Below are 72,089 nucleotides of genomic sequence, written 5' to 3'. Positions count from 1 at the left end.
GAAGTGGTACTGTGCAGTGTATATATACAGGACAGGAGGAGTGGTACTGTGCAGTATATATACAGGACAGAGGAGGTATTGTGCAGTGTATATATACAGGACAGGAGAAGTGGTACTGTGCAGTGTATATATACAGGACAGGAGGAGTGATACTGTGCAGTGTATATATACAGGACAGGAGAAGTGGTACTGTGCAGTGTATATATACAGGAGGAGTGGTACTGTGCATTGTATATATACAGGAGGAGTGGTACTGTGCAGTGTATATATACAGGAGGAGTGGTACTGTGCAGTGTATATATACAGGAGGAGTGGTACTGTGCAGGGTATATATACAGGAGGAGTGGTACTGTGCAGTGTATATATACAGGAGGAGTGGTACTGTGCAGTGTATATATACAGGAGGAGTGGTACTGTGCAGTGTATATATGCAGGACAGGAGGAGTGGCGCTGTGCAGTGTATATATACAGGACAGAAGGAGTGGTACTGTGCAGTATATATATACAGGACAGGAGACATGGTACTGTGCAGTGTATATATACAGGACAGGAGAAGTGGTACTGTGCAGTGTATATAAACAGGACAGGAGGAGTGGTACTGTGCAGTATATATACAGGACAGAGGAGGTATTGTGCAGTGTATATATACAGCAGTGTATGTATACAGGACAGGAGAAGTGGTACTGTGCAGTGTATATATACAGGACAGGAGGAGTGGTACTGTGCAGTATATATACAGGACAGAGGAGGTATTGTGCAGTGTATATATACAGGACAGGAGAAGTGGTACTGTGCAGTGTATATATACAGGACAGGAGGAGTGGTACTGTGCAGTGTATATATACAGGACAGGAGGAGTGGTACTGTGCAGTGTATATATACAGGACAGGAGGAGTGGTACTGTGCTGTGTATATATACAGGACAGGAGGAGTGGTACTGTGCAGTGTATATATACAGGACAGGAGAAGTGGTACTGTGCAGTGTATATATACAGGACACGAGGAGTCGTACTGTGCAGTAAATATACAGGACAGAGGAGGTATTGTGCAGTGTATATATACAGGACAGGAGGATTGGTACTGTGCAGTGTATATATACAAGTCAGGAGGAGTGGTACTGTGCAGTGTATATATACAGGACAGGAGGAGTGGTACTGTGCAGTGTATTTATACAGGACAGGAGAAGTGGTACTGTGCAGTGTATATATACAGGAGGAGTGGTACTGTGCAGGGTATATATACAGGAGGAGTGGTACTGTGCAGTGTATATATACAGGACAGGAGGAGTGGTACTGTGCAGTGTATATACACAGGACAGGAGGAGTGGTACTGTGCAGTGTATATATACAGGACAGGAGACATGGTGCTGTGCACTGTATATATACAGGACAGGAGAAGTGGTATTGTGCAGTGTACAGTGGGGCAAAAAAGTATTTAGTCAGTCAGCAATAGTGCAAGTTCCACCACTTAAAAAGATGAGAGGCGTCTGTAATTTACATCATAGGTAGACCTCAACTATGGGAGACAAACTGAGAAAAAAAAATCCAGAAAATCAGATTGTCTGTTTTTTTATCATTTTTTTTGCATTTTATGGTGGAAAATAAGTATTTGGTCAGAAACAATCAAGATTTCTGGCTCTCACAGACCTGTAACTTCTTCTTTAAGAGTCTCCTCTTTCCTCCACTCAATACCTGTAGTAATGGCACCTGTTTAAACTTGTTATCAGTATAAAAAGACACCTGTGCACACCCTCAAACAGTCTGACTCCAAACTCCACTATGGTGAAGACTAGGGTTGAGCGAAACGGGTCGAACATTTTCAAAAGTCGCCGACTTTTGGCTAAGTCGGGGTTTCATGAAACCCGATCCGACCCCTGTGCGGGGTCGGCCATGCGGTACGCGACTTTCGCGCCAAAGTCGCGTTTCAATGACGCGAAAAGCGCCATTTCTCAGCCAATGAAGGTAAACGCAGAGTGTGGGCAGCGTGATGACATAGGTCCTGGTCCCCACCATCTTTGAGAAGGGCATTGCAGTGATTGGCTTGCTGTCTGCGACGTCACAGGGGCTATAAAGAGGCGTTCCCGCCGACCGCCATCTTACTGCTGCTGATCTGAGCTTAGGGAGAGGTTGCTGCCGCTTTGTCAGAAGCAGGGATAGCGTTAGGCAGGGTCCATTAACCACAAAACCGCTTGTGCTGCAGCGATTTGCACTGTCCAACACCACCCTCGGTGTGCAGGGACAGTGGAAGTTTTTTTTTTTTTTTTCCTCAGCTCTGTAGCTCATTGGGCTGCCCTAGAAGGCTCCCTGATAGCTGCATTGCTGTGTGTACGCCGCTGTGCAAACCAACTGCTTTTTTCAAAGCACAAATCCTCTTGTTCCTTCCTTTCTGCACAGCTATCTTTTTTGTTTGTCCACACTTTTTATTTGATTTGTGCATCAGTCCACTCCTTATTGCTGCCTGCCATACCTGGCTGAGATTACTGCAGGCAGGGAGATAGTAATTGTAGGACATTCCCTGTTTTTTTTTTTTTTTGGTGGGAGATTAAGATTGGCAATTTGGCATTTCTGCTAGAGTGCCATCCCTGTGTGTGCCATCTCTCTCACATAGTGGGCCATAGAAAGCCTTTTCATTTTTCTGTATTTTTTTTTGTGGGGTGTATAAATTCTCCCTGATAAAAATACAGTGGGAGATTAATATTAGCCTTTGGGCTTGTGTGCCAGTCCTGAGTGTGCCATCTCTCTCACAAATAGTGGGCCATAGAAAGCCTATTTTATTTTTTTTTGGGTTTTATAAATTCTCCCTGAAAAAAAGGGAGATTAATATTGGCCTCTGGGCTTGTGTGCCAGTCCTGAGCGTGCCATCTGTGCCAGCCCTGAGCGTGCCATCTCTCTCACAAATAGTGGGCCATAGAAAGCCTATTTAATTTTTTTTTTGGTTTTATAAATTCTCCCTGAAAAAAAGGGAGATTAATATTGGCCTCTGGGCTTGTGTGCCAGTTGTGAGCGTGCCATCTGTGCCAGTCCTGAGCGTGCCATCTCTCTCACAAATAGTGGGCCATAGAAAGCCTATTTAATTTTTTTTTTGGTTTTATAAATTTTCCCTGAAAAAAGGGAGATTAATATTGGCCTCTGGGCTTGTGTGCCAGTTGTGAGCGTGCCATCTGTGCCAGCCCTGAGCGTGCCATCTCTCTCACAAATAGTGGGCCATAGAAAGCCTATTTAATTTTTTTTTTTGGTTTTATAAATTCTCCCTGAAAAAAAGGGAGATTAATATTGGCCTCTGGGGTTGTGTGCCAGTTGTGAGCGTGCCATCTGTGCCAGTCCTGAGCGTGCCATCTCTCTCACAAATAGTGGGCCATAGAAAGCCTATTTAATTTTTTTTTTGGTTTTATAAATTTTCCCTGAAAAAAGGGAGATTAATATTGGCCTCTGGGCTTGTGTGCCAGTTGTGAGCGTGCCATCTGTGCCAGTTGTGAGCGTGCCATCTCTCTCACAAATAGTGGGCCATAGAAAGCCTATTTAATTTTTTTTTTGGTTTTATAAATTTTCCCTGAAAAAAGGGAGATTAATATTGGCCTCTGGGCTTGTGTGCCAGTTGTGAGCGTGCCATCTGTGCCAGTCCTGAGCGTGCCATCTCTCTCACAAATAGTGGGCCATAGAAAGCCTATTTAATTTTTTTTTTGGTTTTATAAATTCTCCCTGAAAAAAAGGGAGATTAATATTGGCCTCTGGGCTTGTGTGCCAGTTGTGAGCGTGCCATCTGTGCCAGTCCTGAGCGTGCCATCTCTCTCACAAATAGTGGGCCATAGAAAGCCTATTTAAATATTTTTTTGGTTTTATAAATTCTCCCAGAAAAAAAGGGAGATTAATATTGGCCTCTGGGCTTCTGTGCCAGTCCTGAGCGTGCCATCTGTGCCAGCCCTGAGCGTGCCATCTCTCTCACAAATAGTGGGCCATAGAAAGCCTATTTAATTTTTTTTTTGGTTTTATAAATTCTCCCTGAAAAAAAGGGAGATTAATATTGGCCTCTGGGCTTGTGTGCCAGTTGTGAGCGTGCCATCTGTGCCAGCCCTGAGCGTGCCATCTCTCTCACAAATAGTGGGCCATAGAAAGCCTATTTAATTTTTTTTTTTGGTTTTATAAATTCTCCCTGAAAAAAAGGGAGATTAATATTGGCCTCTGGGGTTGTGTGCCAGTTGTGAGCGTGCCATCTGTGCCAGTCCTGAGCGTGCCATCTCTCTCACAAATAGTGGGCCATAGAAAGCCTATTTAATTTTTTTTTTGGTTTTATAAATTTTCCCTGAAAAAAGGGAGATTAATATTGGCCTCTGGGCTTGTGTGCCAGTTGTGAGCGTGCCATCTGTGCCAGTTGTGAGCGTGCCATCTCTCTCACAAATAGTGGGCCATAGAAAGCCTATTTAATTTTTTTTTTGGTTTTATAAATTTTCCCTGAAAAAAGGGAGATTAATATTGGCCTCTGGGCTTGTGTGCCAGTTGTGAGCGTGCCATCTGTGCCAGTCCTGAGCGTGCCATCTCTCTCACAAATAGTGGGCCATAGAAAGCCTATTTAATTTTTTTTTTGGTTTTATAAATTCTCCCTGAAAAAAAGGGAGATTAATATTGGCCTCTGGGCTTGTGTGCCAGTTGTGAGCGTGCCATCTGTGCCAGTCCTGAGCGTGCCATCTCTCTCACAAATAGTGGGCCATAGAAAGCCTATTTAAATATTTTTTTGGTTTTATAAATTCTCCCAGAAAAAAAGGGAGATTAATATTGGCCTCTGGGCTTCTGTGCCAGTCCTGAGCGTGCCATCTGTGCCAGTCCTGAGCGTCCCATCTCTCTCACAAATAGTGGGCCATAGAAAGCCTATTTTTTTTTTTTGGGGGGTTTTAGAAATTCTCCCTGAAAAAAAAAGGGAGATTAATATTGCCCTTTGGGCTTGTGTGCCAGTACTAAGCGTGCCATCTCTCTCTCTCTCTCTCTCTGTCAGTGGGCCATAGAACGCCTATTTTTGGTTTTATTTGTTTTCTAAATTCTCCCTGAAAAAATCATTTTATTTTATTTGGTTTCTAAATTCTTCCTGATAAAATCATATTTTTTTTATTATTTTTTTTTCTAAAGTCTCCCTGAAAAAAACAAAACAAAAAAAAAAACAAACAAAAAAAACAGTGGGGGATTAATATTGGCCTTTCTGCTTGTGTGCCAGTCTTGACTCCTGTGTGCGTCATCTCTCACTCAGTGGGCCATAGAACGCCTATTTTTTGTTTTATTAGTTTTATAAATTCTCCCTGAAAAAATCATTTTATTTTATTTGGTTTCTAAATTCTTCCTGATAAAATCATATTTTTTTTTTTTCTAAAGTCTCCCTGAAAAAAAAAAAAAAAAAAAAAAACAAACCCCCCCAAAAAATGGGAGATTAATATTGGCCTTTCTGCTTGTGTGCCAGTCTTGACTCCTGGGTGTGCCATCTCTCTCTCTCTCTCTCTCTCTCTCTCTCTCTCTCTCTCTCTCCAATTGTGGTCCATAGAAAGCCTATATTTTTTTTCCTTGATTTGGGTTCCAAAATCTACCAGAGAAAATAACTCCATCAATCATTGGTAGAAAAATATTGGCCTCTGGGCTTGTGTGCCACTCCTGATTCCTGTGTGCGTCATCTCTCACTCAGTGGCCCATAGAAAGCATATAGTTTGTTACATTTGTTTTCTAAATTCTCCCTGCAAAAATCTATTTTTTTTTTTTTTTTGGGGTTTCTAAAGTGTTCCTGAAAAAAATAAAAATAAAAAAAAAATAATAGTGTGACATTAATATTAACATTTGTGCTTCAGTGACAGTCCTGCGTGTGGGGCATCTCTCTAATTTGCAGCCACCAAAAACAGAGTGTGTAACATTGGGCCTGATTTTCGCTGTGGTCTCACCAACCTGTAAAGGGGTAGCTAAATCATACTGAAGTTATAGCTCACCGTGTAAGTTGTGTGACTGCAACAAATAACGTTAGTTTGGTTACGTTTTTAAAACAATGAGGAAGTCTAGTGGAAGAGGTCGTGGCCGGGGGCGTTCATTGTCAGCTGGTAATGAGGGTAGTGGTAGTGGTGGAGCATCAGGTGGTCGTGGGGAAAAAAATATTGCACCTAAGTCTGGAGCTGTGGAGCCAGGTTCGTCGTCCGGCTACACAAGGCCTCGAACGCTCCCTTTTCTGGGATTAGGAAAACCGCTTTTAAAGCCGGAGCAGCAAGAGCAAGTTTTGGCTTATCTTGCTGACTCAGCCTCTAGCTCTTTTGCCTCCTCTCGTGAAACTGGTAAAAGTAAAAGCAGCGCGTCGTTAGTGGATGTTCACGGTCAGGGACAAGTCACTTCCTTGTCCTCTTCAGCAAAAACAACAACAGAGAAGAATGCAGCAGGCGACACAACGGGTTACTCCATGGAGCTCTTTACACATACCGTCCCTGGCTTAGAAAGTGAAGCAGTTAACAGTCCATGCCCATTACAAGTTGAATCTGACATGGAGTGCACTGACGCACAGCCACAGCCAGACTACTATGCTGGTCCTTTGACTCAGACCACAACATTGCCCTCGCAGGGTGCTGATCAAGAATCAGACCCTGATGAGACTATGTTGCCCCATCACGAACGCTATACCACCAAACGACACGGTGACACAGACGAAGTTGCGCAGGAGGTACAAGAAGAGTTATTAGATGACCCAGTTCTTGACCCCGATTGGCAGCCATTGGGGGAACAGGGTGCAGGCGGCAGCAGTTCTGAAGCAGAGGAGGAGGAGGGGCCGCAGCAGGCATCAACATCGCCACAGGTTCCATCTGCCGGGCCCGTATCTTGCCCAAAACGCGTGGCAAAGCCAAAACCTGTTGGAGGACAGCGTGGCCATCCGGTTAAAGCTCAGTCTGCAATGCCTGAAAAGGTATCCGATGCTAGAAAGAGTGCAGTCTGGCATTTTTTTAAACAACATCCAATTGATCAGCGCAAAGTCATCTGTCAAAAATGTTCTACTTCCTTAAGCAGAGGTCAGAATCTGAAAAGTCTCAATACTAGTTGCATGCATAGACATTTAACCACCATGCATTTGAAAGCTTGGACTAACTACCAAACGTCCCTTAAGGTTGTTGCACCCTCGGCCAATGAAGCTAGTCATCAACGCAACATCCCTTCCGGCAGTGTAGGACCACCATTTAGCGCACCACCTGCTGTATCTGTGCAGGTATCTTTGCCAGGCCAAAGCAGTCAGGGTCAGGGAATCACCAGTTTCGTAGTAGGAAACACTGCATCTAGGGCACCGGCGGCAACAATACCATCTCCCACCGTCTCTCAGTCTGCCATGTCCACCGGCACCCCCGCTAGTTCCACGATCTCCAGCTCTCCAGTCCAGCTCACCCTACATGAGACTATGGTTAGAAAAAGGAAATACTTAGCCTCGCATCCGCGTACACAGGGTTTGAACGCCCACATAGCTAGACTAATCTCGTTAGAGATGATGCCCTACCGGTTAGTTGAAAGCGAAGCTTTCAAAGACCTGATGGACTACGCTGTACCACGCTACGAGCTACCCAGTCGACACTTTTTTTCCAGAAAAGCCATCCCAGCCCTCCACCAGCATGTTAAAGAGCGCATCGTCCATGCACTCAGGCAATCTGTGAGCACAAAGGTGCACCTGACAACAGATGCATGGACCAGTAGGCATGGCCAGGGACGTTACGTGTCCATCACGGCACACTGGGTAAATGTGGTGGATTCAGGGTCCACAGGGGACAGCAAGTTTGGGACAGTTCTGCCTAGCCCACGGTCTAGTAAACAGTTGTCTGTAGCCGTTCGCACCCCCTCCTCCTCCTCCTCCTCGTCCTCCTGCAGAAGCAAGAGCTCGTCCACAGACCGCAGTCGCACAAACACTCCATCCGCACCTGCCACTGTTGCACACCAGGTCTCCCATTATGGGGCAGCTACTGGCAAACGTCAGCAGGCTGTATTGGCTATGAAGTGTTTGGGCGACAATAGACACACCGCGGAAGTTCTGTCCGAGTTCTTGCAGCAAGAAACGCAGTCGTGGCTGGGCACTGTAGATCTTGAGGCAGGCAAGGTAGTGAGTGATAACGGAAGGAATTTCATGGCTGCCATCTCCCTTTCCCAACTGAAACACATTCCTTGCCTGGCTCACACCTTAAACCTGGTGGTGCAGTGCTTCCTGAAAAGTTATCCGGGGTTATCCGACCTGCTCCTCAAAGTGCGTGGACTTTGCGCACATATCCGCCGTTCGCCTGTACACTCCAGCCGTATGCAGACCTATCAGCGTTCTTTGAACCTTCCCCAGCATCGCCTAATCATAGACGTTGCAACAAGGTGGAACTCAACACTGCACATGCTTCAGAGACTGTGCGAACAGAGGCGGGCTGTTATGTTTTTGTGGGAGGATACACATACACGGGCAGGCAGTAGGATGGCAGACATGGAGTTGTCAGGTGTGCAGTGGTCGAAGATTCAAGACATGTGTCAAGTCCTTCAGTGTTTTGAGGAATGCACACGGCTGGTTAGTGCAGACAACGCCATAATAAGCATGAGCATCCCCCTAATGCGTCTGCTGATGCAAAGTTTGACGCACATAAAGGATCAGGCGTCTGCACCAGAGGAAGAGGAAAGCCTTGATGACAGTCAGCGATTGTCTGGTCAGGGCAGTGTACATGACGAGGTACCGGGCGAAGAGGAGGTGGAGGATGAGGAGGATGATGGGGATGAGTATATTTTTAATGAGGAAGCTTTCCCGGGGGCACGGGAAATTGGTGGCGTGGCAAGGCCGGGTTCTGGTTTTTTGAGGGACACAAGTGACGTAGATTTGCCTGCAACTGCCCCTCAACCAAGCACAACCGCAGATTTGACAACGGGAACTTTGGCCCACATGGCGGATTATGCCTTGCGTATCCTCAAAAGGGACACATGCATTACAAAAATGATGAACGATGACGATTAATGGTTGGCCTGCCTCCTTGATCCTCGCTATAAAGGCAAATTGCAAAATATTATGCCACATGAGAACTTGGAACTAATATTAGCAACAAAACAATCAACTCTTGTTGACCGTTTGCTTCTGGCATTCCCTGCACACAGCGCCCGTGATCGTTCTCACACGAGCTCCAGGGGCCAGCAGACCAGAGGTGTTAGAGGGGCAGAAATCAGAAGTGGCGTTGGCCAGAGGGGTTTTCTGACCAGGTTGTGGAGTGATTTTTCTATGACCGCAGACAGGACAGGTACTGCAGCATCAATTCAAAGTGACAGGAGACAACATTTGTCCAGTATGGTTACAAACTATTTTTCATCCCTTATCGACGTTCTCCCTCAACCGTCATTCCCATTTGATTACTGGGCATCCAAATTAGACACCTGGCCAGAATTGGCAGAATATGCATTGCAGGAGCTTGCTTGCCCGGCAGCTAGTGTCCTATCAGAAAGAGTATTCAGTGCTGCAGGTTCAATACTAACAGAAAAAAGGACTCGTCTGGCTACCCAAAATGTAGATGATCTAACCTTCATTAAAATGAACCACAACTGGATTTCAAAATCTTTTGCCCCACCCTGCCCGGCTGACACCTAGCTTTCCTATGAAAAGGTCTTGCCTGTGGACTATTCTGAATGACTTTTCCAATCTCGTAATTTTCTTCACCTGATTGTCCAGCATACGACATGTTTCCACCTCACGAAATGGCCAAACTCCCCACACGGGGCCGTGCTATCGCCACTTTGCGCTTGGACCCTTGAGAGTGCTGTTTGTCTGAAGAGGTGGGTGTGGCCGCTTTTGGTCGACGGCACTGCCACTGGGTCCCTCATAGTACAATAAAGTGTCTCTGGCGGTGGTGGTGCGCACCCAACGTCAGACACACCGTTGTAATATGAGGGGCCCTGTGCCTGTACCGCCGGCCACAAGACAGTTCCCCCCCCCCAGCTCAAACAGTGCTCTACCACTAGCAAAATTATCTCTCACAGCTTCACCAATGTGTAGTCTAGGCGCTGACATCCTTCAATGCCTGGCACTGACAATACCATTGTTTTGACATTTTTGTTATGTTAGGCCTTCGAAGCCTGTCTGCGGTCCCTTCTTTCTACAACTACTACACTGACCAGGCCACTGCTGGCCGTGTTACCCTGGAACCAATTTAAAAGTGCCTACAGTCAGCCCAATTTTGTTATGTTAGGCCTTCGAAGACTGTCTGCCGTCACTCCTTCCACTAGACTTCCACTGACCATACACTGCTGCCCATGTACCCCTGGAACCAATTTAAAAGTGCCTACAGCCAGCCCAATTTTGTTATGTTAGGCCTTCGAAGCCTGTCTGCGGTCACTCCTTCCACTAGACTTCCACTGACCAGACCACTGCTGCCCGTGTACCCCTGCAACCAATTTAAAAGTGCCTACAGCCAGCCCAAGTTTGTTATGTTAGGCCTTGGAAGCCTGTCTGCAGTCACTCCTTCCACTAAACTTCCACTGACCAGACCACTGCTGCCCGTGTACCCCTGGAACCAATTTAAAAGTGCCTACAGCCAGCCCAAGTTTGTTATGTTAGGCCTTCGAAGCCTGTCTGCGGTCACTCCTTCCACTAGACTTCCACAGACCAGACCACTGCTGCCCGTGTACCCCTGGAACCAATTTAAAAGTGCCTACAGCCAGCCCAAGTTTGTTATGTTAGGCCTTGGAAGCCTGTCTGCGGTCACTCCTTCCACTAGACTTCCACTGACCAGACCACTGCTGCCCGTGTACCCCTGGAACCAATTTAAAAGTGCCTACAGCCAGCCCAAGTTTGTTATGTTAGGCCTTCGAAGCCTGTCTGCGTCCCGTTCTTTCAACTACAACTACACTGACCAGGCCACTGATGGCCGTGTTCCCCTGGAACCAATTTTAACTTGCCTACAGCCAGCCCAATGTTAGGCCTTTGATGCCTGTCTGCCGTCACTCCTTCCACTAGGCCTCCACTGACCTGTCTATTGCTGCCCGTGTACCCCTTGAACCAACATCATTAAATATAAAAAAAATTAATTTGATTATAAAAAATAAGATCGTGTTGAGATCTCAAATGCAGACATTTTAACAATCAAAACAAACACACAACAAATATCTGGAACTGTACTACAAAGGTCCAACAGCTACAATTTCTTTCTCCTGCAAGAAGTTAACTGAAAGTTTTTTGGAGTTGTTAACACAGATATGGCATCCACCGAGTGTTGTCCTGTCGCGTCTCCTTTAAATTATTTCCAATAAGATGTTAAACTATTAATTTAATAAAATCAATAATTAAAAAAATAATTGAGTAAGTCAAAAGCACATTGCAAATAAACATTAATTACAAATCAAGAAGCATGGCGCGTCCGAGGGTGAGTAGATACCGAATAAGAATATAATCACCCTCGGACGCGCAATGCTTATTTACAACAGCCTTCCTTCCTAAGAATCAGCCCTTCCGTGGTGTAGAGAGAGGTTGTGTTACACTCCAAGGTGTTCCCCAGGTTGCCTTTCCTGAGCTTCGATCTTCCGGCTCTCGTTTAGTAGCTGTTGGAAACTACGCTGCATTAGGCCTACTAATTGTGTATGGGTGAAACAGTGGCGCATCTGCGGTCCCTCCTTCCACTAGGCCTCCACTGACCTGTCTACTGCGGCCCGTGTACCCCTTGAACCAACCTAATAAAATATTTAAAAAATTAATTTGATTATAAAAAATAAGATCGTGTTGAGATCTCAAATGCAGACATTTTAACAATCAAAACAAACACACAACAAATATCTGGAACTGTACTACAAAGGTCCAACAGCTACAATTTCTTTCTCCTGCAAGAAGTTAACTGAAAGTTTTTTGGAGTTGTTAACACAGATATGGCATCCACCGAGTGTTGTCCTGTCGCGTCTCCTTTAAATTATTTCCAATAAGATGTTAAACTATTAATTTAATAAAATCAATAATTAAAAAAATAATTGAGTAAGTCAAAAGCACATTGCAAATAAACATTAATTACAAATCAAGAAGCATGGCGCGTCCGAGGGTGAGTAGATACCGAATAAGAATATAATCACCCTCGGACGCGCAATGCTTATTTACAACAGCCTTCCTTCCTAAGAATCAGCCCTTTCGTGGTGTAGAGAGAGGTTGTGTTACACTCCAAGGTGTTCCCCGGGTTGCCTTTCATGAGCTTCGATCTTCCGGCTCTCGTTTAGTAGTTGGTGGAAACTACGCTGCATTAGGCCTACAAATTTGGTATGGGGTGTAGAGACAGGTTGTGTTACACTCCAAGGTTTTCACCAGGTTGCCTTTCCTGAGCTTCTATCTTCAGGCTCTCATTAAATTGTGGTTAAATGGAACAACTGCATTTGGCGTACTAGTTGGTTTGGGGCCTACTATCGGTGTCTGCCGCTCCTTGCTGTTCTCCTGGTTTCCTGTCCTGAAATTCCATTTTCAGCCTCTCGTTAAGTAGTTGTTAATGTTAAACTGCATTTGGCCTACTAGTTGGGTTGGGGCCTACTATCGGTGTCTGCCACTCCTTGCTGTTCTCCTCCACTGAACAAAGCTGTGCTGCCTGTTTACTACGGTTGCCAATTTTGAACTGCATTTCGACTACTTACTGATTTGGCCCTACTCTCTGTGTCAGCCTCTCATTCCAGTTGTCCTCCACTGCAATGCCCCCTGGTTATTCCTGTGTTACCAATTTCGAACTGCATTTAGCCCACTTTCTTCTTTGGGCCTATATCTGTGTTTCCACTTCATCGTGCCCATTGCCCAGCCAGTGATAGATGAGTCTGCTGGTACATTGACCCATAACGCAACATTCCCCGTGCACGCTACACAACAACATTGTGACCCTGCTGAAAGTCAGGTTGCTCTTCCCGCATACCATACCACCTTACACGGGGACAAAGAGGAAGGTGCAGATGAAAGTGCAGGTTCCTTCATCAGGTGGGGGAAGGAATACTAGTTGGCGACGTCACTGGCACAGGGCCTCTCATAGTACGCAAAAGTGTTGCTGCCGGTGGGAGGCGCCCCCGCCGTGCAAACACACCGCTGTACTTTGAGGGGCCCTGTGCCAGTGCCAATGCCAACGAGTGGGCCCCCCCTGCTTGCTCAGGTTCACAGCACTTGCAAAGTTGAAATACTTACCTCTCCCTGCTCCACTGCCGTGACGTGGTCCAGATTTCCTGGGCCCACTAATTACTTGAACCAGCCCTACCCCCCACAACTTTAGCCAAATGACCCCCAATTTCAAATGCCTTCCAATTATTATAAGGTAAATTACGCTTGACAAGCTTCATTAAGAAGAATGGATGGTTTTGACATTAAAATGGGCACTCTAGGTGTTTTCCTGGCCCCCACTCACTGCCGACTATGCTGCCCCATTGACTTGCATTGGGTTTCGTGTTTCGGTCGATCCCGACTTTACGTCATAATCGGCCGATTTCACTCGACCCGACTTTGGACATAGTCGGGTTTCGCAAAACCCGGCTCGACTCTAAAAAGGTCAAGGTCGCTCAACTCTAGTGAAGACCAAAGAGCTGTCAAAGGACACCAGAAACAAAATTGTAGCCCTGTACCAGGCTGGGAAGACTGAATCTGCAATAGCCAACCAGCTTGGAGTGAAGAAATCAACAGTGGGAGCAATAATTAGAAAATGGAAGACATACAAGACCACTGATAATCTCCCTCGATCTGGGGCTCCACGCAAAATCCCACCCCGTGGGGTCAGAATGATCACAAGAACGGTGAGCAAAAATCCCAGAACCACGCGGGGGGACCTAGTGAATGAACTGCAGAGAGCTGGGACCAATGTAACAAGGCCTACCATAAGTAACACACTATGCCACCATGGACTCAGATCCTGCAGTGCCAGACGTGTCCCACTGCTTAAGCCAGTATTGTCCGGGCCCGTCTGAAGTTTGCTAGAGAGCATTTGGATGATCCAGAGGAGTTTTGGGAGAATGTCCTATCGTCTGATGAAACCAAACTGGAACTGTTTGGTAGAAACACAACTTGTCGTGTTTGGAGGAAAAAGAATACTGAGTTGCATCCATCAAACACCATACCTACTGTAAAGCATGGTGGTGGAAACATCATGCTTTGGGGCTGTTTCTCTGCAAAGGGGCCAGGACGACTGATCCGGGTACATGAAAGAATGAATGGGGCCATGTATCGTGAGATTTTGAGTGCAAACCTCCTTCCATCAGCAAGCGCATTGAAGATGAAACGTGGCTGGGTCTTTCAACATGACAATGATCCAAAGCACACCGCCAGGGCAACGAAGGAGTGGCTTCGTAAGAAGCATTTCAAGGTCCTGGAGTGGCCTAGCCAGTCTCCAGATCTCAACCCTATAGAAAACCTTTGGAGGGAGTTGAAAGTCCGTGTTGCCAAGCGAAAAGCCAAAAACATCACTGCTCTAGAGGAGATCTGCATGGAGGAATGGGCCAACATACCAACAACAGTGTGTGGCAACCTTGTGAAGACTTACAGAAAACGTTTGACCTCTGTCATTGCCAACAAAGGATATATTACAAAGTATTGAGATTAAATTTTGTTTCTGACCAAATACTTATTTTCCACCATAATATGCAAATAAAATGTTAAAAAAACAGACGATGTGATTTTCTGGATTTTTTTTTCTCAGTTTGTCTCCGATAGTTGAGGTCTACCTATGATGTAAATTACAGACGCCTCTCATCTTTTTAAGTGGTGGAACTTGCACTATTGCTGACTGACTAAATACTTTTTTGCCCCACTGTATATATACAGGACAGGAGGAGTGGTACTGTGCTGTGTATATATACAGGACAGGAGGAGTGGTACTGTGCAGTATATATACAGGACAGAGGAGGTATTGTGCAGTGTATATATACAGGACAGGAGAAGTGGTACTGTGCAGTGTATATATACAGGACAGGAGACATGGTACTGTGCAGTGAATATATACAGGACAGGAGAAGTGGTACTGTGCAGTGTATATAAACAGGACAGGAGGAGTGGTACTGTGCAGTATATATACAGGACAGAGGAGGTATTGTGCAGTGTATATATACAAGACAGAAGGAGTGGTACTGTGCAGTATATATATACAGGACAGGAGACATGGTACTGTGCAGTGTATATATACAGGACAGGAGAAGTGGTACTGTGCAGTGTATATAAACAGGACAGGAGGAGTGGTACTGTGCAGTATATACACAGGACAGAGGAGGTATTGTGCAGTGTATATATACAGCAGTGTATGTATACAGGACAGGAGAAGTGGTACTGTGCAGTGTATATATACAGGACAGGAGGAGTGGTACTGTGCAGTATATATACAGGACAGAGGAGGTATTGTGCAGTGTATATATACAGGACAGGAGAAGTGGTACTGTGCAGTGTATATATACAGGACAGGAGGAGTGGTACTGTGCAGTGTATATATACAGGACAGGAGGAGTGGTACTGTGCAGTGTATATATACAGGACAGGAGGAGTGGTACTGTGCTGTGTATATATACAGGACAGGAGGAGTGGTACTGTGCAGTGTATATATACAGGACAGGAGAAGTGGTACTGTGCAGTGTATATATACAAGACACGAGGAGTCGTACTGTGCAGTACATATACAGGACAGAGGAGGTATTGTGCAGTGTATATATACAGGACAGGAGGATTGGTACTGTGCAGTGTATATATACAAGTCAGGAGGAGTGGTACTGTGCAGTGTATATATACAGGACAGGAGGAGTGGTACTGTGCAGTGTATTTATACAGGACAGGAGAAGTGGTACTGTGCAGTGTATATATACAGGAGGAGTGGTACTGTGCAGGGTATATATACAGGAGGAGTGGTACTGTGCAGTGTATATATACAGGACAGGAGGAGTGGTACTGTGCAGTGTATATACACAGGACAGGAGGAGTGGTACTGTTCAGTGTATATATACAGGACAGGAGACATGGTGCTGTGCACTGTATATATACAGGACAGGAGAAGTGGTATTGTGCAGTGTATATATACAGGACAGGAGGAGTGGTACTGTGCTGTGTATATATACAGGACAGGAGGAGTGGTACTGTGCAGTGTATATATACAGGACAGGAGGAGTGGTACTGTGCAGTATATATACAGGACAGAGGAGGTATTGTGCAGTGTATATATACAGGACAGGAGAAGTGGTACTGTGCAGTGTATATATACAGGACAGGAGGAGTGGTACTGTGCAGTGTATATATACAGGACAGGAGAAGTGGTACTGTGCAGTGTATATATACAGGACAGGAGAAGTGGTACTGTGCAGTGTATATATACAGGACATGAGGAGTGGTACTGTGCAGTGTATATACAAGACAGGAGGAGTGATACTGTGCAGTGTATATATACAGGACAGGAGGAGTGGGACTGTGCAGTGTGCAAATACAGGACAGGAGACATGGTGCTGTGCACTGTATATATACATGACATGAGGAGTGGTACTGTGCAGTGTATATATACAGGACAGGAGGAGAGGTACTGTGCAGTGTATATATACAGGACAGGAGGAGTGATACTGTGCAGTGTATATATACAGGACTGGAGGAGTGGTACTGTACAGTGTATATATACAGGACAGGAGACATGGTGCTGTGCACTGTATATAGACAGGACAGGAGAAGTGGTACTGTGCAGTGTATATATACAGGACAGGAGGAGTGGTACTGTGCAGTGTATATATACAGGACAGGAGGAGTGGTACTGTGCTGTGTATATATACAGGACAGGAGAAGTGGTACTGTGCTGTGTATATATACAGGACAGGAGAAGTGGTACTGTGCAGTGTATATATACAGGACAGGAGAAGTGGTAGCACGGTGGCGCAGTGGTTAGCACAGCAGCCTTGCAGCGCTGGGGTCCTGGGTTCTAATCTCACCCAGGACAACATCTGCAAAGAGTTTGTATGTTCTCTCCGTGTTTGCGTGGGTTTCCTCCGGGCACTCCGGTTTCCTCCCACATTCCAAAGACATACTGATAGGGATTCTAGATTGTGAGCCCCATCGGGGACAGTGATGATAATGTGTGCAAAACTGTAAAGCGCTGCGGAATATGTTAGCGCTATATAAAAATAAAGATTATTATTATATTAAGTGGTACTATGCAGTGTATATATACAGGAGGAGTGGTACTGTGCAGGGTATATATACAGGAGGAGTGGTACTGTGCAGTGTATATATACAGGACAGGAGGAGTGGTACTGTGCAGTGTATATATACAGGACAGGAGAAGTGGTACTGTGCAGTGTATATATACAGGACAGGAGACATGGTGCTGTGCACTGTGTATATTGTTATGCTGTGCTATCAGGCAACACAGTGTGCAGTAATCAGCGCACATACAGTGATATGGCAATAACCCAAAAACAATAGAACAAGCTCTGAGACGTGGAATCTCTGCAGACTGCAATACCTGAACCTATCCTCACACAACTAAAAGCAGCAGTGGATTGCGCCTAACACTACCTATGCAACTCGGCACTGCCTGAGGAGCTGACTAGCCTGAAGATAGAAATACAAGCCTGACTTGCCTCAGAGAAATACCCCAAAGGAATAGGCAGCCCCCCACATATAATGACTGTTAGCAAGATGAAAAGACAAAACGTAGGAATGAAATAGATTCAGCAAAGTGAGGCCCGATATTCTAGACAGAGCGAGGATAGCAAAGAGAACTATGCAGTCTACAAAAAACCCTAAAGCAAAACCACGCAAAGGGGGGCAAAAAGACCCACTGTGCCGAACTAACGGCACGGCGGTGCACCCTTTGCGTCTCAGAGCTTCCAGCAAAAGAGAATAGCACAGCTGGACAGAAAAAACGGAAACAAAAACAAAGTAACACTTAGGCTACTTTCACACTAGCGTTAACTGCAATACATTAAAATGCGTCGTTTTGCAGAAAAAACGTATGCAGCAAAATATTTTGCTGCATACGTTTTTTCCCCATAGACTTGTATTGGCGACGTATTGCGACGGATTTGCATTCGTCGGTATACGTCTTTCGACGGATGCGTCGAAAAGAGGCGACACATCGTCTGGAAAAAAGAAGATTGTAACGTTTTTTGTCTCCGCCAATAAAACGTGTCTCGGCGCATTCGTCGGCATGCGTCTTTTGCTAGAATGAAAGTCTATGAGCGACGGATGCGTCGAGACACGTCGTACGACGCAATGCAGCGCTGCAATACGTTTTTTTCTACTGAGCATGCTCAGAAACAGGTGTTTTTATCTAAATGGCCAGACATCCCCAAATCTATATAAACCTGGTCTGGGCCTTCAACCCCCACATATGCCAGCAAGACTCAGAGAGAAGAAGAAGCCTCCAGCCAGCCGGACACCAAGAGCCCAGCCTGGACACCAAGAGCCCAGCCGGACCCCAAGAGCCCAGCCTGGACCCCAAGAGCCCTGCCGGACACCAAGAGCCCTGCCGGACACCAAGAGCACAGCCTGGACACCAAGAGCCCAGCCGGACCCCAAGAGCCCAGCCTGGACCCCAAGAGCCCTGCCGGACACCAAGAGCCCAGCCGGACCCCAAGAGCCCAGCCTGGACCCCAAGAGCCCTGCCGGACACCAAGAGCCCAGCCGGACACCAAGAGCCCAGCCTGGCAGCAAGGACCAGACACACTACAACAGTGTGAGTATATTGCCATTTGTGTGTGTGTGTGTGTGTGCGCATTTGTGTATGACGTACTGACTATAGCAAGAGCTTATAAAACCTGAATCCAACCTGAGGCCTGCCGTCATCCTGCAACAGCCATTGCCATGCTACAGTCCAGATCCACCGTGAGGCCTGCCACTGTGAAGATATCAAGCTCCAGCCGGAGGACTGATGGCCGTGTGTGTGTGTGTGTGTGGGTGTGTGTGTTTATTTTTGTACTGCTGTGTGCTTTTGTATGTATGTGTTCACGTGCCTGCACCTTATTATGCCTTCGTCAATATTGCGACTGTTCATGTGTTATGCTTGCGTTATGACTCGGCTTGCAGGTATGTTTGTGTGCGTCTTGTTGGTTGCATGTGCATTTGTCAATGCCATATTGGTTAATATTGATTTTTGATGTATTTACTAATTAAGGTACCGTCACACTGAGTGACGTTGCAGCAATACCGACAATAATCCGGATCACTGCAGCGTCGCTGTTTGGTCGCTGGAGAGCTGTTACACAGACCGCTCTCCAGCAACCAACGATGCCAGTAACCAGGGTAAACATGGGGTTACTAAGTGCATAGCCGCGCTTAGTAACCCGATGTTTACCATGGTTACCAGTGTAAAAGTAAAAAAAAAAAAAGGTAAAAAAAAAAATATCCGCTGTCTGTCCCCGTGCTGTGCTTCTCTGCATTGTGAGCGCCAGCCAGCCGTAAAGCAGAGCAGAGCGGTGACGTCACCACTCTGCTTTCCGGCCGCTGTGCTTATACAGGGCAGAGAAGCAGAACGCCGAGGGACAGACAGCGGAACATAAGTATGAAGTGTTTGTGTTTTTTCTTACTTTTACACTGTTAACCAGGGTAAACATCGGGTTAATAAGTGCAGAGCAGCGCTTAGTAACCTGATGTTTACCCTAGTTACCAGTGAACAAATCGCTTAATTGGCGTCACACACGGCGATTCAGCGATGTCTACATAAAGTCCAGCAACGAAATAAAGTTCTGGACTTTCTGCAGCGACCAATGACATCACAGCAGGATTCTGATCGCCGTGTAAGAGGGTGAACTGTAGTCCCACTGAGAGGGCACTAGGACCCTGTGGTTTTTGCCTGTTGCAGCAGAGGACAGACCTCCCAGAGACAATGTGTGCTGCGGGGTGGGGTCTAGTGTCTCGAGTGTAAAGTGAAAGTGAGAAGTGAGAGCTGAGAGAGAAAAGGCGGGAAGAAAAGGAGAAGCTGCTGTGAGATCTTAAAAAGAGACTGTGTGGATTTACTGCAAGTGTTTTTGGAGGAAAAGAAGCTTTTGAGAGACTTTTTGTTGCTAACGTTCCCCTGGAGAAGAGCTAACCTTTTGTTTAACTCTGTGAGAGACTTGTGTTGCTAACGTTTCCTGGAGAGGAGCTAACCCTTTATCTAAGTAAAGACGGAGACTTTGCTAAGAACCCAGTACGAATTTGGAAGTCTGTGGATTCCCTGTGCATTGAGTGGAGGAACAAGTCTGGACAGACTGCTGATACAGAGACGGACGGATTGTCGTGGAAGCATTCCTAGGAGCTACAGAAGCAGAGACTACATCGTGAGACCACTAACTAAGTCCCCGGCGTTTGGGCTCGGCATCGGCCGACAAGACAAGAGGAGCTTGCTGTAACTTATTGGCGCTGAAGATAAGGATTGGCTGCAGCCTGTGCGGATTCCTGCCTGAGAGGAAATCCATTTCAGGATACGGTACCATAGTTATAGATACCCGGGTATCTCTGCTCAGAGTGTAAAATTGTTACTTTAGAGGTGTATCTTATATTAGAGTTGTGTAAGTTATACTCAGTGTGCCATTCCAGGGGCTCCCTTAATAACACTACATTCAATTTACACTTGTTCCTGTTTTTAGTTGCCTGTTAGGTAAATTTCTTACTAGTCTGTTGTAGTACACAGTTCTCAGGAGACCTTTGAGTGGCACAGTGATTTCAGCTGCTGCTGAATTAGTGTATCTTTGGGGTGCATCTGCCTTAATATTCTCCATATTACCTTGATTAATTTGCCTTTGAGTAAATACCGTTGGAGATTTCTGCCTTGGTCTTGGTTTGTGACTCACTGGATCTTATTCGGACCTCTGGTCATTACATTTTTGGCGTAGTCGGCAGGATCCAGTGTTTGTCATGGACGGAGGCGAGGGTGGAAATGACCCCGCTGTATCCGCATCCTCCTCGGGGGTTGGGGTTCCCCTGGCAGCCGCTGCGACTCCGGGAGGGTATGTGCCTGTAGGAGCTTTACTTCAGCACATGCCGAAATACGATGGGCGCAATATGGCGTTGCAAGATTGGGCTGAGAGAATCCGGAGTATTCTGCGCATGTGTAATTTGACCCCCGCGTTACGCGCTGAGCTGGCATTAAATGCACTGGAGGGTGATATTAGGCGTATGGTGATGGTGCGCCCAGAATCAGAGAGGGATACATTAGAAAAGATTTTGGAACTGTTAGAGGGGAGTTTGGGGGGCCGAGCGCGTGTGGCCCAGCTTCGGTCCCTATTCTTTAATCGTCCCCAGAGAGAGTGTGAGTCCCTGATGCAGTACTCTAATATTTTACAAGAGATGTTGAATGAGATGCAGCGACTAGACCCGGGGGCCATGGGGGCGTTCCGGGAGGTAGACCGCTTGCTCCGGGACCAATTCATCACCGGTTTAGCCCATAGACTTCTCCGGGACAAGCTGTTGGAAATGGCCCGGGTTGCACCAGAGTTATCTTTCTGGCAGATTTACCGAGCTGCAGTGGAAAGGGAAGAGAAATCAGCCTATGTTCCCGAGGGGTCAGTGAACAGTGCCCAGCTGGAGGAAGGTGTGTCATCAGGGTCGGGGGGAGAGGGGCTGGTAAGCGTGGTACAAGCTTTGCGTGCTGAGGTGAAGGAGTTGAAGCTGAAATTGTCTCAACTGACAGTTGATCCCGCCTCTACCCCCTCACGGGAACCTCCTGCCCCACCCCCTGGAACGGTGACCCCGCAGATGGCCAGGTCGTCCTATCAGAATGAGTCAAGCCCTCGCCCACGAGGAACAATCACCTGCTGGAAGTGTGGCCGCCAGGGACACATCTCGCGTTACTGCCGGGTGCTTACAGCCCCAGAAACCCCGTCGCCGGCTTTAAACTTCCGGCCGCTGCCATGAGAGGGCAAGCAGCAGCGGCCCCACCCACACAAAGCCCTCGACGGAATGAACAAGATTTGTTTGCATGTAGTCCAGTGATAGAAGCAGAGTTTGAAGGGCGGAAGATGAGGTGCTTAGTTGACACGGGATCCGAATGTACTATAATGCCTCTAGAAGTATATGAGAGATACTTCAGTCGACTAGTGATTCCAGAGGATGGCCGAGTGATACGACTGACCGCTGCAAATAATGGTCAATTGTCAGTCAAAGGGATCGTGTGGATGCAACTAAAAATGTTTGGTCAAGAGCTGGGGCAGAAAGGGGTAGTACTGGTGGATCACCCCCCTAGAAGAGGGATGGAAGTGACGCTCGGAATGAACGTGCTGCGAGATTTGAATCACCAGATGTATGCCAGTGAAGGACCCCGATACTGGGCCCGTGCGACAAGACACCGACCCACACAGAGAATTCTACACCGTCTAGTGCTGAGTTGCGACTTGCTGAAAAGTGCGGTCCCAGGTGGCCGGGTGGGCCGGGTCCGAGTGACTTCGAGGGCCCCGATCCTGCTGGGACCCAGACAAGAGGAACTCTTAATGCTGCCTGTGGGAGCTGCACAGAGATTGAATGGGCTTGAAGTGCTACTTGAGCCCGCCCGAGAGGGTTCCTCATTTGCCAAGGTACATGTGGCCCGGTCTTTGGCGATTGTGAAGAATGGACGAGTGCCGGTCCGATGCATCAATGTTTTAGATGAAGCTGTTGCAATTCCCGCTGGGACCATACTGGCTGAACTGTTCGTGCCGGCAGAGAAGGTGCCGGAAAATGCAGGGTTCGAATTGCGACCAGACCAACAGTCATCCTGGACATTCGCGGTCGAGGTAGGCCGGACTGAACCTCCTACGGAGGAATGGAATGTTCATGTGATCATGGAGCAGATGGGAGTGGATCGGGAGAAGCTGACCCCCGTGCAGTTGGAGCGGTTGGAGAGAGTTTTGTGGGAACATCAAGAGACATTTTCCCGACATGGAGAGGACTTTGGGTGTACCCAGACGATTGAGCATGAGATTCCAACGGGGGATACTCCACCCATTAGAGAAAGATATCGTCAAATTCCTCCGGCGCTCTATCAAGAGGTGAAGAGCATGGTGGCCAGTATGCTGGACAACCAAGTGATCCGAGAGAGCCGGAGTCCCTGGGCGGCCCCTGTAGTCTTGGTCCGCAAGAAGGATGGGACACTCCGATTTTGTGTGGACTATCGGAAATTGAATGCCCACACCGTACGGGACGCATATCCTTTACCCCGTATTGAAGAATCCCTGTCGGCCCTGGGTCGGGCCAAGTATTTCTCAACGTTGGATTTGGCAAGCGGGTACTGGCAGGTCCCAATGGCTGAAAAAGATCGGGCCAAGACGGCGTTTGTCTTGCCAATGGGGCTCTTTGAGTTCAACCGGATGCCCTTTGGCCTCGCTACCGCCCCAGGAACCTTCCAACGCCTGATGGAACATTGCTTGGGCGATCTAAATTTTGAATCAGTCCTGATATATCTAGACGACATTGTGGTGTTCGGAACCTCATTTGAAGATCATCTGGAGAAGCTGCGTCAAGTTCTCCGGCGGCTCAAGAGCTACGGCCTGAAAATAAAGCCAAAAAAAGTCAACTGTTACGAAACCAGATTGAATATTTGGGGCATCTGGTGACCCCGGACGGGGTACTACCTTTAGCCAGTAAGATTAAGGCAGTACAAGAGTGGCCACCTCCTTGTGACCTGCGAGAAGTGCGGGCCTTCCTGGGCCTAGCAGGATACTATCGGCGGTTTGTGCCTAAATTCTCACAAGTGGTGAGTCCCTTGAATGAACTTTTGAGAGGGACAGCGCTGGGTCCTCGAAATCGCCCCATTCCATGGGGGCCCCTACAGAAAAAGGCATTTGATGGAGTGAAAACCGCCCTAACGAGTGCCCCATTGCTGGCCTACGCCCGGTTTGACACCCCTTTTTTGTTGTATACCGATGGTAGTCTTCATGGGTTGGGGGCAGTACTAGCACAGGTGCAGGACGGCCGAGAACGAGTGATTTCTTATGGCAGCAGATCTTTAAGAGACTCCGAGCGAAATCCGGCTAACTACAGCTCATTCCGGCTGGAATTGCTGGCCCTGGTGTGGGCAATGACAGAACGCTTCGCCGAGTATCTAACAGGAGCTGAGGTGCTAGTCATGACAGATAACAACCCGCTAGCTCACTTAGAGAATGCAAAACTGGGGGCGTTGGAGCAGCGGTGGGTCGCCAGACTGGCCAAGTTCAATTACCGCATTAAATTTCGCTCTGGTCGAGAGAACGGCAATGCAGATGCATTGTCAAGGGTGCCCCTTGGGTCATCCGGGGAAGATGTTGACGAACAACTTGAGGACACTGAAACTCCAGCTTTGGGGCAGATACCTATCTTCCAAAGTGTGGTACACTCAAGTGGGGTGGCCACCGGGATGCCCTGTGTACTGGGTAAAACACCCTCAGATTGGACAAGAGTCCAGGATGAGTGTCCGGACATTGCACTTGTGCGCCGTTGGGTACAAAACAAGGCCTGGCCCAGTGCAGAGGACAAGGCTCAGTTGTCCATGGAAGGAATGAAACTCCTTCGACAATGGGATAAATTGTGTGTGGAGCAAGGTCTTTTGTATCGTAAGGTGTACCTGCCATCGGAGCTGCAGCATCGGTACCAACTGATAATTCCTGTGGGGATGGGGCCGGTGGTCGCTCGTGAGGCGCATGAGAAGGGGGCCCATTTTGGAAGTGAAAAGACACTTCAGTGGTTGCAGCGAGTCCTCTACTGCCCTGAGTTGGGAGGGATGGTGGCCGACGCATGTCGGCAGTGCCGAATTTGTGGGCTCAACAAAAGCCCTGAGCAGCGGGCTCCCACACAGTCTATTAAGACTTCAGCTCCACTGGAGCTACTCATGATTGACTACGTGTTGATAGGGTACTCTACGTCAGGGTACTCCTATTGCCTGGTGATGACAGATCACTTTACCAAGTATGCTGTAGCGGTGCCGACAAGAGATCAGACGGCCAAGTCGGCGGCTGAGGCAGTGTGCCGACATTTCTTCCAAGTGTTCGGGTGTCCGCAGAGAATACATTCAGATCAAGGGGCCTGCTTTCAGGGGACGCTGATGAAAGAGTTGCACCAGCTCTATGGTATCGAGCAGTCGAGAACAACGCCTTACCACCCTCAGGGTAACGGGGCGTGTGAGCGTTTTAATCGGACCCTGTTGCAAATGTTGAGGTCCTTAGAGAGTCAGCAACAGACATGCTGGCCTGAGTATCTCCCCGAATTGATGTGGGCTTACAATAACAGGGTGCACAGTACTACTGGTTACTCACCACACATGTTGATGTTTGGTAGACCTGGCCGAGACATTGAGGATTTGAACATGCCAGATCCCTCCTCCGCCCCCCTTCGGACTGCATCCGAGTGGGTACGAGAGCATCGGCGGCGGTTGAGGGTGGTGCATCAGGTGGTGGGCGACCGCCTTCGACAGGTGGTCCATAAGGACACGCGACCTGTACAAACAGAGCTGTTCTCTCCGGGGGACAGAGTGTTGGTGAGGACAAAACGACGGTCAGGAAAGCTGAGTGACCGATGGGAGGCGATACCGTATCTGATAAAAAAACAGGTGAACCCTGAGATTCCAGTGTACGAGGTCAAACCGGTGGGGACAGGGGGGCCAACCCGTAATTTGCATCGTAACATGTTACAACGGTGCTGGTTTGAAGATTCGGCGCCTACTCCCCTAGAGCCAGAGGCCATGTTCCAAGGGGCGGAAGCTCTGAATGATCTTGAGTTTGATGGTGTGTTTACTCCTGCGCCTGCTTATTTGCCACCTGTGACCGATCTGGCCTCGGGTGATGAGAATGTTGGGGATATGGAGGATGTTGTTGAGGAGAGTGCATCAGGTCAACTGCTTGGTCCTGACGCTGTATCACAGGACATCGAGCCGCAGGAGGAGACAACTCCACTTACGGCCACTAACACGACCACGGAAGAGACTCTAGCTCCCTCTAAGGTCGCACCTGTTGATGTAGGACTCAGGAGAACTACACGATCTACGGCAGGAATACCGCCTCAGCGATATGCTCAAGATGAATTTGAGTGGGAAGGTATGTCGAGGACGCCAACCTCTAGTGGGGTGGCATGTAAGAGGGTGAACTGTAGTCCCACTGAGAGGGCACTAGGACCCTGTGGTTTTTGCCTGTTGCAGCAGAGGACAGACCTCCCAGAGACAATGTGTGCTGCGGGGTGGGGTCTAGTGTCTCGAGTGTAAAGTGAAAGTGAGAAGTGAGAGCTGAGAGAGAAAAGGCGGGAAGAAAAGGAGAAGCTGCTGTGAGATCTTAAAAAGAGACTGTGTGGATTTACTGCAAGTGTTTTTGGAGGAAAAGAAGCTTTTGAGAGACTTTTTGTTGCTAACGTTCCCCTGGAGAAGAGCTAACCTTTTGTTTAACTCTGTGAGAGACTTGTGTTGCTAACGTTTCCTGGAGAGGAGCTAACCCTTTATCTAAGTAAAGACGGAGACTTTGCTAAGAACCCAGTACGAATTTGGAAGTCTGTGGATTCCCTGTGCATTGAGTGGAGGAACAAGTCTGGACAGACTGCTGATACAGAGACGGACGGATTGTCGTGGAAGCATTCCTAGGAGCTACAGAAGCAGAGACTACATCGTGAGACCACTAACTAAGTCCCCGGCGTTTGGGCTCGGCATCGGCCGACAAGACAAGAGGAGCTTGCTGTAACTTATTGGCGCTGAAGATAAGGATTGGCTGCAGCCTGTGCGGATTCCTGCCTGAGAGGAAATCCATTTCAGGATACGGTACCATAGTTATAGATACCCGGGTATCTCTGCTCAGAGTGTAAAATTGTTACTTTAGAGGTGTATCTTATATTAGAGTTGTGTAAGTTATACTCAGTGTGCCATTCCAGGGGCTCCCTTAATAACACTACATTCAATTTACACTTGTTCCTGTTTTTAGTTGCCTGTTAGGTAAATTTCTTACTAGTCTGTTGTAGTACACAGTTCTCAGGAGACCTTTGAGTGGCACAGTGATTTCAGCTGCTGCTGAATTAGTGTATCTTTGGGGTGCATCTGCCTTAATATTCTCCATATTACCTTGATTAATTTGCCTTTGAGTAAATACCGTTGGAGATTTCTGCCTTGGTCTTGGTTTGTGACTCACTGGATCTTATTCGGACCTCTGGTCATTACAGCCGCTGTGTGTCAAACTGAACGATATCGCTAACCAGGACGCTGCAACGTCACGGTTTGCTAGCGATATCGTTCATTGTGACGGTACCTTTAAGGTACCGTCACACTTAGCGACGCTGCAGCGATACCGACAACGATCCGGATCGCTGCAGCGTCGCTGTTTGGTCGCTGGAGAGCTGTCACAAAGACCGCTCTCCAGCGACCAACGATCCAGAGGTCCCCGGTAAACCAGGGTAAACATCGGGTAACTAAGCGCAGGGCCGCGCTTAGTAACCCGATGTTTACCCTGGTTACCAGCGTAAAAAAACAAACAGTACATACTTACATTCAGCTGTCTGTCCCCTGCCGTCTGGTTACTGCACTGAATGCTGGCCGTAAAGTGAAAGCAGAGCACAGCCACAGCGGTGAGTCATCGCTGTGTGACTCACCGCTGTGCTGTGCTTTCACTTTCACTTTCCGGCCAGCAGTCAGTGCAGGAACCAGACGGCAGGGGACAGACAGCTGAATGTAAGTATGTACTGTTTGTTTTTTTACGCTGGTAACCAGGGTAAACATCGGGTTACTAAGCGCCGCCCTGCGCTTAGTTACCCGATGTTTACCCTGGTTACCAGCAAAGACATCGCTGAATCGGTGTCACACACGCCGATTCAGCGATGTCTGCGGGGAGTCCAGCGACCAAATAAAGTTCTGGACTTTATTCCCCGACCAGCGACATCACAGCAGGGGCCTGATCGCTGCTGCGTGTCACACTGGACGATATCGCTAGTGAGGACGCTGCAACGTCACAGATCGCTAGCGATATCGTCTAGTGTGACAGTACCTTTAGTATAGTGTTTTGTGCACCTTTTTTTTTTTTTTGTTTATTAAAATGGATGTATTATTGCAAAGTCTAATGGTCTGCAGCTTGAGGTTATATTTTTTTTTTTTAAATTTACTTAACCATTCCCATTCGATGTACTTGTATTTTAAAATAAAGAGCATTTCTGCTCCATTGTGATTTAAAAAAAAAAAAAAAGAAAAAAATTATATATTAATAAAATGTTTCTTAAAAAATTGTCCGTAGTATAATTTCTTAAAGGTAAATTTAAATCAGGTGTATGTACCAATGGTTACACATGCAATACAGAGTTGTTTGAGTGGTCATTTTTTAATAAAGGTTATCCTTTGAAATTTTATTTCGGGGAGGTAATTTTTTTTTTTTTAAAACATAAAAATATTTTTAAAGGTGTCTCACAGTTTACCTTTTTTTGTTTTTGGGACATGGAAAAAAATGGTATAACGTGCACCAGTTTTTGGGTTTGGGTGTTCACATATTTTTCTCATTTTAACATGGTGTTTAGTGGTAAACATTACCTATTTCTGCTTTGGTCTAACTTTCAATCCATTATACTTATTATATTGCAGATAGAGTAGGGACCACACTGACCGGCATAAGCCACCTGGACCACAGCCACCTGGCCCACATCCAGAAAATCTGAAAAGTAAGTTTTGAAGACCCCAAATCTGCTACTTCAATGTGTAGAGCAGATTGCAAGTGTCTTTTAACTTACAGACCTACCAGGACCACAGCCACCTGGACCACAGCCACCTGGACCACAGCCACCTGGACCACAGCCACCTGGACCACAGCCACCTGGCCCACATCCAGAAAACCTGAAAAGTAAGTTTTGAAGACTCCAAATCTGCTACTTCAATGTGTAGAGCAGATTGCAAGTGTCTTTTAACTTACAGACCTACCAGGACCACAGCCACCTGGACCACAGCCACCTGGACCACAGCCACCTGGACCACAGCCACCTTGACCACAGCCACCTGGACCACAGCCACACAATGTCCTCTTCCGGCAGCCCTCCTCCACAGCAACAGCAGGTATCGGTAAGTAAAAAAAATTTTTTGGTTTTTTTTAAAAAATTTACATCATTTTGAGTCACTACATGCATTTATTATGTTTAAACAGGAATCAGAATCCGATGAGGAGCTGTCGGAAGGGACCGAGACGGGTGGAGACATCGAAGTGGAGGAGGAACCAAGTGTAAGTAGTGGTGAAACACTTGCTTCACACATCACACTGCACCGTACACAAAACAGAATTTCATATATAACGTAACACAGAAAACATATACATACATTAAAGCTAATTTTTTTATCCTTTATTTCAGTCTCCTGCTGCTGCTGCTGCTGCTGCTGCTGCTGCTGGTGCTGCTGAACGTCCAGCACAGCATGAAGGTTCTCCCAGGCGCTCCCAGAGTCGGCGGACTCGACGCCGCGGTCGGCCATCAGTGAGTCGGTTTTTTGTGGGGCTTCAATTGTTAATTTTTTGCTTTCAGTCTACTAATTTTTAATTCTTTCTTTTTTTTTTGTTCTAACAGGCTTCACAGTGTGCTCCCGAATACGATTCAGATATCGATATTGAAGCCCTCATCGAGGAGGTTCGTGAACGGGAGCCACTGTGGAACATGGCTGACCGCAGGCATGCTGATACCAGTGTCACCCGTCGGCTCTGGTTGGAAGTATGCCGGAACATCTTTGCGAGGTGGGAGGACCTTCTTCCACAGCAGCAGAGCAAACTATGTAAGTATTCACTTTTCAGTGATGTTTTGAGCTGAATGTAATGTCTTGCATTTACGAATATTTTTTTTTTTTTCTTCATTCCTGTCTTCACAGGTACCAAGGTTAGGAAGCGGTGGCGGTCATTGAGGGATCGCTTTAAGAGGGAGTTTAACGAGGAGATGCAGGCCCCGAGTGGCTCAGCAGCAAGGAAGAAGAGGAGGTACAGATATGGCCCGAACCTCTCCTTCCTGAGGGAAACCATGCTGAGTAGAGTGTAAGTATTCAACATCACAGTAAGAACCTGTCTAATCACAAAACTTTTGTTTCAGTCCGGCCTTTTTCATATCAATATATTAACTTATTTTTTTTTCTTTCACAGCACCTACTCCAGCCACCGTGCGCCTGCATCTACCTCTGCACCCTCTGAAGCGATCCCTCCTGAGTCCGCCACCGGGGACCACGTCGGTAGGCCCCACACCTCTCACCCCTCTGTCCCCTCCACTTCATCCGCCTCTACCAGTGGAGTGCAGCCTTCCTTACTCGCATCTGATGGTCAACAGATAGCGTTCCCTTTACCCCACCCCTCTGACCCTGCCACCTCTACACCACCGGTAGGTTCATGGCGGCAGCGTCAGAGGGGTCAGGAAAGGAGCTATGCTCCTGAGTTCTTGCATCTAAATGCAGGCTTCCAAAATTCATTTAAAATTTTGGGAGAACAAGTGACTGCTGGTTTCAGCATGATGCAATCACGCATGAGTGAAAACCACCATGAAATCAGCAGTCGCTTGGATAGACTGCATTTAGATGTAAGTCAAGCTCCAGCCAATCTTTTTTTTCAGTCCATGCTCAGGAGCATGGAAAAGCTTTCTTTTGATCAGCAGATGCGGGTAATGAATAGCTGCCATAACGCTCTGCTGAAGGTAATTAACGAACCCCAATCTACCCCCACACCTCCCCACACATCCCAGTCCCAATTTCAACACCATGCCCCACAATATCACCGCCAGTCCCAATATCCACATCACTCTCAATATCAACATCACTACCAATACCCAACCCGGCCCACAACCCAAATGTATTCACCCGTGTTTTCTTCATCTTTGCCCAGCTTTCCTTCCCCAGTAAGTTTTCCACCTACCCCAACACAACACCCCTCTGGTCAGCCTCCTGTTTTCCCCCCCCCTTCCACTACAGACGCAACAGGTAGGGTTTCCCCAATCCCACCTACCGACGTGGTCCAACCTTCCAGCCCCTCCTCCCATAGTTACTCCACCCAACAATACCAGGACCTGTGAACCTGGAATGTACTTGTACATAGTTTTTTTTTGCCAAAAAAAGAAAGGTTCTTTAAATTACCAAAAAAAAAATAGTGTGGGAAAATTACCCACAAAAAATATATTTTTTGAAATAAACATAATTCTGGTTTACAATCTACTGTGTGTGTGTGTTCATTAATTAAGGTAAATATGAAAGGTTAAGTGAAAAGAAACACCAGACGTTTTCAAGGTTTAACAAAATGGTTTTATATTATATTAGCAAGCAAACCACACACACTGTTTTTTTTTTTTTTTTTTTTTGTGGCAGTTGCTACCAAAAAATTTTGGAAAAAAAAAAGAAAAAAAAATTAAAAAAAAGTCACACAATTATGTCTTGCCATGGAATCCGCCCAACAGGTGACAAAAAATATTCAGCAAACTGTTCCCTCATCCTAGTAACAGAACCGGTGGAGCGAACAGAGGCACTTCGGTAATCCCACAAGGATGTCTCCAATTGTTCGTCATCCAAGGTAACGGGCTCCTTTGAAATAACAAAATTATGGAGCACCACACATGCCTTGACAACATCGTCTACAGTTTTTGTATCCAGTTTTATTGCCGTCAGCAGAACTCTCCACTTTGCTGTCAAAATACCGAAAGAGCACTCTACCACTCTTCTTGCTCTGGTAAGACGGTAATTAAATACCCGCTTGGTGCGGTGTAATTCACGGCTGCTGTATGGTTTCAGTAGGTGCGGCGACAGTTGAAAGGCTTCATCACCTACACACACATAGGGCAAGGCTGGTTCACTGGTTCCTGGGAGCGGTCTTGCTGGCGGGAAATTGTATGTATCTCCATACAGGCAGCGACCCATCGGAGAGTTTTTAAACACTTGGGAGTCGTTGGACCGGCCATACGCTCCTATATCCACAGCAAGGAATCGGCAGTTGGCGTCAGCAATAGCCATGAGTACAATTGAGAAGTATTTTTTATAGTTATAGTACTCTGATCCTGTTCCTGCCGGTTTTGCAATCCTAATGTGTTTGCCGTCCACGGCACCAACACAATTTGGAAAATTACACATTCGCTCAAATTGTTCGGAACTTCTCATCCAGATTTCCATTGTTGGTTGTGGGATATACTCCAGCTGTAAAGTGTCCCAAATCGCACGACATGTGTCCTTCACAATTCCGCCAATAGTGGAAATCCCCAGCCGGAATTGGAAATGGAGTGAAGTCAAAGACTCACCCGTAGCTAGGAAGCTGCAGGGAAAAATAAAAAAAAATGTAAAAAAAAATTGCACAGACCATCAACCAAGAAAAACAATTGGAATGGCCTCAAATAAACCAACAAATTACATGCTACAGTAAATGCGGCGCAATGTGTCAGCGCAGTATTCTCTGCAGCATGTACTCACATTCAATATGAGCAATGACATAAAGAAAAAATGCTTACCGCAGTGTCACCAGGAGCCGCTCCGCCGGTGTGATGGCAAGCCTCATCCTTGTGTCCTGCCTTTGGATGACATCCTCTATTTTTCCAACCAAATAATCGAAATGTTCCATCCTCATCCGTACATAACTAAAGAATTTTTGGGGGTTGCACCTCAACTCCAGATAGAGAGTGGACTGGACACCCCTGGTCATCCGCAGCTCATTGATTGGATGTATCCAGAATCGTCGCCTTCTCCGTTGCATCATCCGTCTTTCTGCTGCCGCCTCCTTCTCCCGCACTATGATATCCAGGCGATTCGTCTCAAATATAACTTCAGTAACCAAACTCGAAATCCTCCCAATTACACCATCCATCATTGCCACTAAACTAAAACCCTCAAAGATGTGCTGTAAATACAGTCAGTATATAGATTTCCCTAGTTTCCAGTAGCCAATCAAATTTTGGTGCCTCCCATTTTAAAAACGGATCCGTCGTAAAAACGTATGCAACGGATGGAAAAAACGTATGCAACGTATGCAACGCATCCAGCATTTCAACGGAACCGTTTATCGGATTTGCGACGGTTTTGCGACGGATCCGTCGAAATGCTGTATTCGTTGCATACGTTTTGCAGTTTTTTGACGCATCCGTTTTTTCGGGAAAAAGACGTTTTTGGGACGGATTGCAGTTAACGCTAGTGTGAAAGTAGCCTTATCTAGCAGAGCAGCAGGCCACAGGAAAGATGCAGTAGCTCAGATCCAACACTGGAACATTGACAAGGAGCAAGGAAGACAGACTCAGGTGGAGTTAAATAGCAAGGCAGCCAACGAGCTCACCAAAACACCTGAGGGAGGAAGCCCAGAGGCTGCAATACCACTTGTGACCACAGGAGTGAATTCAGCCACAGAATTCACAACAGTATATACAGGACAGGAGAAGTGGTACTGTGCAGTGTATATATACAGGACAGGAGGAGTGGTACTGTGCAGTGTATATATACAGGACAGGAGAAGTGGTACTGTGCAGTGTATATATAAAGGACAGGAGGAGTGGTACTGTGCAGTACATATACAGGACAGAGGAGGTATTGTGCAGTGTATATATACAGGACAGGAGAAGTGGTACTGTGCAGTGTATATATAAAGGACAGGAGAAGTGGTACTGTGCTGTGTATATATACAGGACAGGAGAAGTGGTACTGTGCAGTGTATATATACAGGACAGGAGAAGTGGTACTGTGCAGTGTATATATACAGGACATGAGGAGTGGTACTGTGCAGTGTGTATACAAGACAGGAGGAGTGGTACTGTGCAGTGTATATATACAGGACAGGAGGAGTGGGACTGTGCAGTGTGCAAATACAGGACAGGAGACATGGTGCTGTGCACTGTATATATACATGACATGAGGAGTGGTACTGTGCAGTGTATATATACAGGACAGAAAGAGAGGTACTGTGCAGTGTATATATACAGGACAGGAGGAGTGATACTGTGCAGTGTATATATACAGGACTGGAGGAGTGGTACTGTAGAGTGTATATATACAGGACAGGAGACATGGTGCTGTGCACTGTATATAGACAGGACAGGAGAAGTCGTACTGTGCAGTGTATATATACAGGACAGGAGAAGTGATACTGTGCAGTGTATATATACAGGACAGGAGGAGTGGGACTGTGCAGTGTGCAAATACAGGACAGGAGACATGATGCTGTGCACTGTATATATACATGACATGAGGAGTGGTACTGTGCAGTGTATATATACAGGACAGAAAGAGAGGTACTGTGCAGTGTATATATACAGGACAGGAGGAGTGATACTGTGCAGTGTATATATACAGGACTGGAGGAGTGGTACTGTAGAGTGTATATATACAGGACAGGAGACATGGTGCTGTGCACTGTATATAGACAGGACAGGAGAAGTCGTACTGTGCAGTGTATATATACAGGACAGGAGGAGTGGTACTGTGCAGTGTATATATACAGGACAGGAGGAGTGGTACTGTGCTGTGTATATATACAGGACAGGAGGAGTGGTACTGTGCTGTGTATATATACAGGACAGGAGAAGTGGTACTGTGCAGTGTATATTTACAGGACACGAGGAGTGGTACTGTGCAGTACATATACAGGACAGAGGAGGTATTGTGCAGTGTATATATACAGGACAGGAGAAGTGGTACTGTGCTGTGTATATATACAGGACAGGAGAAGTGGTACTGTGCTGTGTATATATACAGGACAGGAGAAGTGGTACTGTGCAGTGTATATATACAGGAGGAGTGGTACTGTGCAGGGTATATATACAGGAGGAGTGGTACTGTGCAGTGTATATATACAGGACAGGAGGAGTGGTACTGTGCAGTGTATATATACAGGAGGAGTGGTATTGTGCAGGGTATATATACAGGAGGAGTGGTACTGTGCAGTGTATATATACAGGACAGGAGGAGTGGTACTGTGCAGTGTATATATACAGGACAGGAGGAGTGGTACTGTGCAGTGTATATATACAGGACAGGAGACATGGTGCTGTGCACTGTATATATACAGGACAGGAGAAGTGGTACTGTGCAGTGTATATATACAGGACAGGAGGAGTGGTACTGTGCTGTGTATATATACAGGACAGGAGGAGTGGTACTGTGCTGTGTATATGTACAGGACAGGAGGAGTGGTACTGTGCAGTATATATACAGGACAGAGGAGGTATTGTGCAGTGTATATATATAGGACAGGAGAAGTGGTACTGTGCAGTGTATATATACAGGACAGGAGGAGTGGTACTGTGCTGTGTATATATACAGGACAGGAGGAGTGGTACTGTGCAGTGTATATATACAGGACAGGAGAAGTGGTACTGTGCAGTGTATATATACAGGACACGAGAAGTGGTACTGTGCAGTATATATACAGGACAGAGGAGGTATTGTGCAGTGTATATATACAGGACAGGAGAAGTGGTACTGTGCTGTGTATATATAAAGGACAGGAGAAGTGGTACTGTGCTGTGTATATATACAGGACAGGAGAAGTGGTACTGTGCAGTGTATATATACAGGACAGGAGAAGTGGTACTGTGCAGTGTATATATACAGGACATGAGGAGTGGTACTGTGCAGTGTATGTACAAGACAGGAAGAGTGATACTGTGCAGTGTATATATACAGGACAGGAGGAGTGGGACTGTGCAGTGTGCAAATACAGGACAGGAGACATGGTGCTCTGCACTGTATATATACATGACATGAGGAGTGGTACTGTGCAGTGTATATATACAGGACAGGAGGAGAGGTACTGTGCAGTGTATATATACAGGACAGGAGGAGTGATACTGTGCAGTGTATATATACAGGACTGGAGGATTGGTACTGTACAGTGTATATATACAGGACAGGAGACATGGTGCTGTGCACTGTATATAGACAGGACAGGAGAAGTGGTACTGTGCAGTGTATATATACAGGACAGGAGGAGTAGTACTGTGCAGTGTATATATACAGGACAGGAGGAGTGGTACTGTGCTGTGTATATATACAGGACAGGAGGAGTGGTACTGTGCAGTGTATATATACAGGACAGGAGAAGTGGTACTGTGCAGTGTATATATACAGGACACGAGGAGTGGTACTGTGCAGTACATATACAGGACAGAGGAGGTATTGTGCAGTGTATATATACAGGACAGGAGAAGTGGTACTGTGCTGTGTATATATACAGGACAAGAGAAGTGGTACTGTGCAGTGTATATATACAGGACAGGAGGAGCGGTACTGTGCTGTGTATATATACAGGACAGGAGAAGTGGTACTGTGCAGTGTATATATACAGGACAGGAGAAGTGGTACTGTGCAGTGTATATATACAGGACATGAGGAGTGGTACTGTGCAGTGTATATACAAGACAGGAGGAGTGATACTGTGCAGTGTATATATACATGACATGAGGAGTGGTACTGTGCAGTGTATATATACAGGACAGGAGGAGTGGTACTGTACAGTGTATATATACAGGACAGGAGACATGGTGCTGTGCACTGTATATATACAGGACAGGAGGAGTGGTACTGTGCAGTATATATACACGAGGAGTGGTACTGTGCAGTACACATACAGGACAGAGGAGGTATTGTGCAGTGTATATATACAGGACAGGAGGAGTGGTACTGTGCAGTACATATACAGGAGGAGTGGTACTGTGCAGTGTATATATACAGGACAGGAGACATGGTGCTGTTCACTGTATATATATATAGGACAGGAGAAGTGGTACTGTGCAGTATATATACAGGACAGAGGATGTATTGTGCAGTGTATATATACAGGACAGGAGAAGTGTTACTGTTCTGTGTATATATACAGGACAGGAGGAGTGGTACTGTGCAGTGTATATATACATGACAGGAGAAGTGGTACTGTGCAGTGTATATATACAGGACAGGAGGAGTGGTACTGTGCAGTGTATATATACAGGACAGGATAAGTGGTACTGTGCAGTGTATATATACAGGACATGGGGAGTGGTACTGTGCAGTGTATATATAAGACAGGAGGAGTGATACTATGCAGTGTATATATACAGGACAGGAGGAGTGGTACTGTGCAGTGTATATATACAGGACAGGAGACATGGTGCTGTGCAGTGTATACATACAGGACAGGAGGAGTGGTACTGTGCAGTGTATATATACAGGACAGGAGAAGTGGTACTGTGCAGTGTACATATACAGGACAGGAGACATGGTGCTGTGCACTGTATATATACAGGACAGGAGGAGTGGAACTGTGCAGTGTATATATACAGGACAGGAGGAGAGGTACTGTGCAGTGTATATATACAGGACAGGAGGAGTGGTACTGTGCAGTGTATATATACAAGACAGGAGACATGGTGCTGTGCACTGTATATATACAGGACAGGAGAAGTGGTACTGTGCAGTGTATATATACAGGACAGGAGGAGTGGTACTGTGCAGTATATATACAGGACAGAGGAGGTATTGTGCAGTGTATATATACAGGACAGGAGAAGTGGTACTGTGCAGTGTATATATACAAGACAGGAGGAGTGATACTGTGCAGTGTATATATACAGGACAGGAGAAGTGGTACTGTGCAGTGTATATATACAGGAGGAGTGGTAGTGTGCATTGTATATATACAGGAGGAGTGGTACTGTGCAGGGTATATATACAGGAGGAGTGGTACTGTGCAGTGTATATATACAGGAGGAGTGGTACTGTGCAGTGTATATATACAGGAGGAGTGGTACTGTGCAGGGTATATATACAGGAGGAGTGGTACTGTGCAGTGTATATATACAGGACAGGAGGAGTGGTACTGTGCAGTGTATATACACAGGACAGGAGGAGTGGTACTGTTCAGTGTATATATACAGGACAGGAGACATGGTGCTGTGCACTGTATATATACAGGACAGGAGAAGTGGTACTGTGCAGGGTATATATACAGTACAGGAGGAGTGGTACTGTGCTGTGTATATATACAGGACAGGAGGAGTGGTACTGTGCAGTGTATATATACAGGACAGGAGGAGTGGTACTGTGCAGTATATATACAGGACAGGAGGAGTGGTACTGTGCTGTGTATATATACAGAACAGGAGGAGTGGTACTGTGCAGTGTATATATACAGGACAGGAGGAGTGGTACTGTGCTGTGTATATATACAGGACAGGAGGAGTGGTACTGTGCAGTGTATATATACAGGACAGGAGAAGTGGTACTGTGCAGTGTATATATACAGGACAGGAGGAGTGGTACTGTGCTGTGTATATATACAGGACAGGAGGAGTGGTACTGTGCAGTGTATATATACAGGACAGGAGAAGTGGTACTGTGCAGTGTATATATACAGGACACGAGGAGTGGTACTGTGCAGTACATATACAGGACAGAGGAGGTATTGTGCAGTGTATATATACAGGACAGGAGAAGTGGTACTGTGCTGTGTATATATACAGGACAGGAGAAGTGGTACTGTGCTGTGTATATATACAGGACAGGAGAAGTGGTACTGTGCAGTGTATATATACAGGACAGGAGAAGTGGTACTGTGCAGTGTATATATACAGGACATGAGGAGTGGTACTGTGCAGTGTATATACAAGACAGGAGGAGTGATACTGTGCAGTGTATATATACAGGACAGGAGGAGTGGGACTGTGCAGTGTGCAAATACAGGACAGGAGACATGGTGCTGTGCACTGTATATATATATGACATGAGGAGTGGTACTGTGCAGTGTATATATACAGGATAGGAGGAGAGGTACTGTGCAGTGTATATATACAGGACAGGAGGAGTGATACTGTGCAGTGTATATATACAGGACTGGAGGAGTGGTACTGTACAGTGTATATATACAGGACAGGAGACGTGGTGCTGTGCACTGTATATAGACAGGACAGGAGAAGTGGTACTTTGCAGTGTATATATACAGGACAGGAGGAGTGGTACTGTGCAGTGTATATATACAGGGCAGGAGGAGTGGTACTGTGCTGTGTATATATACAGGACAGGAGAAGTGGTACTGTGCTGTGTATATATACAGGACAGGAGAAGTGGTACTGTGCAGTGTATATATACAGGACAGGAGAAGTGGTACTGTGCAGTGTATATATACAGGAGGAGTGGTACTGTGCAGGGTATATATACAGGAGGAGTGGTACTGTGCAGTGTATATATACAGGACAGGAGGAGTGGTACTGTGCAGTGTATATATACAGGACAGGAGGAGTGGTACTGTGCAGTGTATATATACAGGACAGGAGACATGGTGCTGTGCACTGTGTATATACAGGACAGGAGAAGTGGTACTGTGCAGTGTATATATACAGGACAGGAGGAGTGGTACTGTGCAGTGTATATATACAGGACAGGAGAAGTGGTACTGTGCAGTGTATATATAAAGGACAGGAGGAGTGGTACTGTGCAGTACATATACAGGACAGAGGAGGTATTGTGCAGTGTATATATACAGGACAGGAGAAGTGGTACTGTGCAGTGTATATATAAAGGACAGGAGAAGTGGTACTGTGCTGTGTATATATACAGGACAGGAGAAGTGGTACTGTGCAGTGTATATATACAGGACAGGAGAAGTGGTACTGTGCAGTGTATATATACAGGACATGAGGAGTGGTACTGTGCAGTGTGTATACAAGACAGGAGGAGTGGTACTGTGCAGTGTATATATACAGGACAGGAGGAGTGGGACTGTGCAGTGTGCAAATACAGGACAGGAGACATGGTGCTGTGCACTGTATATATACATGACATGAGGAGTGGTACTGTGCAGTGTATATATACAGGACAGAAGGAGAGGTACTGTGCAGTGTATATATACAGGACAGGAGGAGTGATACTGTGCAGTGTATATATACAGGACTGGAGGAGTGGTACTGTACAGTGTATATATACAGGACAGGAGACATGGTGCTGTGCACTGTATATAGACAGGATAGGAGAAGTGGTACTGTGCAGTGTATATATACAGGACAGGAGGAGTGGTACTGTGCAGTGTATATATACAGGACAGGAGGAGTGGTAGTGTGCTGTGTATATATACAGGACAGGAGGAGTGGTACTGTGCAGTGTATATATACAGGACAGGAGAAGTGGTACTGTGCAGTGTATATATACAGGACACGAGGAGTGGTACTGTGCAGTACATATACAGGACAGAGGAGGTATTTTGCAGTGTATATATACAGGACAGGAGAAGTGGTACTGTGCTGTGTATATATACAGGACAGGAGAAGTGGTACTGTGCAGTGTATATATACAGGACAGGAGGACTGGGACTGTGCAGTGTATATATACAGGACAGGAGACATGGTGCTGTGCACTGTATATCTACAGGACAGGAGAAGTGGTACTGTGCAGTGTATATATACAGGACAGGAGGAGTGGTACTGTGCTGTGTATATATACAGGACAGGAGGAGTGGTACTGTGCTGTGTATATGTGCAGGACAGGAGGAGTGGTACTGTGCAGTATATATACAGGACAGAGGAGGTATTGTGCAGTGTATATATATAGGACAGGAGAAGTGGTACTGTGCAGTGTATATATAAAGGACAGGAGGAGTGGTACTGTGCTGTGTATATATACAGGACAGGAGGAGTGGGACTGTGCAGTGTATATATACAGGACAGGAGGAGTGGGACTGTGCAGTGTATATATACAGGACAGGAGACATGGTGCTGTGCACTGTATATATACAGGACAGGAGAAGTGGTACTGTGCAGTGTATATATACAGGACAGGAGGAGTGGTACTGTGCTGTGTATATATACAGGACAGGAGGAGTGGTACTGTGCTGTGTATATATACAGGACAGGAGGAGTGGTACTGTGCAGTGTATATTTACAGGACAGGAGAAGTGGTGCTGTGCAGTGTATATATACAGGACAGAGGAGGTATTGTGCAGTGTATATATATAGGACAGGAGAAGTGGTACTGTGCAGTGTATATATACAGGACAGGAGGAGTGGTACTGTGCTGTGTATATATACAGGACAGGAGGAGTGGTACTGTGCAGTGTATATATACAGGACAGGAGAAGTGGTGCTGTGCAGTGTATATATACAGGACACGAGAAGTGGTACTGTGCAGTACATATACAGGACAGAGGAGGTATTGTGCAGTGTATATATACAGGACAGGAGAAGTGGTACTGTGCTGTGTATATATAAAGGACAGGAGAAGTGGTACTGTGCTGTGTATATATACAGGACAGGAGAAATGGTACTGTGCAGTGTATATATACAGGACAGGAGAAGTGGTACTGTGCAGTGTATATATACAGGACATGAGGAGTGGTACTGTGCAGTGTATGTACAAGACAGGAAGAGTGATAATGTGCAGTGTACATATACAGGACAGGAGGAGTGGGACTGTGCAGTGTGCAAATACAGGACAGGAGACATGGTGCTGTGCACTGTATATATACATGACATGAGGAGTGGTACTGTGCAGTGTATATATACAGGACAGGAGGAGAGGTACTGTGCAGTGTATATATACAGGACAGGAGGAGTGATACTGTGCAGTGTATATATACAGGACTGGAGGATTGGTACTGTACAGTGTATATATACAGGACAGGAGACATGGTGCTGTGCACTGTATATAGACAGGACAGGAGAAGTGGTACTGTGCAGTGTATATATACAGGACAGGAGGAGTAGTACTGTGCAGTGTATATATACAGGACAGGAGGAGTGGTACTGTGCTGTGTATATATACAGGACAGGAGGAGTGGTACTGTGCAGTGTATATGTACAGGACAGGAGAAGTGGTACTGTGCAGTGTATATATACAGGACACGAGGAGTGGTACTGTGCAGTACATATACAGGACAGAAGTGGTACTGTGCAGTGTATATATACAGGACAGGAGAAGTGGTATTGTGCTGCGTATATATACAGGACAAGAGAAGTGGTACTGTGCTGTGTATATATACAGGACAGGAGAAGTGGTACTGTGCAGTGTATATATACAGGACAGGAGAAGTGGTACTGTGCAGTGTATATATACAGGACATGAGGAGTGGTACTGTGCAGTGTATATACAAGACAGGAGGAGTGATACTGTGCAGTGTATATATACAGGACAGGAGTAGTGGGACTGTACAGTGTACAAATACAGGACAGGAGACATGGTGCTGTGCACTGTGTATATACATGACATGAGGAGTGGTACTGTGCAGTGTATATATACAGGGCAGGAGGTGTGGTACTGTGCAGTGTATATATACAGGACAGGAAGAGAGGTACTGTGCAGTGTATATATACAGGACAGGAGGAGTGATACTGTGCAGTGTATATATACAGGACTGGAGGAGTGGTACTGTACAGTGTAAATATACAGGACAGGAGAAGTGGTACTGTGCTGTGTATATATACAGGACAGGAGAAGTGGTACTGAGCAGTGTATATATACAGGACAGGAGAAGTGGTACTGTGCAGTGTATATATACAGGACATGAGGAGTGGTACTGTGCAGTGTATATATACAGGACAGGAGGAGTGGTACTGTGCAGTGTATATATACATGACATGAGGAGTGGTACTGTGCAGTGTATATATACAGGACAGGAGGAGTGGTACTGTACAGTGTATATATTCAGGACAGGAGACATGGTGCTGTGCACTGTATATATACAGGACAGGAGGAGTGGTACTGTGCAGTATATATACACGAGGAGTGGTACTGTGCAGTACACATACAGGACAGAGGAGGTATTGTGCAGTGTATATATACAGGACAGGAGGAGTGGTACTGTGCAGTACATATACAGGAGGAGTGGTACTGTGCAGTGTATATATACAGGACAGTGTATATATACAGGACAGGAGGAGTGGTACTGTGCAGTATATATACAGGACAGAGGAGGTATTGTGCAGTGTATATATACAGGACAGGAGAAGTGGTACTGTGCAGTGTATATATATACAGGACAGGAGGAACGGTACTGTGCTGTGTATATATACAGGACAGGAGGAGTGGTACTGTGCAGTGTATATATACAGGACAGGAGAAGTGGTACTGTGCAGTGTATATATACAGGACACAAGGAGTGGTACTGTGCAGTACATATACAGGACAGAGGAGGTATTGTGCAGTGTATATATACAGGACAGGAGGAGTGGTACTGTGCAGTGTACGAATACAGGATAGGAGACATGGTGCTGTGCACTGTATATATACCTGACATGAGGAGTGGTACTGTGCAGTGTATATATACAGGACAGGAGGAGTGGTACTGTGCAGTGTATATATACAGGACAGGAGGAGTGGTACTGTGCAGTACATATACAGGACAAAGGAGGTATTGTGCAGTGTATATATACAGGAGAGGAGGAGTGGTACTGTGCAGTACATATACAGGACAGAGGAGGTATTGTGTAGTGTATATATACAGGACATGAGGAGAGGTACTGTGCAGTGTATATATTCAGGACAGGGGGAGTGGTACTGTGCAGTGTATATATACAGGACAGGAGGAGTGTTACTGTGCAGTGTATATATACAGTACAGGAGGAGTGGTACTGTGCAGTGTATATATACAGGACAGGAGGAATGGTACTGTGCAGTGTATATATACAGTACAGGAGGTGTGGTACTGTGCAGTGTATATATACAGGACAGGAGGAATGGTACTGTGCAGTGTATATATACAGGACAGGAGAAGTGGTACTGTGCAGTGTATATATACAGGACAGGAGGAGTGGTACTGTGCAGTATATATACACGAGGAGTGGTACTGTGCAGTACATATACAGGACAAAGGAGGTATTGTGCAGTGTATATATACAGGACATGAGGAGAGGTACTGTGCAGTGTATATATACAGGAGAGGAGGAGTGGTACTGTGCAGTACATATGCAGGACAGAGGAGGTATTGTGTAGTGTATATATACAGGACATGAGGAGAGGTACTGTGCAGTGTATATATTCAGGACAGGGGGAGTGGTACTGTGCAGTGTATATATACAGGACAGGAGGAGTGTTACTGTGCAGTGTATATATACAGTACAGGAGGAGTGGTACTGTGCAGTGTACATATACAGGACAGGAGGAGTGTTACTGTGCAGTGTATAAATACAGTACAGGAGGAGTGGTACTGTGCAGTGTATATATACAGGACAGGAGAAGTGGTACTGTGCAGTGTACATATACAGGACAGGAGGAGTGGTACTGTGCAGTGTATATATACAGTACAGGAGTGGTAGTGTGCAGTGTATATATACAGGACAGGAGGAGTGGTACTGTGCAGTGTACATATACAGGACATGAGGAGTGGTACTGTGCAATGTATATATACAGGACAGGAGGAGTGGTACTGTGCAGTGTATATATACAGGACAGGAGTGGTAGTGTGCAGTGTATATATACAGGACAGGAGGAGTGGTACTGTGCAGTGTATATATACAGGACAGGGGGAGTGGTACTGTGCAGTGTATATATACAGGACAGGAGGAGTGGTACTGTGCAGTGTATATATACAGGACAGGAGGAGTGGTACTGTGAAGTGTATATATACAGGACAGGGGGAGTGGTACTGTGCATTGTATATATACAGGACAGGAGCAGTGGTATGTGCAGTGTATATATACAGGACAGGAGGAGTGGTACTGTGAAGTGTATATATACAGGACATGAGGAGTGGTACTGTGCAGTGTATATATACAGGACAGGGGGAGTGGTACTGTGCAGTGTATATATACAGGACAGAAGGAGTGGTACTGTGCAGTGTATATACAGGACAGGAGGAGTGGTACTGTGCAGTGTATATATACAGGACATGAGGAGTGGTACTGTGCAGTGTATATATACAGGACAGGGGGAGTGGTACTGTGCAGTGTATATATACAGGACAGAATGAGTGGTACTGTGCAGTGTATATACAGGACAGGAGGAGTGGTACTGTGCAGTGTATATATACAGGACAGGGGGTGTGGTACTGTGCAGTGTATGTATACAGGACAGGAGGAGTGGTACTGTGCAGTGTATATATACAGGACAGGAGGAGTGGTACTGTGAAGTGTATATATACAGGACATGAGGAGTGGTACTGTGCAGTGTATATATACAGGACAGGAGGAGAGGTATGTGCAGTGTATATATACAGGACAGGAGGAGTGGTACTGTGCAGTGTATATATACAGGACAGGAGGAGTGGTATGTGCAGTGTATATATACAGGACAGGAGGAGTGGTACTGTGAAGTGTATATATACAGGACATGAGGAGTGGTACTGTGCAGTGTATATATACAGGACAGGGGGAGTGGTACTGTGCAGTGTATATATACAGGACAGAAGGAGTGGTACTGTGCAGTGTATATACAGGACAGGGGGAGTGGTACTGTGCAGTGTATATATACAGGACAGAAGGAGTGGTACTGTGCAGTGTATATACAGGACAGGAGGAGTGGTACTGTGCAGTGTATATATACAGGACAGGGGGTGTGTTACTATGCAGTGTATGTATACAGGACAGGAGGAGTGGTACTGTGCAGTGTATATATACAGGACAGGAGGAGTGGTACTGTGAAGTGTATATATACAGGACATGAGGAGTGGTACTGTGCAGTGTATATATACAGGACAGGAGGAGTGGTACTGTGCAGTGTATATATACAGGACAGGAGGAGTGGTATGTGCAGTGTATATATACAGGACAGGAGGAGTGGTACTGTGAAGTGTATATATACAGGACATGAGGAGTGGTACTGTGCAGTGTATATATACAGGACAGGGGGAGTGGTACTGTGCAGTGTATATATACAGGACATGAGGAGTGGTACTGTGCAGTGTATATATACAGGACAGGGGGAGTGGTACTGTGCAGTGTATATATACAGGACAGAAGGAGTGGTACTGTGCAGTGTATATACAGGACAGGAGGAGTGGTACTGTGCAGTGTATATATACAGGACAGGAGGAGTGGTACTGTGAAATGTATATATACAGGACATGAGGAGTGGTACTGTGCAGTGTATATATACAGGACAGGGGGAGTGGTACTGTGCAGTGTATATATACAGGACAGAAGGAGTGGTACTGTGCAGTGTATATATACAGGACATGAGGAGTGGTACTGTGCAGTGTATATATACAGGACAGGGGGAGTGGTACTGTGCAGTGTATATATACAGGACAGGAGGAGTGGTATGTGCAGTGTATATATACAGGACAGGAGACGTGGTACTGTGCAGTGTATATATACAGGACATGAGGAGTGGTACTGTGCAGTGTATATATACAGGACAGGTGGAGTGGTACTGTGCAGTGTATATATACAGGACAGAAGGAGTGTTACTGTGCAGTGTATATACAGGACAGGAGGAGTGGTACTGTGCAGTGTATATATACAGGAGGAGTGGTACTGTGCAGTGTATATATACAGGACAGAAAGAGAGGTACTGTGCAGTGTATATATACAGGACAGGAGGAGTGATACTGTGCAGTGTATATATACAGGACTGGAGGAGTGGTACTGTAGAGTGTATATATACAGGACAGGAGACATGGTGCTGTGCACTGTATATAGACAGGACAGGAGAAGTCGTACTGTGCAGTGTATATATACAGGACAGGAGGAGTGGTACTGTGCAGTGTATATATACAGGACAGGAGGAGTGGTACTGTGCTGTGTATATATACAGGACAGGAGGAGTGGTACTGTGCTGTGTATATATACAGGACAGGAGAAGTGGTACTGTGCAGTGTATATTTACAGGACACGAGGAGTGGTACTGTGCAGTACATATACAGGACAGAGGAGGTATTGTGCAGTGTATATATACAGGACAGGAGAAGTGGTACTGTGCTGTGTATATATACAGGACAGGAGAAGTGGTACTGTGCTGTGTATATATACAGGACAGGAGAAGTGGTACTGTGCAGTGTATATATACAGGAGGAGTGGTACTGTGCAGGGTATATATACAGGAGGAGTGGTATTGTGCAGGGTATATATACAGGAGGAGTGGTACTGTGCAGTGTATATATACAGGACAGGAGGAGTGGTACTGTGCAGTGTATATATACAGGACAGGAGGAGTGGTACTGTGCAGTGTATATATACAGGACAGGAGACATGGTGCTGTGCACTGTATATATACAGGACAGGAGAAGTGGTACTGTGCAGTGTATATATACAGGACAGGAGGAGTGGTACTGTGCTGTGTATATATACAGGACAGGAGGAGTGGTACTGTGCTGTGTATATGTACAGGACAGGAGGAGTGGTACTGTGCAGTATATATACAGGACAGAGGAGGTATTGTGCAGTGTATATATATAGGACAGGAGAAGTGGTACTGTGCAGTGTATATATACAGGACAGGAGGAGTGGTACTGTGCTGTGTATATATACAGGACAGGAGGAGTGGTACTGTGCAGTGTATATATACAGGACAGGAGAAGTGGTACTGTGCAGTGTATATATACAGGACACGAGAAGTGGTACTGTGCAGTATATATACAGGACAGAGGAGGTATTGTGCAGTGTATATATACAGGACAGGAGAAGTGGTACTGTGCTGTGTATATATAAAGGACAGGAGAAGTGGTACTGTGCTGTGTATATATACAGGACAGGAGAAGTGGTACTGTGCAGTGTATATATACAGGACAGGAGAAGTGGTACTGTGCAGTGTATATATACAGGACATGAGGAGTGGTACTGTGCAGTGTATGTACAAGACAGGAAGAGTGATACTGTGCAGTGTATATATACAGGACAGGAGGAGTGGGACTGTGCAGTGTGCAAATACAGGACAGGAGACATGGTGCTCTGCACTGTATATATACATGACATGAGGAGTGGTACTGTGCAGTGTATATATACAGGACAGGAGGAGAGGTACTGTGCAGTGTATATATACAGGACAGGAGGAGTGATACTGTGCAGTGTATATATACAGGACTGGAGGATTGGTACTGTACAGTGTATATATACAGGACAGGAGACATGGTGCTGTGCACTGTATATAGACAGGACAGGAGAAGTGGTACTGTGCAGTGTATATATACAGGACAGGAGGAGTAGTACTGTGCAGTGTATATATACAGGACAGGAGGAGTGGTACTGTGCTGTGTATATATACAGGACAGGAGGAGTGGTACTGTGCAGTGTATATATACAGGACAGGAGAAGTGGTACTGTGCAGTGTATATATACAGGACACGAGGAGTGGTACTGTGCAGTACATATACAGGACAGAGGAGGTATTGTGCAGTGTATATATACAGGACAGGAGAAGTGGTACTGTGCTGTGTATATATACAGGACAAGAGAAGTGGTACTGTGCAGTGTATATATACAGGACAGGAGGAGCGGTACTGTGCTGTGTATATATACAGGACAGGAGAAGTGGTACTGTGCAGTGTATATATACAGGACAGGAGAAGTGGTACTGTGCAGTGTATATATACAGGACATGAGGAGTGGTACTGTGCAGTGTATATACAAGACAGGAGGAGTGATACTGTGCAGTGTATATATACATGACATGAGGAGTGGTACTGTGCAGTGTATATATACAGGACAGGAGGAGTGGTACTGTACAGTGTATATATACAGGACAGGAGACATGGTGCTGTGCACTGTATATATACAGGACAGGAGGAGTGGTACTGTGCAGTATATATACACGAGGAGTGGTACTGTGCAGTACACATACAGGACAGAGGAGGTATTGTGCAGTGTATATATACAGGACAGGAGGAGTGGTACTGTGCAGTACATATACAGGAGGAGTGGTACTGTGCAGTGTATATATACAGGACAGGAGACATGGTGCTGTTCACTGTATATATATATAGGACAGGAGAAGTGGTACTGTGCAGTATATATACAGGACAGAGGATGTATTGTGCAGTGTATATATACAGGACAGGAGAAGTGTTACTGTTCTGTGTATATATACAGGACAGGAGGAGTGGTACTGTGCAGTGTATATATACATGACAGGAGAAGTGGTACTGTGCAGTGTATATATACAGGACAGGAGGAGTGGTACTGTGCAGTGTATATATACAGGACAGGATAAGTGGTACTGTGCAGTGTATATATACAGGACATGGGGAGTGGTACTGTGCAGTGTATATATAAGACAGGAGGAGTGATACTATGCAGTGTATATATACAGGACAGGAGGAGTGGTACTGTGCAGTGTATATATACAGGACAGGAGACATGGTGCTGTGCAGTGTATACATACAGGACAGGAGGAGTGGTACTGTGCAGTGTATATATACAGGACAGGAGAAGTGGTACTGTGCAGTGTACATATACAGGACAGGAGACATGGTGCTGTGCACTGTATATATACAGGACAGGAGGAGTGGAACTGTGCAGTGTATATATACAGGACAGGAGGAGAGGTACTGTGCAGTGTATATATACAGGACAGGAGGAGTGGTACTGTGCAGTGTATATATACAAGACAGGAGACATGGTGCTGTGCACTGTATATATACAGGACAGGAGAAGTGGTACTGTGCAGTGTATATATACAGGACAGGAGGAGTGGTACTGTGCAGTATATATACAGGACAGAGGAGGTATTGTGCAGTGTATATATACAGGACAGGAGAAGTGGTACTGTGCAGTGTATATATACAAGACAGGAGGAGTGATACTGTGCAGTGTATATATACAGGACAGGAGAAGTGGTACTGTGCAGTGTATATATACAGGAGGAGTGGTAGTGTGCATTGTATATATACAGGAGGAGTGGTACTGTGCAGGGTATATATACAGGAGGAGTGGTACTGTGCAGTGTATATATACAGGAGGAGTGGTACTGTGCAGTGTATATATACAGGAGGAGTGGTACTGTGCAGGGTATATATACAGGAGGAGTGGTACTGTGCAGTGTATATATACAGGACAGGAGGAGTGGTACTGTGCAGTGTATATACACAGGACAGGAGGAGTGGTACTGTTCAGTGTATATATACAGGACAGGAGACATGGTGCTGTGCACTGTATATATACAGGACAGGAGAAGTGGTACTGTGCAGGGTATATATACAGTACAGGAGGAGTGGTACTGTGCTGTGTATATATACAGGACAGGAGGAGTGGTACTGTGCAGTGTATATATACAGGACAGGAGGAGTGGTACTGTGCAGTATATATACAGGACAGGAGGAGTGGTACTGTGCTGTGTATATATACAGAACAGGAGGAGTGGTACTGTGCAGTGTATATATACAGGACAGGAGGAGTGGTACTGTGCTGTGTATATATACAGGACAGGAGGAGTGGTACTGTGCAGTGTATATATACAGGACAGGAGAAGTGGTACTGTGCAGTGTATATATACAGGACAGGAGGAGTGGTACTGTGCTGTGTATATATACAGGACAGGAGGAGTGGTACTGTGCAGTGTATATATACAGGACAGGAGAAGTGGTACTGTGCAGTGTATATATACAGGACACGAGGAGTGGTACTGTGCAGTACATATACAGGACAGAGGAGGTATTGTGCAGTGTATATATACAGGACAGGAGAAGTGGTACTGTGCTGTGTATATATACAGGACAGGAGAAGTGGTACTGTGCTGTGTATATATACAGGACAGGAGAAGTGGTACTGTGCAGTGTATATATACAGGACAGGAGAAGTGGTACTGTGCAGTGTATATATACAGGACATGAGGAGTGGTACTGTGCAGTGTATATACAAGACAGGAGGAGTGATACTGTGCAGTGTATATATACAGGACAGGAGGAGTGGGACTGTGCAGTGTGCAAATACAGGACAGGAGACATGGTGCTGTGCACTGTATATATATATGACATGAGGAGTGGTACTGTGCAGTGTATATATACAGGATAGGAGGAGAGGTACTGTGCAGTGTATATATACAGGACAGGAGGAGTGATACTGTGCAGTGTATATATACAGGACTGGAGGAGTGGTACTGTACAGTGTATATATACAGGACAGGAGACGTGGTGCTGTGCACTGTATATAGACAGGACAGGAGAAGTGGTACTTTGCAGTGTATATATACAGGACAGGAGGAGTGGTACTGTGCAGTGTATATATACAGGGCAGGAGGAGTGGTACTGTGCTGTGTATATATACAGGACAGGAGAAGTGGTACTGTGCTGTGTATATATACAGGACAGGAGAAGTGGTACTGTGCAGTGTATATATACAGGACAGGAGAAGTGGTACTGTGCAGTGTATATATACAGGAGGAGTGGTACTGTGCAGGGTATATATACAGGAGGAGTGGTACTGTGCAGTGTATATATACAGGACAGGAGGAGTGGTACTGTGCAGTGTATATATACAGGACAGGAGGAGTGGTACTGTGCAGTGTATATATACAGGACAGGAGACATGGTGCTGTGCACTGTGTATATACAGGACAGGAGAAGTGGTACTGTGCAGTGTATATATACAGGACAGGAGGAGTGGTACTGTGCAGTGTATATATACAGGACAGGAGAAGTGGTACTGTGCAGTGTATATATAAAGGACAGGAGGAGTGGTACTGTGCAGTACATATACAGGACAGAGGAGGTATTGTGCAGTGTATATATACAGGACAGGAGAAGTGGTACTGTGCAGTGTATATATAAAGGACAGGAGAAGTGGTACTGTGCTGTGTATATATACAGGACAGGAGAAGTGGTACTGTGCAGTGTATATATACAGGACAGGAGAAGTGGTACTGTGCAGTGTATATATACAGGACATGAGGAGTGGTACTGTGCAGTGTGTATACAAGACAGGAGGAGTGGTACTGTGCAGTGTATATATACAGGACAGGAGGAGTGGGACTGTGCAGTGTGCAAATACAGGACAGGAGACATGGTGCTGTGCACTGTATATATACATGACATGAGGAGTGGTACTGTGCAGTGTATATATACAGGACAGAAGGAGAGGTACTGTGCAGTGTATATATACAGGACAGGAGGAGTGATACTGTGCAGTGTATATATACAGGACTGGAGGAGTGGTACTGTACAGTGTATATATACAGGACAGGAGACATGGTGCTGTGCACTGTATATAGACAGGATAGGAGAAGTGGTACTGTGCAGTGTATATATACAGGACAGGAGGAGTGGTACTGTGCAGTGTATATATACAGGACAGGAGGAGTGGTAGTGTGCTGTGTATATATACAGGACAGGAGGAGTGGTACTGTGCAGTGTATATATACAGGACAGGAGAAGTGGTACTGTGCAGTGTATATATACAGGACACGAGGAGTGGTACTGTGCAGTACATATACAGGACAGAGGAGGTATTTTGCAGTGTATATATACAGGACAGGAGAAGTGGTACTGTGCTGTGTATATATACAGGACAGGAGAAGTGGTACTGTGCAGTGTATATATACAGGACAGGAGGACTGGGACTGTGCAGTGTATATATACAGGACAGGAGACATGGTGCTGTGCACTGTATATCTACAGGACAGGAGAAGTGGTACTGTGCAGTGTATATATACAGGACAGGAGGAGTGGTACTGTGCTGTGTATATATACAGGACAGGAGGAGTGGTACTGTGCTGTGTATATGTGCAGGACAGGAGGAGTGGTACTGTGCAGTATATATACAGGACAGAGGAGGTATTGTGCAGTGTATATATATAGGACAGGAGAAGTGGTACTGTGCAGTGTATATATAAAGGACAGGAGGAGTGGTACTGTGCTGTGTATATATACAGGACAGGAGGAGTGGGACTGTGCAGTGTATATATACAGGACAGGAGGAGTGGGACTGTGCAGTGTATATATACAGGACAGGAGACATGGTGCTGTGCACTGTATATATACAGGACAGGAGAAGTGGTACTGTGCAGTGTATATATACAGGACAGGAGGAGTGGTACTGTGCTGTGTATATATACAGGACAGGAGGAGTGGTACTGTGCTGTGTATATATACAGGACAGGAGGAGTGGTACTGTGCAGTGTATATTTACAGGACAGGAGAAGTGGTGCTGTGCAGTGTATATATACAGGACAGAGGAGGTATTGTGCAGTGTATATATATAGGACAGGAGAAGTGGTACTGTGCAGTGTATATATACAGGACAGGAGGAGTGGTACTGTGCTGTGTATATATACAGGACAGGAGGAGTGGTACTGTGCAGTGTATATATACAGGACAGGAGAAGTGGTGCTGTGCAGTGTATATATACAGGACACGAGAAGTGGTACTGTGCAGTACATATACAGGACAGAGGAGGTATTGTGCAGTGTATATATACAGGACAGGAGAAGTGGTACTGTGCTGTGTATATATAAAGGACAGGAGAAGTGGTACTGTGCTGTGTATATATACAGGACAGGAGAAATGGTACTGTGCAGTGTATATATACAGGACAGGAGAAGTGGTACTGTGCAGTGTATATATACAGGACATGAGGAGTGGTACTGTGCAGTGTATGTACAAGACAGGAAGAGTGATAATGTGCAGTGTACATATACAGGACAGGAGGAGTGGGACTGTGCAGTGTGCAAATACAGGACAGGAGACATGGTGCTGTGCACTGTATATATACATGACATGAGGAGTGGTACTGTGCAGTGTATATATACAGGACAGGAGGAGAGGTACTGTGCAGTGTATATATACAGGACAGGAGGAGTGATACTGTGCAGTGTATATATACAGGACTGGAGGATTGGTACTGTACAGTGTATATATACAGGACAGGAGACATGGTGCTGTGCACTGTATATAGACAGGACAGGAGAAGTGGTACTGTGCAGTGTATATATACAGGACAGGAGGAGTAGTACTGTGCAGTGTATATATACAGGACAGGAGGAGTGGTACTGTGCTGTGTATATATACAGGACAGGAGGAGTGGTACTGTGCAGTGTATATGTACAGGACAGGAGAAGTGGTACTGTGCAGTGTATATATACAGGACACGAGGAGTGGTACTGTGCAGTACATATACAGGACAGAAGTGGTACTGTGCAGTGTATATATACAGGACAGGAGAAGTGGTATTGTGCTGCGTATATATACAGGACAAGAGAAGTGGTACTGTGCTGTGTATATATACAGGACAGGAGAAGTGGTACTGTGCAGTGTATATATACAGGACAGGAGAAGTGGTACTGTGCAGTGTATATATACAGGACATGAGGAGTGGTACTGTGCAGTGTATATACAAGACAGGAGGAGTGATACTGTGCAGTGTATATATACAGGACAGGAGTAGTGGGACTGTACAGTGTACAAATACAGGACAGGAGACATGGTGCTGTGCACTGTGTATATACATGACATGAGGAGTGGTACTGTGCAGTGTATATATACAGGGCAGGAGGTGTGGTACTGTGCAGTGTATATATACAGGACAGGAAGAGAGGTACTGTGCAGTGTATATATACAGGACAGGAGGAGTGATACTGTGCAGTGTATATATACAGGACTGGAGGAGTGGTACTGTACAGTGTAAATATACAGGACAGGAGAAGTGGTACTGTGCTGTGTATATATACAGGACAGGAGAAGTGGTACTGAGCAGTGTATATATACAGGACAGGAGAAGTGGTACTGTGCAGTGTATATATACAGGACATGAGGAGTGGTACTGTGCAGTGTATATATACAGGACAGGAGGAGTGGTACTGTGCAGTGTATATATACATGACATGAGGAGTGGTACTGTGCAGTGTATATATACAGGACAGGAGGAGTGGTACTGTACAGTGTATATATTCAGGACAGGAGACATGGTGCTGTGCACTGTATATATACAGGACAGGAGGAGTGGTACTGTGCAGTATATATACACGAGGAGTGGTACTGTGCAGTACACATACAGGACAGAGGAGGTATTGTGCAGTGTATATATACAGGACAGGAGGAGTGGTACTGTGCAGTACATATACAGGAGGAGTGGTACTGTGCAGTGTATATATACAGGACAGTGTATATATACAGGACAGGAGGAGTGGTACTGTGCAGTATATATACAGGACAGAGGAGGTATTGTGCAGTGTATATATACAGGACAGGAGAAGTGGTACTGTGCAGTGTATATATATACAGGACAGGAGGAACGGTACTGTGCTGTGTATATATACAGGACAGGAGGAGTGGTACTGTGCAGTGTATATATACAGGACAGGAGAAGTGGTACTGTGCAGTGTATATATACAGGACACAAGGAGTGGTACTGTGCAGTACATATACAGGACAGAGGAGGTATTGTGCAGTGTATATATACAGGACAGGAGGAGTGGTACTGTGCAGTGTACGAATACAGGATAGGAGACATGGTGCTGTGCACTGTATATATACCTGACATGAGGAGTGGTACTGTGCAGTGTATATATACAGGACAGGAGGAGTGGTACTGTGCAGTGTATATATACAGGACAGGAGGAGTGGTACTGTGCAGTACATATACAGGACAAAGGAGGTATTGTGCAGTGTATATATACAGGAGAGGAGGAGTGGTACTGTGCAGTACATATACAGGACAGAGGAGGTATTGTGTAGTGTATATATACAGGACATGAGGAGAGGTACTGTGCAGTGTATATATTCAGGACAGGGGGAGTGGTACTGTGCAGTGTATATATACAGGACAGGAGGAGTGTTACTGTGCAGTGTATATATACAGTACAGGAGGAGTGGTACTGTGCAGTGTATATATACAGGACAGGAGGAATGGTACTGTGCAGTGTATATATACAGTACAGGAGGTGTGGTACTGTGCAGTGTATATATACAGGACAGGAGGAATGGTACTGTGCAGTGTATATATACAGGACAGGAGAAGTGGTACTGTGCAGTGTATATATACAGGACAGGAGGAGTGGTACTGTGCAGTATATATACACGAGGAGTGGTACTGTGCAGTACATATACAGGACAAAGGAGGTATTGTGCAGTGTATATATACAGGACATGAGGAGAGGTACTGTGCAGTGTATATATACAGGAGAGGAGGAGTGGTACTGTGCAGTACATATGCAGGACAGAGGAGGTATTGTGTAGTGTATATATACAGGACATGAGGAGAGGTACTGTGCAGTGTATATATTCAGGACAGGGGGAGTGGTACTGTGCAGTGTATATATACAGGACAGGAGGAGTGTTACTGTGCAGTGTATATATACAGTACAGGAGGAGTGGTACTGTGCAGTGTACATATACAGGACAGGAGGAGTGTTACTGTGCAGTGTATAAATACAGTACAGGAGGAGTGGTACTGTGCAGTGTATATATACAGGACAGGAGAAGTGGTACTGTGCAGTGTACATATACAGGACAGGAGGAGTGGTACTGTGCAGTGTATATATACAGTACAGGAGTGGTAGTGTGCAGTGTATATATACAGGACAGGAGGAGTGGTACTGTGCAGTGTACATATACAGGACATGAGGAGTGGTACTGTGCAATGTATATATACAGGACAGGAGGAGTGGTACTGTGCAGTGTATATATACAGGACAGGAGTGGTAGTGTGCAGTGTATATATACAGGACAGGAGGAGTGGTACTGTGCAGTGTATATATACAGGACAGGGGGAGTGGTACTGTGCAGTGTATATATACAGGACAGGAGGAGTGGTACTGTGCAGTGTATATATACAGGACAGGAGGAGTGGTACTGTGAAGTGTATATATACAGGACAGGGGGAGTGGTACTGTGCATTGTATATATACAGGACAGGAGCAGTGGTATGTGCAGTGTATATATACAGGACAGGAGGAGTGGTACTGTGAAGTGTATATATACAGGACATGAGGAGTGGTACTGTGCAGTGTATATATACAGGACAGGGGGAGTGGTACTGTGCAGTGTATATATACAGGACAGAAGGAGTGGTACTGTGCAGTGTATATACAGGACAGGAGGAGTGGTACTGTGCAGTGTATATATACAGGACATGAGGAGTGGTACTGTGCAGTGTATATATACAGGACAGGGGGAGTGGTACTGTGCAGTGTATATATACAGGACAGAATGAGTGGTACTGTGCAGTGTATATACAGGACAGGAGGAGTGGTACTGTGCAGTGTATATATACAGGACAGGGGGTGTGGTACTGTGCAGTGTATGTATACAGGACAGGAGGAGTGGTACTGTGCAGTGTATATATACAGGACAGGAGGAGTGGTACTGTGAAGTGTATATATACAGGACATGAGGAGTGGTACTGTGCAGTGTATATATACAGGACAGGAGGAGAGGTATGTGCAGTGTATATATACAGGACAGGAGGAGTGGTACTGTGCAGTGTATATATACAGGACAGGAGGAGTGGTATGTGCAGTGTATATATACAGGACAGGAGGAGTGGTACTGTGAAGTGTATATATACAGGACATGAGGAGTGGTACTGTGCAGTGTATATATACAGGACAGGGGGAGTGGTACTGTGCAGTGTATATATACAGGACAGAAGGAGTGGTACTGTGCAGTGTATATACAGGACAGGGGGAGTGGTACTGTGCAGTGTATATATACAGGACAGAAGGAGTGGTACTGTGCAGTGTATATACAGGACAGGAGGAGTGGTACTGTGCAGTGTATATATACAGGACAGGGGGTGTGTTACTATGCAGTGTATGTATACAGGACAGGAGGAGTGGTACTGTGCAGTGTATATATACAGGACAGGAGGAGTGGTACTGTGAAGTGTATATATACAGGACATGAGGAGTGGTACTGTGCAGTGTATATATACAGGACAGGAGGAGTGGTACTGTGCAGTGTATATATACAGGACAGGAGGAGTGGTATGTGCAGTGTATATATACAGGACAGGAGGAGTGGTACTGTGAAGTGTATATATACAGGACATGAGGAGTGGTACTGTGCAGTGTATATATACAGGACAGGGGGAGTGGTACTGTGCAGTGTATATATACAGGACATGAGGAGTGGTACTGTGCAGTGTATATATACAGGACAGGGGGAGTGGTACTGTGCAGTGTATATATACAGGACAGAAGGAGTGGTACTGTGCAGTGTATATACAGGACAGGAGGAGTGGTACTGTGCAGTGTATATATACAGGACAGGAGGAGTGGTACTGTGAAATGTATATATACAGGACATGAGGAGTGGTACTGTGCAGTGTATATATACAGGACAGGGGGAGTGGTACTGTGCAGTGTATATATACAGGACAGAAGGAGTGGTACTGTGCAGTGTATATATACAGGACATGAGGAGTGGTACTGTGCAGTGTATATATACAGGACAGGGGGAGTGGTACTGTGCAGTGTATATATACAGGACAGGAGGAGTGGTATGTGCAGTGTATATATACAGGACAGGAGACGTGGTACTGTGCAGTGTATATATACAGGACATGAGGAGTGGTACTGTGCAGTGTATATATACAGGACAGGTGGAGTGGTACTGTGCAGTGTATATATACAGGACAGAAGGAGTGTTACTGTGCAGTGTATATACAGGACAGGAGGAGTGGTACTGTGCAGTGTATATATACAGGACATGAGGAGTGGTACTGTGCAGTGTATATATACAGGACAGGGGGAGTGGTACTGTGCAGTGTATATATACAGGACAGAAGGAGTGGTACTGTGCAGTGTATATACAGGACAGGAGGAGTGGTACTGTGCAGTGTATATATACAGGACAGGGGGAGTGGTACTGTGCAGTGTATATATACAGGACAGGAAGAGTGGTATGTGCAGTGTATATATACAGGACAGGAGGAGTGGTACTGTGAAGTGTATATATACAGGACATGAGGAGTGGTACTGTGCAGTGTATATATACAGGACAGGGGGAGTGGTACTGTGCAGTGTATATATACAGGACAGAAGGAGTGGTACTGTGCAGTGTATATTCAGGACAGGAGGAGTGGTACTGTGCAGTGTATATATACAGGACATGAGGAGTGGTACTGTGCAGTGTATATATACAGGACAGGGGGAGTGGTACTGTGCAGTGTATATATACAGGACAGAAGGAGTGGTACTGTGCAGTGTACATATACAGGACAGGAGGAGTGGTACTGTGCAGTGTATATATAGGACAGGAGGAGTGGTACTGTGCAGTGTACATATACAGGACAGGAGGAGTGGTACTGTGCCGTGTATATATACAGGACATGAGGAGTGGTACTGTGCAGTGTATATATACAGGACAGAAGGAGTGGTACTGTGCAGTGTATATACAGGACAGGAGGAGTGGTACTGTGCAGTGTATATATACAGGACATGAGGAGTGGTACTGTGCAGTGTATATATACAGGACAGGGGGAGTGGTACTGTGCAGTGTATATATACAGGACAGAAGGAGTGGTACCGTGCAGTGTATATATACAGGACAGGAGGAGTGGTACTGTGCAGTGTATATATACAGGACAGGAGGAGTGGTACTGTGCAGTGTATATACAGGACAGGAGGAGTGGTACTGTGCAGTGTATATATACAGGACATGAGGAGTGGTACTGTGCAGTGTATATATACAGGACAGGGGGAGTGGTACTGTGCAGTGTATATATACAGGACAGGAGGAGTGGTACTGTGCAGTGTATATACAGGACAGGAGGAGTGGTACTGTGCAGTGTATATATACAGATACTTAGATTGTAGAAGGATAAGTTGGAAACTTGGGCTGAAAGGTGGCAGATGAGGTTTAACAATGATAAATGTAAGGTTATACACATGGGAAGAAGGAATCAATATCACCATTACACACTGAATGGGAAACCACTGGGTAAATCTGACAGGGAGAAGGACTTGGGGATCCTAGTTAATGATAAACTTACCTGGAGCAGCCAGTGCCAGGCAGCAGCTGCCAAGGCAAACAGGATCATGGGGTGCATTAAAAGAGGTCTGGATACACATGATGAGAGCATTATACTGCCTCTGTACAAATCCCTAGTTAGACCGCACATGGAGTACTGTGTCCAGTTTTGGGCACCGGTGCTCATGAAGGATATAATGGAACTAGAGAGAGTACAAAGGAGGGCAACAAAATTAATAAAGGGGATGGGAGAACTACAATACCCAGATAGATTAGCGAAATTAGGATTATTTAGTCTAGAAAAAAGACGACTGAGGGGCGATGTAATAACCATGTATAAGTATATAAGGGGACAATACAAATATCTCGCTGAGGATCTGTTTATACCAAGGAAGGTGACGGGCACAAGGGGGCATTCTTTGCGTCTGGAGGAGAGAAGGTTTTTCCACCAACATAGAAGAGGATTCTTTACTGTTAGGGCAGTGAGAATCTGGAATTGCTTGCCTGAGGAGGTGGTGATGGCGAACTCAGTCGAGGGGTTCAAGAGAGGCCTGGATGTCTTCCTGGAGCAGAACAATATTGTATCATACAATTATTAGGTTCTGTAGAAGGACGTAGATCTGGGGATTTATTATGATGGAATATAGGCTGAACTGGATGGACAAATGTCTTTTTTCGGCCTTACTAACTATGTTACTATGTTACTATGTTATTTACACGACACAGGAAATATATATATCATAACTGAGCAGCACCAAATCTTTAAGGGGTTGTCCACTACTAGGAAAACCCCTTAAATGTTCGGCCCTGATAAAATAATAGAGGCTATACTCACCTCCGGTGCTGTCCCCGTTCCTACAGTGGCTGTGATGATTCCCTGGGGCTGTGATGTGGTGTTGTGACACGTGATGCCCAGAGCCAATCAGCGCTGGTGTCACTGTCTCCATCTTCGAACAAATTGAACATGAAGAGAAAGTCTGGGATCAAGCAGCTCATTGCATGATTTTGAAAAAACTTTTTGGTGATATTCTACTTTTGTGACAAGCACCTGTATATACAGCACTAGCAGTATCACCTATATATTGTATATAAGCAGTCAATATACATTAGACAGGTCAAACTGCAAATGCTGTATATACAATATACTAGATGGTGGCCCGATTCTAATGCATCGGGTATTCTAGAATATGCTTGTCCATGTAGTATATTGCACAGCCCACGTAGTATATTGCCCAACTACGTAGTATATTGCCCAACTACATAGTATATTGCCCAGTCACATAGTATATTGCCCAGCCACGTAGTATATTGCACAGCCCATCTAGTATATTGCCCAGCCTTGTAGTATATTGCCCAGTCACATAGTATATTGCCCAGTGACGTAGTATATTGCACAGCCCATCTAGTATATTGCCCAGCCTTGTAGTATATTGCCCAGTCACATAGTATATTGCCCAGTGACGTAGTTTATTGCTCAGTGACGTCGTATATTGCCCAGTCATGTAGTATATTGCCCAGCCACGTAGTATATTGCCCAGTTACGTAGTATATTGCCCAGTCACATAGTATATTGCCCAGTGACGTAGTATATTGCCCAGCCACGTAGTATATTGCCCAGTTGCGTAGTATATTGCCCAGTCACATAGTATATTGCCCAGTCACATAGTATATTGCCCAGTCACATAGTATATTGCCCAGTGACGTAGTATATTGCTCAGTGACGTCGTATATTGCCCAGTCATGTAGTATATTGCCCAACCACGTAGTATATTGCCCAGTTATGTAGTATATTGTCCAGTGACGTAGTATACAGCACAGAGCCACGTAGTATATTGCCCAGCCACGTAGTATATTGCCCAGTCAATGTAGTATTTTGCCCAGTCACGCAGTATATTGCCCAGTCACTTAGTATATTGCCCAGCCACGTAGTATATTGCCCAGCCACGTAGTATATTGCCCAGTGACATAGTATATTGCCCAGTGATGTAGTATATTGCCCAGCCACGTAGTAGTTTGCCCAGTTACATAGTATATTGCTCAGTGACGTAGTATACAGCACAGAGCTACGTAGTATATTGCACAGCAATGTAGTATACAGCACAGAGCCACGTAGTATATTGCCCAGCTATGTAGTATATTGCCCAGCCACGTATGTCACAGGTTAAAAAATAAAAAATAAACATATACTCACCTTCCGAGGGCCCCTTGTAGTTCGGTCACATGACCGTGATGTCATGGCTGGTCCTTCTCGCGCAGGCGCGCAGGACCTGTGATGATGTCGCAGTCACATGACCGTGACGTCATGGCAGGTGGTTCTCGCGCAGGCGCGCAGGACCTGTGATGACGTCGCAGTCACATGACCATGACGTCATGGCAGGTCCTTCTCGCGCAGGTGCGCAGGACCTGTGATGACGTCGCGGTCACATGATCGTGATGTCATGGCAGGTCCTTGTCGCATACCATCCTTAGCACCGGAACCTGCCACTTGCATGGAGCGGTCACCGGAGCGTAGTGAGGAGCGGGAAAGGTGAGTATATAATGATTTTTTATTTTTTTAAATTATTTTTAACATTAGATGTTTTTTACTATTGATGCTGCATAGGCAGCATCAATAGTAAAAACTTGGTCAAACAGGGTTAATAGCGGCGGTAACGGAGTGAGTTACCCACGGCATAATGCGGTCCGTTACCGCTGGCACTAACCCTGTGTGAGCGGTGACGGCGGGGAGTATGGAGCGGGCGCTGAGTGCAGGGGAGTAGGGAGGGACTAATCGGACTGTGGCCGTCGCTGATTGGTCGTGGCAGCCATGACAGGCAGCTGGCGAGACCAATCAGCGACTTGGATTCCATGACAGACAGAGGACGCGACCAATGAATATCCGTGACAGACAGACAGACAGACAGAAAGACAGACAGGCAGACAGACGAAAGTGACCCTTAGACAATTATATAGTAGATATGTTATACTGTGATTGCTGTGTATAGTCGCAGCATTTCATCAGGATAGACCATGGGAAGATGACACGAAATGTATAATTAGGGTTGTAAAGCAATGTAAAGAAAGGTACGGTATATATTTCTCTTTGAGAAGCAAAGACTGGACTCTGTTAAACTCAAAAGTGTAGCTATGTTTTCAAGATTAGGGGAGGTGGCAGAATATGATTGAGTTGACTCTAAATCCAGGTAACGTATGGTTACAACTGTAGAGGCAGTTATACAGGCGGTACCACAGTGGATATAAAAGCTATTCTGGAATAGAAATCATTATATAAAGACCCAGACTAATATCCCCACCACTTTCACAGACTATATATGTGATTACATCACAGACTAATCCAGTGGCTCACAGATGACATCCTTTCTGATTGAAGTTGATCACACTTGTCATGTTTCCATTGATCCCAGACCACCACAATGACTTCTTCGAGCCCCGACTCATCTGCGGAGTCCGTCATACAGACACATTTGACTTCTCCCATTTCTAACACCATCTCCACCTACAGTTAGGTCCATATATATTTGGACAAAGACAACATTTTTCTAATTTTGGTAATAGACATTATCACAATGAATTTTAAACTAAACAATTCACATGCAGTTGAAGTTCAGACTTTCAGCTTTCATTTGAGGGTATCCACATTAAAATTGGATGAAGGGTTTAGGAGTTTCAGCTCCTTAACGTGTGTCACCCTGTTTTTAAAGGGACCAAAAGTAATTGGACAATTGACTCCAAGGCTATTTCACGGACAGCTGTGGGCAATCCCTTCATTATGTCATTCTCAATTAAGCAGATAAAAGGCCTGGAGTTGATTTGAGGTATGGTGCTTGCATTTGGAAGGTTTTGCTGTGAAGTAAACATGCGGTCAAAGGAGCTCTCCATGCAGGTGAAACAAGCCATCCTTAAGCTGCGAAAACAGAAAAAACCCATCCGAGAAATTGTTACAATATTAGGAGTGGCAAAATCTACAGTTTGGTACATCCTGAGAAAGAAAAAAAGCACTGGTGAACTCATCAATGCAAAAATCCCTGGGCGCCCACAGAAGACAACAGTGGTGGATGATCCCAGAAAAATCTCCATGATGAAGAGAAACCCCTTCACAACAGCCAACCAAGTGAACAACACTCTCCAGGAGGTCGGCGTATCAATATCCAAATCTACCATAAAGAGAAGACTGCATGAAAGTAAATACAGAGGGTTCACTGCACGGTGCAAACCACTCATAAGCATCAAGAATAAAAAGGCTAGACTGGACTTTGCTAAAAAACATCTAAAAAAGCCAGCACAGTTCTGGAAGAACATTCTTTGGACAGATGAAACCAAGATCAACCTCTACCAGAATGATGGAAAGAGAAAAGTATGGCGAAGGCGTGGTACAGCTCATGATCCAAAGCATACCACATCATCTGTAAAACACGGCGGAGGCAGTGTGATGGCTTGGGCATGCATGGCTGCCAGTGGCACTGGGTCACTAGTGTTTATTGATGATGTGACACAGGACAGAAGCAGCCGAATGAATTCTGAGGTATTCAGAGACATTGTGTGTGCTCAGATCCAGCCAAATGCAGCCAAACTGATTGGTCGTCGTTTCATACTACAGATGGACAATGACCCACAACATAAAGCCAAAGCAACCCAGGAGTTTATTAAAGCAAAGAAGTGGAATATTCTTGAATGGCCAAGTCAGTCACCTGATCTCAACCCAATTGAGCATGCATTTCACTTGTTAAAAACTAAACTTCAGCTAGAAAGGCCCAAAACAAACAGCAACTGAAAACCACCGCAGTGAAGGCCTGGCAGAGCATCAAAAAGGAGGATACACAGCGTCTGGTCATGTCCATGAGTTCAAGACTTCAGGCAGTCATTGCCAACAAAGGGTTTTCAACCAAGTACTAAAAATGAACATTTTATTTAAAATTATTGAATCTGTCCAATTACTTTTGGTCCCTTTAAAAACAGGGTGGCACATGTTAAGGAGCTGAAACTCCTAAACCCTTCATCCAATTTTAATGTGGATACCCTCAAATGAAAGCTGAAAGTCTGAACTTCAACTGCATCTGAATTGTTTTGTTTAAAATTCATTGTGGTAATGTCTATAACCAAAATTAGAAAAATGTTGTCGCTGTCCAAATATATATGGACCTAACTGTATTTCCAACCAACACAAACTCTTCATCCTGCTGCTACCCCCAACTTTGTGTCTTCTCCTACTATATGGCCTACAAAATAATAGCACCCCGTGTGTTTGCCCTAGAAAAATAATACTCTCCTACTTCTGCTCTGTACACAGTAATAATGCCCAATGCGCGATTTATAAAGTAATAATCTTCCCTGAGTGCATGGGGTTGTTAGAATTTCTGCTCAATGGGCGACTAAAATACTAAGCTCATTTTTTTTTACACCACTTGTACTTTTGAGAATGGGGAAATGATTATATGGAAATGATTTAAAGAAACATGTTGGAAAACGTCAGCAATGTGAAAGAAATAAAAAAAGACACAGAAAACATTTATACAAGCTCCATTTACAGTCTATATACTAAAACCATCCCTCCAGTGAAAGGTATGATTTTTGCCAGAAGGGTGTGGGGGGCAATGGGAATGATTAAATGCTCAATGTAACTCATTTTAATGGAATATTATGTTGTTAAACTGAAGAAAAGATTAATTACTGCTGATGTGTTCCAATTATAATTCATCCCAGAAGTGTATTTTTCAAACCTCGAACTTAACTGGGCAAACAGATCTCAGGTTTGGGATGAAGTGCTCTTAATTGCTTTCTATTTTTGTAAGAATACTGGGTTTTTCCCGAGGGAGCCATGTTGGCACAGTGTGCAATAAATTATGGCACTTGGGTCGGTTATTGCTGTGCAATGTTCACATGTCCTACAGGTTACTGGGTAATTATACTTGACATTACTGTTAATGGCCAAGCACAGGTTATTTACCTTATGTTGAAAATGCACACATTGCTTGTGTCAAGGAAATATATGTAATATTACTGGGAGCTTTCCCATATGCAATTCATAAATCACCCAATTATACTTATACTCATATCACAGTGACTAATAGCAGACACCATCACATATCGTCTTCAGCAAATTGGACAAAAGAAAGAAAAGAAACACTTTGTTCATATAAGTGGATATTTCTAATGATGAAAAAAGGATGGTGCCCCAGTGCTTCCAGCAAATCCTTTCTGATGAATGAGATCCAGACCGTTATAATTGCAAACAGGTCTCCTGGCCAGCTGTTCTACAAGGGCAACTATTTACATCTATCACAGGGCTTTGATCATGGATAAACAGACATCAAGGAAGAGAGTATCCCGCTTACTGTACATCCTTAAGATAAATATATGTAGACATTAATGAAAATGATACCCGTTGGTGGATCAGAGATGGCCTAGTAGTCTAGGAACAGAATGCAGGTCGATTCACGTATTCGCTGACAGTCATTTAGCCTGATTATGAAACAATACCTGTATGGATTTTTCCACTAATCAGCCTAATATAAAATGAAGCAAATGGGTATGGACAGAAGAAAACCTTGTTTAGAAGATATCAACTACCTTCAAAGTGAGTAGGAGCTTTTTGGTGGTTACGAATTAGTGCTCTCGATGAATACAGGTCTTTGTCTACAGCTATAGTAGAGCCATATGCTCATTTCTTATCTTGTTATCAGTTTTATCTGCTCCTGGAAAAATAAGACTTTTTAGTTAGTTAAGCTGGCCAACATTAAGATGGAAAATGATAAAAAAAAGGTCACATCACAAGGTCTTTAACCACAAGATTCTTTTCTCAAATGACCTAAGGTGGACAAGCAGACTAGGACAAGAAGATTACATTTTATGACCTTTTGAACATTTTAACTACCCACTTAGGAAAAGCATAAATTTCTGTGTAAGGGTACCGTCACACTATAACATTTCGATCGCTACGACGGTACGATTCGTGACGTTCCAGCGATATCGTTACGATATCGCTGTGTCTGACACGCAGCAGCGATCAGGGATCCTGCTGAGAATCGTACGTCGTAGCAGATCGTATGGAACTTTCTTTCATCGCTGGATCTCCCGCTGTCATCGCTAGATCGGTGTGTGTGACACCGATCTAGCGATCTAGCGATGCGATCCAGCGATGCGTTCGCTTGTAACCAGGGTAAACATCGGGTAACTTAGCGCAGGACCGCGCTTAGTTACCCGATGTTTACCCTGGTTACAAGCGTTAAACTAAAAAAAAACAAACAGCACATACTTACATTCTGGTGTCCGTCAGGTCCCTTGCCGTCTGCTTCCCGCACTGTGACTGCCGGCCGTAAAGTGAAAGCAGAGCACAGCGGCTGTGCTTTCACTTTCACTTTACGGCCGGCAGTCACTGAGTGCGGGAAGCAGACTGCAAGGGACCTGACGGACACCGGAATGTAAGTATGTGCTGTTTGTTTTTTTTTAGTTTAACGCTTGTAACCAGGGTAAACATCGGGTAACTAAGCGCGGTCCTGCGCTTAGTTACCCGATGTTTACCCTGGTTACCCAGGGACCTCGGCATCGTTGGTCGCTGGAGAGCTGTCTGTGTGACAGCTCCCCAGCGACCACACTACGATTTACCTACGATCACGGCCAGGTCATATCGCTGGTCGTGATCGTAGGTAAATCGTATAGTGTGACGGTACCCTAAGAGCTTAAAAAAACATACACATTAAATGTCTGAATGTAGCTTCTTGGAATTTTTTAAGATGATTTAGACATTTGCTTTTTTGATATATATGCATCAACAAGTAAATGTTAAAGATACCCGATCTCACCTCCTTACTCACCAAAATCCCACAATCTCTGTCTGCTGTTTCAGCTTTCTTTTCTGCTCGCTTTCTAAAACGGAACATGGACAAAACAGAATTCGTCATCTTTCCCCTTCTCACTCTACCCCTCCACCAAACCTATCCATCAATGTCAATGGCTGCTCACTTTCCCCAGTCCCACACACTCGGTGCCTCGGGGTGATCCTCGACTCTACCCTCTCAAGCCTCATATCAAAGCCCTTGCCTCCTGCCGACTCAAACTTAAAAATATTTCCCGGATCCATGCATTTCTTGACCATGAAACCACAAAAACGATAGTGCATGCCCTTATCATCTCCCGCCTCGATTACTGCAAGCTCCTACTCTCTGGCCTCCCCTCTAGCACTGTGACACCACTCCAATCCATCCTACACTCTGCTGTCCATCCAACTGTCTCCCCGTTATTCCCCAGCCTCTCCTCTCTGCCAAGCACTTCACTGGCTTCCTTTTGTCCAGAGGCTCCAGTTCAAAACCCTTACTATGACATACAAAGCCATCCACAACCTGTCTCCTCCATACATCTGTGACATGGTCTGCCGGTACTTAGCTACATGCAACCTTCGATGCTCTCAAGATCTCCTTCTCTACTCCCCTCTAATCTCTTCTTCCCACAACCGCATACAAGATTTCTCCCGTACTTCCCCCATACTCTAGAACTCTCTACCCCAACACATCAGACCCTTGCCTACCACGGAAACCTTCAAAAAGAACCTGAAGACTCACCTCTTCTGACAAGCCTACAATCTGCAGTGATCCTTAGTCTGCTGAACCGCTGCACGACCAGCTCTAACCTCCCCTAGTGTATCCTCACCCATCCACTGTAGACTGTGAGCCCTCGCGGGCAGGGTCCTCTCTCCTTCTGTACTTGTGTGTGCCTTGTAATGCTCATGTTTATTGTGCTTGTCTACAGTTATATGAAAAAGTTTGGGCACCCCTATTAATCTTAAGCTTACTGTTTTATAAAATAGTTTTTTTTTGCAACAGCTATTTCAGTTTCATATATCTAATAACTGTTGGACACAGTAATGTTTCTGCCTTAAAATGAGGTTGATTGTACTAACAGAAAATGTGCAATCTGCATTCAAACAAAATTTGACAGGTGCATAAGTATGGGCACCCTTATCATTTTCTTGTTTTAAATACTCCTACCTACTTTTTACTGACTCACTAAAGCACTTTTTTTGGTTTTCTAACCTCATTGAGCTTTGAACTTCATAGTCAGGTGTATGCAATCATGAGAAAAGCTACTTAAAGTGGCCACTTGCAAGTTGTTCTCCTGTTTGAATCTCCTCTGAAGAGTGGCATCATGGGCTCCTCAAAACAACTGTCTAATGATCTGAAAACAAAGACTATTCAACATGGTTGTTCAGGGGAAGGATACAAAAAGCTGTCTCAGAGATTTAACCTGTCATTTTCCACTGTGAGGAACATAGTACGGAAATGGAAGAACACAGGTACAGTTCTTGTTAAGGCCAGAAGTGGCAGGCCAAGAAAAACATCAGAAAGGCAGAGAAGAAGAATGGTGAGATCAGTCAAGGACAATCCTCAGACCACCTCCAGAGAGCTGCAGCATCAACTTGCTGCAGATGGTGTCACTGTGCATCGGTCAACTATACAATGCACTTTGCATAAGGAGAAGCTGTATGGGAGAGTGATGCGAAAGAAGACGTTTCTGCAAGCACGCCACAAAGAGAGTCGGCTGAGGTATGCAAAAGCACATTTGGAGAAGCCAATTTCTTTTTGGAAGAAGGTCCTATGGACTGATGAAACCAAGATTGAGTTGTTTGGTCATACAAAAAGGCGTTATGCATGGCAGCCAAAAAACACAGCATTCCAAGAAAAACACTTGCTACCCACAATAAAATTTGGTGGAGGTTCCATCATGCTTTGGGGCTGTGTGGCCAATGCCGGCATCGGGAATCTTGATAAAGTTGAGGGACACATGGATTCCTCTCAGTATCAGCAGATTCTTGACAATAATGTTCATGAATCAGTGACAAAGTTGAAGTTACGCAGGGGATGGATCTTTCAGGAAGACAATGATCCAAAACACCGCTCCAAATCTACTCAAGGATTCATGCAGAGGAAAAAATATAATGTTCTGGAATGGCCATCCCAGTCCCCAGACCTGAATATGATTGAACATCTGTGGGATCATTTGAAGAGGGCTGTCCATGCTCGGCGACCATCAAACTTAACTGAACTGGAATTGTTTTGTAAAGAGGAATGGTCAAAAATACCTTCATCCAGGATCCAGAAACTCATTAAAAGCTACAGGAAGCGACTAGAGGCTGTTATTTTTGCAAAAGGAGGATCTACTAAATATTAATGCCACTTTTCTGGTGGGGTGCCAATACTTATGCACCTGTCAAATTTTGTTTGAATGCAGATTGCACATTTTCTGTTAGTACAATAAACCTCATTTCAAAGCAGAAACATTACTGTGTCCAACAGTTATTAGATATATGAAACTGAAATAGCTGTTGCAAAAAAAACAATTTTTATAAAACATTAAGCTTAAGATTAATAGGGGTGCCCAAACTTTTTCATATAACTGTATATTTGCCCCTTCTCACATGTAAAGCGCTATGGAATAAATGGCGCTATATAAATGTATAATAATAATAATTAATAATAATTTACATTGTTAAAAGCTCAAAATTTGAACATTCAAAAAGTAAATGTCATAGTTAAGTACACTTTAATCCGGGGCGGATACTGACAGCTTGGGGTCCCTGTGCAAGAAATGTTTTTGGGACACCCTCCCTTCCCCGGCCTGCCACTTATGATTAGGACAATCTGGCAATGGGATCCGTGGAGCCTTTGGCAACGAGCTACAGGACAGATATTCCTCATTATCACTGCACTGCAAGCGGGGGCGTACATAGAGTTCACAGGGTGCCATAGCAAAAGTTCTATTTGGGACCCTCCCACCTCTAAAAATATACATATATTTATATTTTTTCACTGAGATGATTTGAGATATATACAGTACAGAGCAAAAGTTTGGACACACCTTCTCATTTAAAGATTTTTCTGTATTTTCATGACTACGAAAATTGTACATTCACTCTGAAGTCATCAAAACTATGAATTAACACATGTGGAATTATATACTTAACAAAAAAGTGTGAAACAACTTAAAATATGTCGTATATTCTAGGTTCTTCAAAGTAGCCACATTTTGCGTTGATGACTGCTTTGCACACTCTTGGCATTCTCTTGATGAGCTTCAAGAGGTAGTCATCGGGAATGGTCTTCCAACAATCTTGAAGGAGTTTCCAGAGATGCTTAGCACTTGTTGGCCCTTTTGCCTTCACTCTGCGGTCCAGCTCACCCCAAACCATCTCGATTGGGTTCAGGTCTGGTGACTGTGGAGGCCAGGCCATCTGGCGTAGCACCCCATCACTATCATTCTTTGTCAAATAACCCTTACACAGCCTGGAGGTGTGTTTGGGGTCATTGTCCTGTTGAAATATAAATGATGGTCCAACTAAACGCAAACTTGATGGAATAGCATGCCGCTGCACGATGCTGTGGTAGCCATGCTGGTTTAGTATGCCTTCAATTTTGATTAAATCCCCAACAGTGTCACCAGCAAAGCACCCCCACACCATCACACCTCCTCCTCCATGCTTCACGGTGGGAACCAGGCAAGTAGAGTCCATCCGTTCACCTTTTCTGTGTCGCACAAAGACACGGTGGTTGGAACCAAAGATCTCAAATTTGGACTCATCAGACCAAAGCACAGATTTCCACTGGTCTAATGTCCATTCATTGTGTTCTTTAGCCCAAAAAAGTCTCTTCTGCTTGTTGCCTGTCCTTAACAGCATTATATACTTAACAAAAAAGTGTGAAACAACTGAAAATATGTATTATATTCTAGGTTCTTCAAAGTAGCCACCTTTTGCTTTGATGACTGTTTTGCACACTCTTGGCATTCTCTTGATGAGCTTCAAGAGGTAGTCACCGGGAATGGTTTTCACTTCACAGGTGTGCCCTGTCAGGTTTAATAAGTGGGATTTCTTGCCTTATAAATGGGGTTGGGATCATCAGTTGTGTTGTGCAGAAGTCTGGTGGATACACAGCTGATAGTCCTACTGAATAGACTGTTAGAATTTGTATTATGGCAAGAAAAAAGGAGCTAAGTAAAGAAAAACGAGTGGCCATCATTACTTTAAGAAATGAAGGTCAGTCAGTCCGAAAAATTGGGAAAACTTTGAAAGTGTCCCCAAGTGCAGTAGCAAAAACCATCAAGCTCTACAAAGAAACTGGCTCACATGAGGACCGCCCCAGGAAAGGAAGACCAAAGTGGATGACAAGTTCAATAGGCAGGGGAGAGGGGACGAAGTGGGTGATAAGGGGAGAAGGTCGTAGATTTATCTGATAAGATATATTTAAGATATGAAAGCTTCTTAAATTCGTCCACAATATTGATTCATAAAAAGTTTGTTGAAATTACAGTTTCCATTGAAGCAGACCATATATACAGTGGAGGAAACAAGTATCTGATCCCTTGTTTGCCCACTCACAAAGACATGAGCAGTCTATAATTTTAAGGGTTTGTTAATTTTAACATTCAGAGATAGAATATAAAAAATAAAGTCTAAAAAATCACATTGCATAAATTATATAAATGTATTTGCATTTTGCAGTGAGAAGTAAGTATTTGATCCCTCTGGCAAACAAGACTTAATACTTGGTGGCAAAACCCTTGTTG

At 45.2% G+C, this 72,089-nt stretch overlaps 1 protein-coding gene across 2 annotated transcripts; it reads left to right on the top strand.

Annotated features, from left to right (window-relative positions):
• Positions 1-28,578: 28,578 nt before the first annotated feature.
• On the top strand, positions 28,579-30,909 carry LOC138637414 (uncharacterized). 2 transcript variants are annotated; one of them, XM_069726080.1, is made up of 7 exons: positions 28,579-28,670; positions 28,742-28,879; positions 28,968-29,042; positions 29,170-29,289; positions 29,380-29,581; positions 29,675-29,834; positions 29,940-30,909. In XM_069726080.1, exons 2-7 carry the CDS (start codon positions 28,841-28,843, stop codon positions 30,853-30,855), a joined length of 1,512 nt encoding a protein of 503 aa, XP_069582181.1. In that variant the 5' UTR covers positions 28,579-28,670; positions 28,742-28,840; the 3' UTR covers positions 30,856-30,909. The 2 variants fall into 2 exon arrangements, with proteins under 2 accessions (XP_069582181.1, XP_069582180.1); XM_069726079.1 differs by having other exon boundaries at positions 28,742-28,885.
• Positions 30,910-72,089: the final 41,180 nt, after the last annotated feature.

Source organism: Ranitomeya imitator, chromosome 5 (genome assembly GCF_032444005.1).
Source record: "Ranitomeya imitator isolate aRanImi1 chromosome 5, aRanImi1.pri, whole genome shotgun sequence".
Classification (NCBI taxonomy): domain Eukaryota; kingdom Metazoa; phylum Chordata; class Amphibia; order Anura; family Dendrobatidae; genus Ranitomeya; species Ranitomeya imitator.
Note: the sequence above shows the minus strand (reverse complement) of the source record. Positions and strands in the feature narration are given on the sequence as shown.

What these genes read in the sequence shown, in the direction of transcription:
- LOC138637414 (XM_069726079.1), top strand. Translation starts at nt 28,841, where the DNA reads ATGTCCTCTTCCGGCAGCCCTCCTCCACAGCAACAGCAGGTATCG. An exon ending in GACGCCGCGGTCGGCCATCA is followed by an intron (nt 29,290 to 29,379) that starts GTGAGTCGGTTT and finishes TTGTTCTAACAG; the next exon opens with GCTTCACAGTGTGCTCCCGA. An exon ending in GAAACCATGCTGAGTAGAGT is followed by an intron (nt 29,835 to 29,939) that starts GTAAGTATTCAA and finishes TTTCTTTCACAG; the next exon opens with CACCTACTCCAGCCACCGTG.